The 71,536-nt window shown below is 41.9% G+C and overlaps 2 protein-coding genes across 3 annotated transcripts; one reads left to right on the plus strand and one right to left on the minus strand.

Annotated features, from left to right (window-relative positions):
- Nucleotides 1-13,840: 13,840 nt before the first annotated feature.
- On the plus strand, nt 13,841-23,386 carry ZYX (zyxin). 2 transcript variants are annotated; one of them, XM_001362956.5, is made up of 10 exons: nt 13,841-14,209; nt 14,389-14,608; nt 15,120-15,310; nt 15,547-15,639; nt 15,799-16,278; nt 19,849-19,969; nt 20,178-20,347; nt 20,512-20,690; nt 22,073-22,193; nt 22,767-23,386. In XM_001362956.5, the coding sequence occupies exons 2-10, from the start codon at nt 14,401-14,403 to the stop codon at nt 22,869-22,871; spliced, it is 1,668 nt and encodes a 555-aa protein (XP_001362993.1). In that variant the 5' UTR covers nt 13,841-14,209; nt 14,389-14,400; the 3' UTR covers nt 22,872-23,386. The 2 variants fall into 2 exon arrangements, with proteins under 2 accessions (XP_001362993.1, XP_007504559.1); XM_007504497.3 differs by lacking the exon at nt 15,547-15,639 and having other exon boundaries at nt 13,872-14,209.
- An 80-nt stretch (nt 23,387-23,466) lies between these two features.
- Nucleotides 23,467-43,391, minus strand: EPHA1 (EPH receptor A1). The gene is made up of 18 exons (XM_001362870.5): nt 43,213-43,391; nt 42,004-42,071; nt 39,493-39,774; nt 38,930-39,341; nt 35,163-35,318; nt 34,509-34,853; nt 34,138-34,265; nt 33,789-33,939; nt 31,937-32,033; nt 31,443-31,501; nt 30,388-30,513; nt 28,143-28,328; nt 27,782-27,843; nt 27,046-27,255; nt 26,362-26,511; nt 25,859-26,052; nt 23,980-24,135; nt 23,467-23,848 (listed from the first exon to the last, which is right to left on the minus strand). Exons 1-18 carry the CDS (start codon nt 43,292-43,294, stop codon nt 23,770-23,772), a joined length of 2,943 nt encoding a protein of 980 aa, XP_001362907.2. The 5' UTR covers nt 43,295-43,391; the 3' UTR covers nt 23,467-23,769.
- Between the last annotated feature and the right edge of the window lie 28,145 nt (nt 43,392-71,536).

Below are 71,536 nucleotides of genomic sequence, written 5' to 3' on the forward strand. Positions count from 1 at the left end.
TTATCAAGGTCCCTTCAGCTTGAAAGCTATCATGTAGGTCAGAGGTAAAGGAATCTTCAATCCCATTTCTTATACAGAACCTATTTGACAAGATGAGAGTCAATTAAGGCTACTGTATTCTCTGTTTTTTCCCTTTTTTTCCCTGTGATTTCATCAATGTAGGGAGTTCCCTTTTTGGGTGAGGTAACTCCATCTAATACAGATCAACAATTATTATATAATTCCAGAATTTGGGCAGTTAGATGGTACAGTGACTACAGGAAAATTTTTGGAGTCAGGAAGACCCAACTTTAAATCTGACCTCAGAAACTTACTAGCTATATGACATTGGGCAAATCACATAATCCTGTTTGACTTACTTTTCTCATCTGTAAAATGAGCTGAAGAACTGCTCCAGTAATTTTGCCAAGAAAACTCTAAATGGGGTCATGAAGAGTTTGACAGGAATGAAACGATTAAACAATAACAAATGCAATTCCAGACTTCAACATATATTACAAAGTAGCAGTCATCAAATCCATTTGGTATTGGTTAAAAATAGAAGCGTAGAGGCAGAGTCAAGATGGTGGTGTAGAAGCAGCAAAAGTTCAGACCTCAGAATACCCTTCCTTACCGATCACAAACTGAATGCTCCTAGGGGAATGAAAATCAAGCCTAACAACAAGACAGAGCCAAGGAACCCTCCTGCTGGACTCAATCCAAAAGGTACCACCCCCCAAAAAGCTGGCATTTGAGAACACTTGGGTTTAAGGGGAAGGCAGAAGGAAGGTCCCAGGACTCCCCCCCCCCACCCCCACCTAGAGCACTAAGCCTCCAGTGGCAGCAGGAACCTCTGGGTGGGCAAAGGCACTTGTCTGGAGGGTTTACCTTGTGGGCAGGGCTGTGCCAGGCTCAGAGCATTGAACACAGGTGGTGGGGAAGGAGCTGGAGAGGGAGCGCAGAGGTGGCAGCCTGGTCACAGTGGCGGAGACCCTCCACATTGCTCCAGCCTTCCAGGAGGTTTTGGTCTCAGAGCACATCCAGCCCAACCCAGCTGAACTTAATCCCATCAAAAGTCTTCAGAGGTCAGGGAAGCCCAAGCTCTAATGCCTCTCCCCCACAGACTGCAGGATTTTAATCCAATCAAAAGCCTCCAGAGGACAGGGAATCTCAAGCTCTAACACCCCTCCCCCACAGAACTGTCAAAGTTCCAAGAAGGGAGACTGACAGAAAACTCCAAAACCAAAAAAATGAGAGGAGCAAGAACACAGACAAATATGGGAAGTAAAGAATGGGTAAATATGAGCAAACAACTGAAAAAGAAGAAAGAAATTACAATAGACAGCTTCCATACAGGCAATAAACAAAGAGCAAATGGAACAGAGGAGGACGGATCATCAAATGATAAATCAGAAATCCCAGCAAATTGGATATTGTCTTTGGAAGAACTCAAAATGCAATTCAAAACACAATTAAGAGAGGCTGAAGACAATTGAGAAAAGAACTTAAAAACTAAGATAAGTCATCTGGAACAGAAAATAGTGTCCTGAAAGCCAAAATCAACCAGCTTGAAAATGAGGCAAAGGAGATGAAAGATTAAGCAAAGGAGATGAAAGATGAGGTAAAGAGGATGAAAGATGACCTCCAAAGAAAATCAGACCAGAAGGAGAAGAATGATCAAAAAGCAAGGGATGAAATCCAGTCCTTAAGAACCAGAATACAACATCTAGAATTAAGTGACCTTACAAGGCAGTGGGACACTATAAAACAAAAACAAAAGAATGAAAAAATTGAGGAAAATATGAAGCATCTCATTCACAAAACAGAAGATTTAGGAAATCATTGGAGGAGAGACAATTTAAGAATCTTTGGTCTGCCAGAAGACCATGACAAAAGAAAAAGCCTGGGCATCATACTACAGGAAATTATTCAAGAAAACTGCCTGGATATTCTAGAACAAGAGGGAAAAGTGGAGATTGAAAGAATTCGCAGATCACCTCCTGTACTTAATCCCCAACTGACAACACCCAGGAATGTTATAGCCAAATTCAAGAACTATCAGATCAAAGAAAAAATATTACAAGTTACCAAGAAGAAGTCATTCAGATACAATGGAACCACAGTGAGGATAACAAAGGGTCTGGCTGCATCTACATTGAGGGACTGAAAGGCATGGAATATGATATTCTGAAAAGCAAGGGAACTAGGCCTACAACCAAAAATCAACTACCCAGCAAAACTGACTATATTCTTACAGGGGAAAATATGGTCATTCAACAAAATAGAAGAATTCCAAGAATTTGTAAAGAAAAAACCAGACCTGAAGAGAAAATTTGATGTCTAAGCACAGAACTCAAGAGAATCATCAAAAGGTAATTTAAAAAGAAGGAAAAAAGAAAAACAAAACAAAACAAAAAAACTTTTTTTTCACGAGACTCAATAAGTTAAAATGATATGCATCCCTATAAGAAAAGAGGTCATTGGTAACTCTTAAAAACTGTTATTATCACCTGGGCAGCTAGAAGAATTACACTTAGAGGGAACAGTGACAAACTGTATAGGATGAAATAACAAGACATAAATATGTATATATATATGCATAAATACATAGACATATATATATATATATATATATATAACTAGAGCTAAAAAGAGGTTAATAGTAAAAGAAATGGGAAAAGAAACAAAAGGGACATGGCAGGAGGGGTGAGAACATCAATACACTGGAAGGGTAAAGCGGTTGGAGATAGGAAATACTCAACTCTTACGTGCATTTAAATTGACCCAAAGAGGGAAGAAAAATCCAAACCATTGGGGCAGAGAATAGATTCGCTCCCTATAGGGAATAGAAGGGTAACAAAGGGACTGGTGGGGAGGGAAGCAGTAAAAGGGAGGGAGAGGGTGGGGAGGCAGTTTTAAAAAGACTGCAAATGAAAATAAGGGGGGAAATAAGAAGACAGGGGGGTAGAAAGGGAAGTAAAATAAGGGTGGGAACTAGGGGGACTGATTAAAAACAAACATTGGTGTAGAAGGAAATAGTGAAAGAAGAAAAGGCAGGACCAGGAGTAGAAATCAAAATGCTGGGAAACACACAGCTAGGAATCATAACTCTGAATGTGAATGGAATGAACTCAGCCATAAAACACAAGTGAATAGCAGAGTGGATTAGAATCCAAAACCCTACCATATGCTGTCTACAAGAAACACACATGAGGAAGGTAGATACGCATAGGGTGAAAATAAGAGGATAGAGCCAAATCTATTGGGCATCAACTGATAAAAAGAAGGCAGGAGTTGCAATCATGATATCTGAGAAAGCCAAAGTAAAAATAAATCTAGTTAAAAGAGATAGGGAAGGTAACTACATCCTGATAAAAGGCAGTATAGGCAATGAGGAAATATCGCTACTCAACATGTATGCACCAAATGGCATAGCATCCAAATTTCTAAAGGAGAAACTAGAGGAGCTCAAGGATGAAATAAACAGAAAAACTATACTAGTGGGAGACCTGAACCTTTCTCTATCTGAACTAGATAAATCCCACCAAAAAATAAATAAGAAAGAGGTAAGAGAAGTGAATGAAATCTTAGAAAAATTAGAGTTAGTAGATATGTGGAGAAAAATGAATAAGGACAAAAAGGAATACATCTTCTTTTCAGCAGCACATGGTACATTCACAAAAATTGACCATGTAATTAGGGCATAAAAACATTGCAAACAAGTGCAAAAGAGCAGAAATAATAAATGCAACCTTCTCAGATCACATTGCAACAAAAATAATAATTAGTAAGGGTACGTGGAGAGGTAAATGAAAAATTAACGTGGAAACAACTTGGAAATTAAACAATATGATTCTCCAAGACCATTTAGTCAAAGAACAAATCATAGAAACAATAACTTCATTGAAGAAAATGACAATGATGAGACATCCTTTCAAAATCTATGGGATGCAGCCAAAGCAGTACTCAAGGGGAAATTCATAACTTTGAGTTCATATATTAACAAATTAGAGAGGGCAGAGGTTAATGAATTGGGCATGCAAATTAAAAAACTGTAAAGTGAACAAATTAAATATCCTAAGATGAAGACTAAATTAGAGATCCTAAAAATCAAAGGAGAAATTAATAAAATTGAAAGTCAAAGAACTATTGATTTAATAAATAAAACTAGAAGCTGGTACTTTGAAAAAACAAATAAAATAGACAAAGTACTGGTCAGTCTAACTAAAAAAAGGAAAGAAGACAGTCAAATTGGCAGTATCTAAGATGAAAAGGGAGACCCCACCTCTAATGAAGAGGAAATTAAGGCAATCATTAAAAACTATTATACCCAATTATATGGCAACAAATATGGCAATGTAGGTGATATGGATGAATACTTATAAAAATATAAATTACCTAGACTGAGAGAGGAAGAAATAGATTACTTAAACAACCCCATATCAGAAAAAGAAATCGAATAAGCCATCAAAGAACTCCCTAACTATAGTATAAAGCAGTGGTCATCAAAACAATTTGGTACTGGCTAAGAGAAAGAAAGGAGGATCAGTGGAATAGAGTAGGGGTGAATGACCTTAGCAAGAGAGTCTATGATAAGCTCAAAGATCCCAATTTTGGGGACCAAAACCCACTATTTGATAAAAAAAACTGCTGGGAAAATTGGAAGACAGTATGGGAGAGATTAGGTTTGGATCAACATCTCACACCCTACACCAAGATAAACTCAGAATGGGTGAATAACCTGACTATAAAGAAGGAAACTATAAGCAAATTAGGCGAACACAGAATAGTATACTTGTCAGATCTTTGGGAAAGGAAAGACTTTAAGCAAGAGCTAGGAAAAAAAATCACAAAATGTAAACTCAATAATTTTATTACATCAAATTAAAAAGTTTTGGTACAAACAAAACTAATGCATCCAAAATGAGAAGGGAAGCAAGAAATTGGGAAACAATCTTCATTTCAGAAACCTCTGACAAAGGTTTAATTACTCAAATGTATAAAGAGCTAAACCAATTGTACAAAAAATCAAACCATTCTCTAATTGATAAATGGGCAAGGGACATGAATAGGCAATTTTCAGTCAAAGAAATCAAAACTATTAATAAGCCCATGAAAAAGTGCTCTAAATCTCTTATAATCAGAGAAATGCAAATCAAAACAACTCTGAGGTTGTTTTCAAATCAAAACCTCACACCAAGCAGATTGGCTAACATGACAGCAAAGGAAAGTAATGAATGCTGGAGGGGGTGTGGCAAAGTTGGGACATTAATGCATTGCTGGTGGAGTTGTGAATTGATCCAACCATTCTGGAGGGCAATTTGGAACTATGCCCAAAGGGCAATAAAAGACTGTCTGCCCTTTGATCCAGCCATAGCATTGCTGGGTTTGTACCTCAAGGAGATAATAAGGAAAAAGACATGTACAAAAATATTCATAACTGCACTCTTTGTGGTGGCAAAAAATTGGAAAAAGATGGGATGCCTTTCAATTGGGCAATGGCTGAACAAATTGTGGTATATGTTGGTGATGAAATACTATTGTGCTCAAAGGAATAATAAAGTGGAAGAATTCCATGGAGACTGGAACAACCTCCAGGAATTGATGCAGAGTGAAAGGAGCAGAACCAGGAAAACATTGTACACAGAGATTGATACACTGTGGTACAATCGAATGTAATGGACTTCTCCATTAGTGGCAATGCAGTGATCCTGAACAACTTGGAGGAATCTACGAGAAAAACAACTATCCACATTCAAAGGAAACAATGTGGGAGTAAAAACACAGAAGAAAAACAACTGCTTGAATACATGGTTTGAAGGGATATGTTTGGGGATGTAGACTCTAAATGAACATCCTAGTGTAAACAACAACATGGAAATAAATTCTGATCAAGGACACAAGTAATACCCAATGAAATTGGGAGTCAGCTGCGGAAAGGTGGGTGGAAGGAAGGGAGGGAAATAAAGTGATTATTGTAACCAAAAATAAATAAATAAATAAATAAATAAATAAATAAATAAATAAACAAATAAATAAATAAATAAATAAAATGTAAAAAAAAATAGAAGTGTATCATTGGAACAGACTAAACAATGGAGAATCAGAAATAATGACCCAGTGTTTCAAAAACCAGAAAATTAAAAATATTTCTCAGGAAAGAACTCCCTATTTGATAAGAAAAAAAAAAACTATTGGAAAATCTGGAAAAGAAGTTTGCAGAAATTAGCTTAAACTAACATTTTGTACCATATTCCACAATAAATGCTAAATGAAAAAGTTATATTAATATTAAAGACCATACCATAAAAATTTAGAAGACAAATAGATGATATACTATTCATAGTTATGGGTAGGAAATGTGTTCTTAACCAAAAATAAAAGAACAAAAATAATTGCAAAATAGATAACTTTGATTACATGAAACTGAAAAGCTTTTGCAAAACCAGAATTAGCAAGAACTAAAGTGTTATGGAGGAAGTATTCCTTGGCGCTAGTACATGGCTTCCTTGCCAGGGTCCATTGAAATTGAGGTCAACATTACTTCCCTAATTAAGATATCCTTACCTATCCCACAAGGCCTCATATATGTTATCTTACTCTATTAGAATGTAAACTCTTGGAGGGCAGGAAGTTTTGCTTTTTCCATTTGTATCTTAATTCATTAATATCTTGTTGTGGTTCCATGCTCTTGGAAACTCATGTCCTCTGCCTAATTGGGTGTTGGTTGCTTCAGTTTCCTTTGTCTTATACTATTATATACATATGAACTCATTTGGATGGTGTCAATTCTGGAAAAATAATCAAAGAGAAAAAGTTTCCATAGTAGTTATTTTTATTTCCTTAGAGAGAGAGAGAATTCAGATGTGCTGGAACCCAGGCAAAAGCTGAGTTCCTCAGGGAGAAAGAGGCTACAGGTTATATAGTGTTCATTTGTGGGAAATTGGGGAGGAGAATACCCAGGGTGAGTAGTTTAGAGGAGCTATAATTTAGATAGCAGGAGATACTCAGCCTCCATTTGGAATGTTCTATATACAGCCAGGATTGTTTGATCAAGAAAGCCTCTGAATTTCTAGCTAAGATAGTAGCTTCTCTCTTATTTTTAAGCCTCCTCCTCCACAGTATAGCGGGGTAACTCTGATAAAGCCAGGCCATTTGGTACAGCATCAATGAGAGATGCTGAGGAAAATGCATCCTGGTCAGACTCATTCCCATACTCACTATTATTGTCATTTTCAAATTGGGATCCATATTCCTTTTGATTATTAATATCTTTTCTATTGATTCATTTGCTTGTGCAGAAAGTCTTTGGCTAAATTTTTTTTTCCTTTTGTGATCTTTAGTATTTCCCTACCATTTATTTTTTTTAAAATTTGTTTTTAACTCTTACCTTCCATTGGTATCAATTCTAAGACAGAAGAACAGCAAGGGGTTAGGCAATTGGGGCTATGTGATTTGCTCAGTGTCACACAACTAAGAAGTATCTGAGGGGGGGCAGATGGGTACCTCAGTGGATTGAGAGTCAGGCCTAGAGATGGGAGGTCCTAGGTTCAAATCTGACCTCAGACACTTCCCAGCTGTGTGACCCTGGGCAAGTCACTTGACCCCCATTGCCTAGCCCTTACCACTCTTCTGCCTTGGAGCCAATTGACTCCAAGATGGAAGGTAAGGGTTTAAAAAAAAAAAAAGAAGTGTCTGAGGTCAAATTTGAACCTAGGTCTCCCTGACTCTAGGCCTGGCACTCTTTCTACTGTGCTACCTAGCTGCCCCTGTCATTCTCTTTCTGACTACTTACCCTTTGATGGCAGTTTTCTCGAAGGCTAGACCTCAAAGCTATCTGTTTTCTTGCAGGCAGCCTCATTTTCTACTCCAAGGGACTTCCTGAGGGACAGAATTGGCCATAGAGGTATACTAGGCCACTTTCCTTTAAGCCTGGTGGATCCCCACACATGCTGGTGCCCTGTCTCAGTTTTTTTTTTTTGTTCCCCAGTTCTTTGACTGAGCTATGTTATAACACAATATGCTGCCTGCTATTTTGCCAGGCAGAGTAAGTGTCTGGCAATGCAGGGTTCTAAGTTTTGTTGCAAATCCTTAGGTTGCCTTTTGCAGCTCTGCCAGAGTGTGGTATCCTGGGATGGGGGGGGGGGGCAGGAGGGAGGCCAGAGAGGTTTAGTGAACAGGTGCTATGCAACCCTGTTAAGAGTTCAGGGATTAGCCTCTGTTAGTCCTTCAGGTTATTGCTTCATGAGAGTTCTTGGCACCTTAAACCATGGAGATAGCTGAAATTGCTTCATCTTGTCCATAAAATTCCTATTTCAGAGAGAATTACTCTATTTTATTGGTTCTACCCAGAAGTCTTTTTGTATTATCAGCTCTTAAATGCTAAAGAAGATCAAAGATAGGAAAAGCAGGTGGATTACAGAAGAGCTTATGTTGAAAAGTACACAATTGTGATGCCATTGGTAGACCAATATCCATTGCACCTGAAGGAGAAGATACTAAAAATGTGTGTGTGTGTGGGAATCTTGGACTTTATTAATACTGAAAAAACAACCAAGTGGTCAGCAGAGACTCATCACATATATATATATATATATATATATATATATATATATATATATATCACCTATATATATATACTCTTCCATTTATACAGAATGTTTTTGAGAATTTCCTATATAGTAATTGAGGGCCTCCTCAAGTACAGTACTCAAGTAGGGAACAGACTTTAAAAGCAATCTTTAACTACAGACCACAACTTTACTATTTTACAACTGATTGAAAGATGAGAGACTGTTAAAACTCCATTATACTCATTATTTGTTGATTATGAAAAAGCATTTGATTTAGTTGGACAAAATGTTTCCTTATAGACTCTTTTAAAACAAAGTATCCCCCACCCATACATTTGCAGAAATACATCCACTGAAGTGTCCCTGAGGAAATCTTAAGAAATAATATTATGACTGGATCCTGGTCTAAAGTCCTTGGCCTCTCCTTAATGAAAAATAAACAAATCAAAAAAACTTTTATCAGTCTCCCTTCAACTGAGGACTTAGTGCAATGGCGTCAACACCCTGTTGATTTCATTCTTCTTTAAACCCTTACCATCTGTCTTAGAATCAATACTATGTATTGGATCCAAGTCAGAAAAATGGGAAGGGTTAGGGATTGGGGATTAAGTGACTTGACCAGGGTCACACAGCTAGGAAGTATCTGAGACCAGATTTGAACCCAGGACATCTCATCTCTGGGCCTGGCTCTCAATCCACTGAAACATCCAGCTGCCTCACCTTAGTTTCATTCTTATCAAAGACTTAAGTCAATCAGATTTAAGAAGGAAACCTGAATCCATGAAACTAAGATTAGGGTGGTGGCCAAATGAATATAATAAATATCATATGCATATGTATGTACATATATGTATAGAAATATATAAGAAATTAAGTATAAAAAGAAATGTGAAAGAAAGCCATTGAGATGATAGTGGGAATGAGGTATTCTTTGCCTTTTTTTTGTTCCCATTCATTTGTACATGGGACCAAAAAGGATCCTAGAGTTGGGAAAAAGAGGAAACTTTTGTTGAAAGGGAAGCCCCTAAAGTATTTCTTAAGTGGTGATGTTTGGCAATTGTAATTTGAAAAGTTGGGATAAGAGTTTTTGAATCCTAAATTTGATAGAGATTTGGAACAAAGACTCTGTCTTTGGTGACCATGTAGTGAAGGTTAAAAGATTGACTTCACAACTCTGAGATACCACCTCATACCTATCAGATTGGCTAATGTTGGAGGAGATGTGAGAAAAGTGGGACACTAATATACTGTTGATGGTGAACTTATACAATCATTTTGGAGAGCAATATGGATCCAGGTTCAAAGGGTCATAAAACTATGCATAACCTTTGACCCAGCAATACCACTACTGAGTCCATATCCCAAAGAGATTAAAGATAAGAGAAAAGGTCCTACCTGAATCAAAATATTTTTAGCAGTTCTTTTTTAGTGGCAAAGAATTGGGAGCCTACGGTTTTTCCATCTTTTAGGGAAGGGATGAATAAATTGTGATACATGGTTGCAATGGAATGCCATTGCTCGATAAGAAATGATGAACAGGAAGAGTTCAGAAAAGCCTGGAAAGACTTATATGAACTGATACAAAGTGAAGTGAGCAGGAGAACAATGTGTACAGTAACAGAAATATTATACAATGATCATTCGTGAAGGACTAAACCATTGTCAACAAAGCAAATATCCAAGATAACCACAAGGGACTCATGATGAAAAATGCTATCCATAGCCAAAGAAGGAACTGTTGGAATGTGATTGTAGATTAAAGCATGCCATCTTCTACTTTTTTACTTCATGAATTCTTTACTGCATATGTAATAAGTATCTTCTGTCATGACATGAACAATATGGAAATATGTATTACATGAAAGACTACTCGTAGGGGATGGAGAAAATCTGAATTTTTAAATGTCGAGAACAATTGTCAAAAATTGTTCCTACATGTAACTGAAACAAAAATTAAAAAAAAAATAGACTTCATGCCTTGTGGACATAAATTATCTGAATAACTACTCTGTAACCCAAAAGAACTTTGCCCCAAAGGTAATCTCTGCTTATGAAGAAGAAAAATTCAATATGATTGATAAAGACTCTGAGAAATATCACATTAATCTATGGGAAGTCTATAATTTTCATAAAGTCCAAGACTTAAAATTTTTTGAGAAAAATTTCAGGAAAAGAAGCTCACTAACTCCCCGAAATCAAGAAAATGAACTATTTGGAGAAAGTGCCATAAAGAAACCTACACTGCATCAGAAGATCCAGAATGAACTTTGGGATGTAATTTATTATATTGAAGGGGATTGAACATATTTATTCTGAATGTAAATGTAAATTCTTATGCCAAAAGGGACTGTGCCCTAATTGGCTTTTTGTCAATGTGACTAGCAAACATTGGTTTTGCTCTCTCTCTTCTATTTTCCTCTTATCTCCAACTATTGTAATTTCCTCTTAGAAAGTACAATATTGTATTCACCTTTAGCTAGAAGATCTTTAGAGCTATAAACTGGTTATGTTAAATGACTCATTGGGGAGACTAGTCTCCCAAAGAATCACAGCTGGGATTGTAAAGTTAGGATTAACTCTTCCCTTGCCTATTTTTAGCTAATCAAATCAATAACTTAAAGTACCCCTATTTGACACTAAGTAAGAGAATTCCTAAGTCACTTACTAGAGTAAAGTGTTAGGCAAATTGAAAGAATGCGATTAGTTCCTGTAAAGTGGAGGAGTAACAGGAAGTGACCTCAAGAAAACTGCTTTAAAAAGGCCAGCTGGAGGATCAGTCATTCTGCCTTGGTGAGCTGGACTAGAGGAGTTGACTCTTTCCCTTGATCCTGCATTGGCTTGTGGTGGTGAGTGGAGTGATTCTTTCCTTGGTTCTTTGGTGAGGAGACCCTCTCTCTGATAGTTGGCTCTTTGGTGGGATACTCCCTTCATTGTGAGTTCTGGTGAGATTCTTGGTTGTCTTAGCCTCATGTGCACTGAAGGTTCTTGACAGATTCTTCAGTTCTTCTCCTGGTTCTTCGAATTTCAGCTTCCTAATTAGGACTTTGGATTCTCTTTCAGATTCCCATTTTCTGTCTGGAGACAGGATTAAACTTAGGGTATTTGTAGCTAGACAGTACTTTCTGTCTATCTACATTTTCCACTTTCACTCTTTCTACCTCTTTGTAAATAAATCTGCTAAAAGTCATTTTGACAAGCTGTAATATTCTTAAATCAGAAACCACAATATTATTTTAGAATTCTCATATTTAGCATAAAACCTAAATTTAAATTCTTACAGAAGGAAAACAATTGAGTATCTCTTGGACTGTGAAGGTTCTCTGCCCTTTCTAAAAGTAGAGACCTTTGGACTATAAGCTAAAAAAGAGTCATGGTGGAGAGTCTACTCCTCTCTCTCTCTCTTATAGTAAGAAATAGCACCTCAACTGATTCCAACTAAAGCTAGAAACTGGAAGCAGAAAAAAGTTATACAACATTTTGTCTGGTGGGTGCATATTTGGCAAGAACCATGGAGGAAGACCATCCACCAGAAGCCAAGCAACACCTGTGGAGAGCATGCATAGTTGGAGCATCACGACATTTTCTGTAACAAATTCAGTAACAAATCTTTGAGTTGCTCATCCCTGTGTGTACTCTGGAATTGGGTTCCCTGCCCATTTGCCTCTCCATACCTGTTTTCTAGGTATAGTTCTGATGGTGTATGTTTGTAGAAGTGTTGCTCACTTTTATGGGGGAATTTTTTATCATTCCTTTCTTACAAAGCTAATTCATTAAATGCTTTAATATAAACCTTATATAGTTCTAATCCTCACTGACTAGTAAAAATTAACACATTACTAGGGGCAAACGGACTAGACTATGAATGGTTGTGCACTCAGAGTACCTTGAACTTAGGGTAGCCTATAAAGGTGACCCAACTGTGAGTGGGGTACTGAGGTGCTACTTTACTATTATATAATTCTCATACATGACATCTCCTCAGTCTCCTTGAGGTCAGAGTCTGTGCTGGTTTTCATCTCTGAAATCAGTGAGCATTGGTTTGTAGTAGGTACCTTGGTAAATTGGTAAATTGATTTATTTATTGAATTGATTTGGTGGGTGGTGGGAATAGAAAATAAAGGAGTATAGCACAGACAAAGAACTTAGAACTCCTTGAAGGAAAAGACATTCTTTTCATCAATAGGGATGTATTTGCATCCCTATTTCTTAGCACTGTACCTGGGCACATTTGTAAGTGCTGAATAAATGCCAATTGACTAGATATCTTTCAAGAGAAGAACCTACAGGATCTGGTGATAAGGGATAAAGAATAAAGATGAGTTCTCTGTCTAGAAGACTGGAATCCTCCATCTACCATTTACTAATTAGGTGTATAACCTAGACATTGACTATCTTCAAGGCCTAAAGACTCTTCTTTAAGAGGAGGGGATTGGATTAGATCTAAGGCCCTTCCAGTTATAATTCTGAGTCTGTCAAGCTAGTTTTCTTTTTTTTGGAGGGGGGGTGGGGTGGGAATGGAGAGAGATGCAACCAAACTGAATTGGTTCTAGCTTCTTGGGGGTGTGTGTGTGAAAAAATGCCTCATCTTCCTCTCTCTATATACTACCCCCCAACCCTTCAGTGAATGAGAAAGCCACACCCACTTCCACTCCGCTCCAGTTCGAACTAGCCTTGAGCAATTGCAAGTCTTAAATGGATTAGCCCTGAGGGGCTTGTGGAGTGGAGAAGCCTAGGCAGCTCCCTAGTGACTAGAGGGAAGCTATGATGTGATCGGAGATAGAAATCTCCCCAGGACACCTAGGGTTGGGTGATTTTAGCTGTCCTTCATTTCACTCCAGCACCCACCGAGGTTTGAGGATTTGAGTGAACGGGTGTTGGTGGGATAGGAGCTCTGTTGAGTGCATAGGAACAGGTCTATGTCTCTTCTCCCCTTAGTCTAAGACCTAGAGCTGAGGATGAGCAGGAATTCTCCGGGAGTTGGTAGGAGATCAAGGAACCAGGGGACAAGGTTGGGAGGCAAAAAGAACAGCTGGTGGGAACAGTTGGTTAGGACTAAAAAACCAAGGGGCTGGATGGGGGGCGAGAGCTGGATCTGCTCCTTCCACCCCCAGCCTAACTTTGGTAGCACAAACTCGAGTAGGGGTGGGAGGTGAGTGTGTGGGTGGGGTAGGGGGAACTGGGACTGTGAGTCAGACCTCTGGCAGCTGCGTCTGGGAAGGCGAGGGGGGCTGTTATGGGGGGGGGTGGCGTTGAGAAGGTCAGGAAATGACATCAGCTGAGAATGTTTTGGGAGGGCTGGTAGGTTTCTGACTGTAGCCCGCGGGGAGGTTTGCAAGTTGGGGGGAGGATCTTTCTCTGCTTTCCCCCGCCCTGGGCGTGCTCTGGGCCCCTTCCTGGGGGAGTTTCCTGCCTGCTTCCCTTAGCCCAGCCATCCCGCCTCCCTAGTTCTCTCCGCCCCCTCCTCGAGCTCTCCCCGCCCCCTCTCTGGGCCGCTCCTTGTATGGTCTCCCAGCCTCTCTCTCTCCACCCCCCCCCTCCCCACACCCCCCATCTAGAAGCAGCTCGGGACACCCGGACGCCCTGAGCCACTGCTGGACTGGACGCGGCACTGACGACTATTCATTCGGATTGGCCAAGTAGACGAACAGAGCTCTGCGGTGAGACTGGGTGGGGGGTGCAGGCAGGCTGCTGCTGAAAATGTAAGGTTGGGGGTGGGGGGGTTACTGGTCCTTCCCTGACCAGAGGCTGGGGGTCCTGGACCCTGCGGGATGAGTCATCTGTCCATCCATCTCTCCTTCCCCTCTTGGATTCCCTGTGACTGTGGCCCTTTCTCCAGCCCGGCCTCGGCATGGCGGCTCCCCGCCCCCCACCCGTGATCTCCGTCTCGGTCTCGGCGCCCGCCTTCTATGCCCCGCAGAAGAAGTTTGCCCCGGTCGTGGCCCCCAAACCCAAAGTGAACCCTTTCCGTCCCGGGGCTACTGAGACCCCTCCAGGGCCTGGGGCCCAGAGGGCGCAGATGGGCAAGGTCGGCGAGATCCCTCCCCCACCCCCGGAAGGTAAGAGTTTGGGGAAGATGTCTGGAACTTTGAGGGTTGGGGCTCGGGGAGCGTTTTTTGGGTGGTGCCTGGGGGGGTTTGAGGTGGGGTTGGGCCCCCGGCATAGTCACTCTGTCTGGAGCAGATGTTCTTACCTCATTTTGGAGCTGATGGCCCTGAGCCAGGACTCCTAGGTTCCTTTCAAATTCCTTGCCTGGGGGTGGGTGTGAGAAGGAGTATGTGGGGCTTGTCTCTTTGAGTTTACTTCTTAAACTGAATGGAGGAGCGAGTTCCCTTTCACGCCAGACTTCCTGACCCAAAACACCTTCATTATGTAAAGGGAGCACTTTAAAGTCTGCTGGGATACCCTGGACTTAAGAGGCCTGTCCTGGAAGCTAAGTATTCAACCTTGGGGCTTCCCTTCTAATTTACCGGCCCTCCTAGAAAGAGGGAGAGTTCTTGGGAGTTTGGACTCTCATCAGGAAACAGGAGGAGGGAGGGCCTTATTAACTTCTCTTTCTCCTGCCTTTAGATTTTCCTCTGCCTCCACCTCCATTGCTACCTGGGGATGATGGAGAAGCCTCCCTGGGAGGGGCCTTTCCACCACCTCCTCCCCCATTTGAGGAACCATTCCCCCCTGCTCCAGAAGAAGAGATATTCCCTTCCCCTCCACCTCCCTTGGAAGAAGAAGTAGGAGTTGAGCCCCCAGCCCCAACACATCAGGTGAGCGAAGGGAAGGGAGCCCTGGGATGAAACTGATACTCCATAAAAGGGCTGTAAGGCTTAGAAGGCCTTCCCCTAACTGTGGGTAGGGAAGTATTCAGTGAGAGGAGGGAACTATGTATGAAACTTTGATGTAATCCTATAGGCTAGGGTGTCCTTGGGGAAGGGGAGACCCTAAACTCATTGTAAGGCATATAAAGCAGTTTGGCTGGGTCCTTAAACTCTTTACTCTTCAGCCCAGAGGAAAGGTGAGCAGCATTGACCTGGAGATGGACTCTCTGTCCTCCCTGTTGGATGACATGACCCGGAATGATCCCTTCAAGCCCAGGGTGAGGGATAGGGTAGGGAAAGTGGGAGGTCTGAAGTATTTGTGGGGGCTATGTCTTTGAAGATACACACAATGCATATGCACATAAAGGTGTGTGCCATATGTTGGGGCATTACCTTCTAACCCATTTCCTTCCCTCTTCCCATTTCCTACCTTGCAGGTTTCATCTGGATCTCTGCCTCCCCCAGCTGCCCCCCAGTTCCCTCCCAAACCAAGCATCCCACCTGCAGCTTCAAGCCCAGCACCTCTTCCTCCTTGGTTGACTCCTACTAGCCCTCCTCAGTCCCATTCTGTATCTGTGGCTAAGACCTCAACCACACAGCCTCGAGGTCCTCTAGTTCCAGCTTCAGCCCCAGCTGCAGCTCCATCTGTGGTTCCAACCCCACCCCAACCCCCAGCATCAATGCCAGCCCCTACCCCTACCCCCAAGTTTAACCCTGTGGCTTCCAGATTTACCCCTGTAACTCCTAAGTTTAGCCCTCCAGCACCTGGGGGTCCCCCTCATCAGAAAGGGGGTCCTTCACCTCCCACTGGCACAGGATCTCCTCAACAGCCTCCCAGTTTCACCTATGCTCAGCAGAGGGAGAAGCCTCGGGTTCAGGAGAAGCAACGGCCAGTGCCTCCTCCTGCTCAGGACCAGGTAAGAGGGAACTAAATGAGTCTGAAAAGTAGGAGCAAGAGGAGGAGTTAGGTATATAAAAGGCAGGGCTTTCTGGAACTCAGAGGTGGAATATGGGTGGGTAAATTTCTTCAGCCTTAGAGTAGTAGGGCAACCAAAGGGAAGAAGGGAAATAGCACCCCTAGAGGAGGGACCTGCCATGAGTTAGGTGTTTGGGTGGGGCAGGTCTGGGAGTGGGTAAGTAAAAGCATTACATTTAGAGAAGGTCTGACAGGTTAGTGTTTTAGTGGAACTGTTCTAGAGAGCAACCTCCAAACCAAGTTATTTTACTCTGGGCCTGGACTTGGAATCAGTAGGTCAATACTGATAGATTTTTCTATTTTGACCTTTTTAAGTTCATCTCCTTTCATAATAGAAGTTAAAAGTTAAGGGAGTCTGGTCAACTGACTTTCCCTTATCAGCTGTCCACATTGTTTCCTGAATGGACACAACTCACTTTGTGGGGGTTGACTTGCTTGGGAGCTTTCTAGCAATAGTATCACTAATAATATTGTCAACATTAATTAAGCACCTACTAGAATGTAGAGTAACGTGCCAGGAGCTAGAGATTGTTAATAAATACGACATGGGTTGACTTTGAGAAGCTTTCCATCTAGTTGGGGGAGAACAGGATGTACATATAAAAATACTTAGTTCATACTGTTCTGTGCCAAGTAGTATGGAAAATAAATTGAGAATGAAGAAGAATTCCCTAGAGGTGACACGTTAGGAGAAGACTTCATGAAAGAAGGAGAACTAGAGCTGGGTCTCAAAGTCAGGGTATAGAACTTAAGTGCTATTACTGGTAAGTAATAGAATCCCAGGCCCCAGGGGGTAAGCAAGCAGAGGAATAGTGACAGAAAAGGTGTAGAAGATTGATCTGTAAGATATTTATAGAATAGACTGAGGAGGGAGGCTAGTTAGGAGGTTGTTGTGGTTTAGTTCAGGACTGAGTTACTTAGGAGTGGCAATGGGGAGGAAGGGGTAGATAGATGAGTGAGAAAATTGATAGGCCCTGCTGACTCGATATGGGAGGAGTAGGAGTTATGACTTCAAGGTTTCCAGCTCAGGAAGAATGAAGGCTTTGTTGACAGACATGAGCAAATCAGAAGAAGGGATATGCTTTTGGAAAAAGTGGGAGAATTCTATTTTAGTTATGCATAAGGACGTCTGTATAGAATTGTCCTCTTGGAAGTTAAAAATGAGATTGAACTAGAATCAAGGGCATCTAGGTGTGGCTTAGAGGATTGGGAGCCAGGTCTAGAGATGGGAGGTTCTGGGTTAAAATCTGACTTCGCATAAGTCACTTAACTCCAGTTGCCTAGCCTTTACCTCTCTTCTGCCTTCTAAGATAGAAGGTAAAGGTTAAAAAAAAAATTGAAGTTGAATGAGAACAGCAAATGGCCTAAGGACCAGACTTTAGGGAAATCTACATTGAAGAGTAGAAGGAGGAAGTGGAACAATAAAGGATACTGTCATGGCCTAAGAGATAGGAAGAGAAGTGACATTGGTATATTGTTCATCAATGGATGGAAGTCAGAGGAGAACTTATATGTCCACAGTGTTTTGCAGAGGTCATGGAGAATGAAATCTGAGGAAAAGTCAATAGATTTGGTCATTAGAAGGTTATCGTGACTTCTGAGAGATTTTTCAGTAGAGTAGTTGGGAACAAGTTGTAAGAATTAAAGAAGTAATTGGATGTTTGATGAAATGGAAGCAGTGAATTTAACTGAAAGGAGAAGAGAAGAGGTTGACTTGAGGGAGTGAGATTGAAAGAAGGTTTTTTATTTAGAGCAGGGAAAATGTCAAGATGTTACAAGGCAGACAGATAATGGACATAAGAAACTTGAAGGAGAGTAATGGGAAAAACTGGATATGTGATTAGAGGACTGTGTGACCTTGGACAAGTACCTTAAGCTCTCTGGGCCATTGGTAAAATGAGGGGACTGGACTTGACCTAATGAGGAGGAGGTAATGGGTGGTTTTAAGACCAAAGACAGGATGTCTTGGCCACAGAAAAGAAGTGTGCTTCTTTTTTTGATGCAGGCAGGAAGAAGCAAAGGATGAATGAGGATTTTTTAAAAATTAGTCATGAAAGTAGTATAGCTTTAATGATGTTTGGAGATAGAGCTTAAATATAAGGGAACTTGAGCTCTCTTAAAGCAGGGGATGAAGTCATCTGTTGGGAGTGAGGGGGTGGTGGTAGAATGGAATGGAGATGGGGGTTTGAAGAGTGGAAAAAGGTTCAAAACAGCTGTCATGGGGAATGCAATACAGTGAATAAGAGCTGAATAACAACTGCTGAGCAGCAGTTGAGTCCAGTTGAAGTTAAACACTATGAATTTGTAGCAAAGTCAGCACTCTTCTCCAGTGGTGTCCAGCAGATGGGATGGTATTGTGATATAGAATGCTGGTGTGGTATGGACTATTTCACCTTTCCCCAAGAGTGCTGGGGCTTTCCTGGTGAATAGTTTCTTTGGGGGAGGGTTAACTGGTTCATTGTTATCCTTATAGAATTATTCCTCCCCAACCTCAGTGCTTTGGGCCCAGTTTGTGGACTCCAGAAGTCCTCATTCTAACATGGGGCCCTGAGATCCCCAGTGAGAGAATTCAGAAGTGGGACAGCCAAGGGGCCCCGTAGGCAGCATCTTGGGTTTAACCTGATCTTCCTGCCCTATGTTATATTTCTATGCTGGCAGGGCTGCTCAGCAGCAGTTGGGACGGGTAGGTGTGCCTCTGGTGTGTATGTTCTTTGGAGATGGGGGCTGTGCATGTTCTGTAAGGGTATATGTATTTATGTATTCTGTGAGGCTTTTGTGTTTGGATTGTAAACTTTTCCAGTCCTGGGAGTCATTAAACATATTCCCTTGTGCTACCAAAGTTGGCTGAACCTATGAGAGTTTTCACTTACATATTTAACAAATCCACCTAAAAGTACAAGTTTTGTACTGATTTCCATGTACTTGGTTCCAAAATTGTCATAGATGGTCTCAGTGGAGAATTCTGCTCATTGCTACCCTCTTCCAAGAGGCATCGTAGAAAGAAGAGCCCTGGTCTAGGCTCTAGAAAATCTAGGTTCAGCCCCATCTGTGCAAATTGGTATCTCTTGGGGCCTTGGTTTCCTTACCTATAAAATGTAACAGTTGGACTAAATGATTTCTCAGGTCCCTACCACCTCTAGAACCCTATTATCTATGGCTCTGATGTATCTGTGGCGTGTGTGTCCAGTGCTATAGTGCTCTGAGCAATGTGTGTGGCCTGTATCTGCTGAAGTCCTCTTTCTCACTTGTCTGTGATACTTTGAATATGAAAGATTTGGGCAAAAGGGATATTAAATGTGTCTGGGGGCTACAGAAGGTCTGGGGTAAGTATGGGCGACTGAAACCTTTTTTCCCTCCTTTTGGGGGATAGTATGGGAAATTAGGGGCTTTAATAATTAGGACAATTTCTTGGCAGTGGATGGGAGGGGCAGATGGTGAGACAGCTGGGAAAGAAATGAAGGCCATGCTAAAAGAATTGCAAAGAGAAAAATCAAGGCTCTTGGGGTTCTAGGTGCGCCCTCCTGGGGCCCCAGGGCCTCTAACACTTCGGGAGGTAGAAGAGCTAGAAGAGTTGACACAGCAGCTAATGAAAGACATGGAGCAGCCAACCAGTAACAAGCCCCCCACCAATGGTGAGACTCACAGTCCCCTCCCCATCCCACTCCCAGTAAAGTCCTAAACAGGAAGGAGATCCAGGTCACCACCATTTCACTCTGTTCCCTGCCCTCCCTATCTCTAGCTAGCCTTGCTCCGGATTGTTGTGGCTGGTATTTTGGCTTTCTCTCCCACACCCTTCCTGCCATTTCTATTGTCCCGTATCTCCTCCTCCTTGCCCTGCAGAGTGGTGTGGTCGATGCCACCAGGCCCTGGTACGTTCCCAGCCTGCGGTCCGGGCTCTTGGGCGCCTGTTCCACGTCACATGTTTCACATGCCACCAGTGCGAGCGGCAGCTGCAGGGGCAGCAGTTCTATAGCCTTGAAGGGGCACCTTACTGTGAGCAGTGCTATGAGGTGAGGGAGCTGCCTGGGAAGACTTGGGGAGACCAGAGGCAGTGGTGGTAGTGTCCTGTTAATTGGGGAGTGGAATTCCAGACCCTTGTGAATCCTCTTGCAAATCCAATAGTATTTGTGAAATTAATAAATGCTCATTGCCTTCTTTGTTCCACACAAACCAGAACACTCTGGAGAAGTGTAGCACGTGTGGAGAGCCAATCACTGAGCGGATGCTGAGAGCTACGGGCCGGGCCTTTCATCCCCAGTGCTTCACCTGTGTGATCTGTGCCTGTCCCCTGGAAGGCACCTCCTTCATTGTGGACCAAGCTAACCGGCCCCACTGTGTCCCTGACTATCACCGGTGAGCCATGACCCCACTCAAGCCTGAACCTTCAGGTCTTGTGATAGCCAGTCCTGTTTACCATGGTGCATGTCACCAGCTGGTCCAAATTCTCTATTCCCACGACTATTCTCATGTCAGGAAAAGGCCAGCGAGTCTGCCTTTGTACATTTTACAGTGCATCTGAGTATATTGGCTTGCATCTCCTGTTTCTCATTAATTTGCTATTTCTGAACCTTCTTTGGGAGCCATGTCTTATACTCATTTCACATGTATATGTATAGGCTTTTTTTAATGCAAGTTCCTAATTTATGCAAGGCTTGCTTGTGTTCCAAGAGCTCCTTTTTGAAGCAGTTATTTGGGTCTTGGGTGCATGTTTCGGGAGAAACAATGAATTATATATATGGTGGTTACAGTCTCAAGCCAGCCCACAGAAGCTTCTTTCTTACTGTACTTTTTGTTTGTAACAATGTTCCAAGGAAACGACCTTGAGTTCCAGTTTGGGACTAGAAACATTTCTCCTTTTTGCAGCCAGACAAAAGGCACTGGGGACTTGGACAGCTCCTCCCCCCTCAGGCTAGTGATGGAGGGGTTCAGTTGGAGTAAAGAGAACGATTAGGCAGATCTTAGCTCTTAGGGGAGGTGTGACTAGGGAGAATCCTGGCTGGGGAGGACTGGTGAAAGGGAAGCAGTAAGTCTTAAGTCTACCTGGAGATATGAGAATAATAAGAGTAAAGATAACTGATGTTTATATAGCACTTACTGTGTGCCAGGAAATGTGGTAAGCACTTTGCAAACAGGATTTAATTTGATTCTTCCAACTCTGGGAGGTAGGTGCTATTATCATCCCCATTTACAACTTGAAGCAAAGGTTAAGTAACCCACCCAGGATCTCAAAGCCATATCTGAGACTAAATTTGAACTCAGGTCTTCTTACTTTCAGCTAGATGGCAAAGTAGTAGAATGCTGGATATTAGGAAGACTTGAATTCATATGTGGCCTCTGATATTAGCTGTGTGATTCTAGACAAACTACTTTACCCTCTTTGCCTCAGTTTCCTCATCTATAAAATGACCTGGAAAAGGGAATGTAAGCCACTTTAGTATCTCTTCCCAGAAAACCCTAAATGGAGTCATGAAGAGTCAGACATCACTGAACAAGTGTTTCTGACTCAATGGTGCTCAAGAGATCCACTGTGCTAACTAGCTGCTTGTAAAAGGGAGGCTTTGTTTACTGGATGACATTGCTTTGTATTGCCTTAGCGGAGCTTCAACTCGTCCTTTTTTGCTCTTTAGACTTCCAAATAACACAATGCTTGAAGAGAATTTCCTTATCTCCCCCCAAAAAACAATCTCCCACCTGACACTGTCCCCCCTCTTCTCTCTTCTCTTTACCCTCTCCAGGCAGTATGCCCCACGCTGCTCTGTTTGTTCTGAACCCATCATGCCTGAACCTGGCCGAGACGAGACCGTGCGGGTGGTAGCTCTTGACAAAAACTTCCACATGAAATGTTACAAGTGTGAGGTCAGAACAATCACAAGTTCCCCCAAAATTTCCATATCTCGGGTGGTGATGGGGTGACATTACAATTAGAAGCCAAAAAGGGTTTTTTAAAAGTTCAGCCTATAGAATATTGAGGACTGGAGAGAAACTGGGAGGGAAGTCAATCCCTCCCATCCCCTCCACACCTTTGTTTTTGAAGCTGTCCTTGAGATCTTGGGTTTTTTCTCTTGTGATCCACAAAGGATTTAGGAGAATAGACAATTGGGCAAGTGAGGTTTCCTTTCTCTTTAGAAAAAGAGATTTGAGTTATTCTAGGATAAGGAGGGGCAGAGTAGAAAGAAGGATTTTCCCTTTAACAGTAACTGCGGACCCAACAGAAGGGAGGGTCTAGGAACAGAGAAGAGGAAGTTAAGGGTTTTGAGAAGAAGTGGGGGAAGGGGGAAGGAGGTAGAATGACTGGAAATGTAACCTAGTTTCAGCACTAGAGCCCACAGTGTATAGGGGATAGGGAACTACTGGAGGTGCACTGAGCCTCTTAGCTAGGAAGAGTGTGTGCACCAGTGCTTTATCATCTTGCCCCACCCCTTCCAACAGGACTGTGGGAAGCCCCTGTCCATTGAGGCTGACGAGAATGGTTGTTTTCCTCTGGATGGACATGTACTGTGTCGTCACTGCCACACCACCCGGGCCCAGACTTGAGGGTGAACTCATGAATCTTGAAGACCCAGGATCCACACCAGAGCAGAGAACTACCTACTTTAAGATCAAGTCTTCTTTCACTCACTTCATCCTTACTCCCCACCCCAAGCCACAAGAAAAGTTGCAGCTAGTCTTAAGCTAGTCCCTCTTAAGTTCTAGGGGACAGGGAAGTGATGAACAGCAGAACCTAAGACCAATTCCTTAATTTTCAATATCCCTTTCCCCACCTGGTACAAGGACCACCTGTCTCATGCTCCAGGCTTCACAGCAACTTCCAGTCCCCTCTTTTTTGTATCCTTTCCTTTTGGGGAGCTTGACAGTCCGGGCAGATTATTGCTTTTGTTCCTATGCTGAAGCTGTTGGTTGGCTCACTACCAGCCTTTGTACCTTCGTACTCTGTTGAGGGGCCTGAGGAGAGACTGGCTCTATTCCAGAGGCTGGGCTGGTAGCACCTTTTTTGGACCACACAATGTGGGATGCCACAATTACAAATAAAAGCATTCACTCCCACAGTCCCCTAGATTTCAGTGTCTGTTCTATAAAGGCTATGGTGGGGAGCAGCAGGTCCCAACAACATGATAAAGGGGTAGGTATATCTGTCCTAAGCTATTTATTTACAAAAAATATATATATGTCATAGCTCACACGCAGATCTCCAAAGCCATCTAATAGCCCCCGAGTGTTGCCCATAACTACCTACCTGCCTCCAAGTAGAAAATAAGACAACATCTCCCCCAAACCACAGGGTATAATTCCTCCATAGGAGGTGTGGGTGAGAGCAGCACCAAGAACATAAATGATCTAGAATAAGGGATGGGGCATTAAAAGATTACACCCTCAGCATGGTCTGCTGAAGATGGGCATTATGGGTGGGTTTCAAGTTTGTCCTCTCCACAAATCAGTCCTTGAATCCCTGGATACTGCAGAGAATTCGCTTCTGATGTCCAGCCTGTGTTATTCCCATCTGCTTCAGGTCCCTGGAGAGTTGAAAGAGCAGAAAGGCAATTTTCTGAAACCAAGCCACAAAGAGCCTCTTGCCTGGTAGTCAATTCTAAACCCTGCTCCCTGGTATCCACACATCCCCTCCCCACTACCAATCCTTGCTCACTCAGTAGTCAGCTCCAGCACGCACTCCATAGTGTCTAGCCCTGCAGATCTGAAGTGCAGTATGTAGCGTTTCATGCGGATGGATTCAAGCCACTCAGAGACGCTTCTGTATGGGATCCCATCTGAGCCACTTACACTTGGTAGCCGAAGGGTAACACTAAGAGAGAGGGATATAGTTATCATGCTTGTGGGGATTCTGTGGCCTGTCTGCCTTCCCTTTAAAAAAAATTTTTTTTAAACCGTTGCCTTCTGGCTTAGAATCAATACTGTGTATTGGTTCCAAGGCAGAAGGGCAGTAAGGGCTAGGCAATAGGGGTTAAGTGACTTGCCCAGGGTCACACAGCTGGGAAGTGTCTGAAGTCACATTTGAACACAGGACCTCTTGTCTCTAAGCCTGGATCTCAATCCACTGAGCCACCTAACTCCCTCCTGCCTTTGCTTTGTTAACCATTCTTTAACTAGCTCTCAACTGTATGCTTATGGAAAAACCATAATAGTGTTAGATTAGACCCCAGCTTTCCATCTTCCTCCCTAGCAAGATCACATGTGTGAGTGGGTGAATGTTCGTGTGAGTATGTTCAGGCTATGCTGACTACAGAAATGGCAAAATGTGCAACCAAACTACAAATCTGGATAATCTTTAACATGCTGTGTCACAATCCTGCCAACTCTCAATTGAGAAAAAGATCATGTACTCTTCCCGCCCCTAAAGGCAGCCAGTTTTTACTGGGTGGAAACCATTGGAGTAGGGGGAGGGAAGCAGATACAGGCTGACCCATAAAACCTGCAAACAACTATTCTTGTGCCTAGGATGCAGGTAGCAGGAAATTCGAAGTCAAGTGTTCTTGACTTCTGGTGTGGCCACTTGGCTCTGGAATAGTGACAGTACTATCAATGGTGTTATTTGAAAGGCTGACTTATGGAAAAGATGATACATATTTTGCTTGACCCCAGGGCAGAAGTTAGAGGAAGGCGGGTTGACTCAATACAAAGAAAAGTTTTGTAACAATGAAGACTTGCTTTAAAAGGGCAATGGTCTACCTGGGAAGATCGAGCATTCCCCAAAACTAGATAGGCTTAAGCAGAGGCTGGATGAACATTCTTTGGGATGATGCCAAGTGTTTAGATCAGATGGTTTCTAAGATCTTCCAGTTTTTTGATTCTATGATTCTAATTTCTACTTATTTCTATCCCTACTGACACCCATATTTCATATGATGGGCTTTCCTGGACTGTTAGCTAGAGCCAAAAGTCATTAGGACATCAAGCTTGCCAGGAAAAGGATGAACATATTCCAAAAAGATAGACAAGCAGTCCCCAACTCATGAACAGGGTGTATTCCAAGAGTTTGTTTGTACATTGCTTGTTTGGAAAATGTTTCCCTAGAAACAGTGTTAAAGGGTGGCCAAGCTTCCAGGATAGCATACAAACGTGTATTTAACCCATAGCACAGCTGAGTGATATATTACAGACCGTAATCCACACTTATATTTCTGTAGGAAAAAGGCCCCGCAGGCAGATGAACAATCATTTGGTGTGGCTATTTGCATGTCGGGGATATTGGGATTCAGAACCTGGTCAGAAATCTTTAAGATACAGGCTACTGTTGCTTTTTATGGATGATCAAAAACTATTTTTACCTCAAACTTCAAAAAAGATTTCTTTCTATTTATCTGTAAGGTTTGTGTCTTTTCCCTCTCACCAGTGTAGACAGTACTGAACTCTGATCTAATCTCCAAAATAATGTAGTTGGACTAGAGGGTTTGAGGTCCCTTCTAGCACCACCTATCTATGATCCCCCTTAGTATATGGTAGTAAATATTGTCTTCTGCTGGACTGGCCAGCTTTATCAACCCTGGCCCTTTCCCTTGCGTAGTTACCGAGGGTCAAAGTTGGCAATGGTTCTCAGTGTATGGGGGCTGTCGAGCAGCTGTTCTAGCTGTGTTTGAAGCTGTCGGAATCGAGGCCTGCAGGTTCGATCATAAGCCCAGCAGCATTTCATGAGATCATACAAAGGGGCAGGGCAATCAACGGGAGGAGGTAGACGATAGCCATCTTCAATGCTCTTCATCACCTGAGGTGGAATAGAGGAAGATGAAACATGGTGGTAGAAAGGCAAGAGATTCTTGAAGAAGTAGATAGAAGGTAATGAAAAGAAAAAAGAATAAGACAGCACAGGGAGAAGAAAGACCCAAAAGAAGGGAAGGAGGAAAAAAGAAGGGAGATGAGATAAAGAGGCCCAAAGGAGAAAAAGGGCATTTTGGTGGGAAGATAAGGGAGACGAGAGACATAGGATGAAGGGAAGGAATATAGAATATAGAGAAAAAAGAGACAGACAGATGGATATTGACTGGGAATGGGCACAGGGTTGTCCTGGGCTTACCTCCTGGTTGCTCATGTCCCCATATGGCTTATCCCCAAAGCTTAGCACCTCCCACATCACAACCCCAAAGCTCCACACATCACTGGCTGAGGTAAAGACTCGATGGGCAATGGCTTCTGGGGCTGTCCAACGGATTGGGATCTTCCCTCCCTAGAACAGGAAGGAGATACAAAGGTAATAATAAAAGTAATTATATGGAATTTTAAGGTTTGCAAAGCACTTCACATGATCTCATTTGATCCTCAGAACATCTCTATAAAGTAGGTGCTATTATCTCTACTCTATATGAAGAAACAGGCAAAAGGATGAAATTAGTTAAGTGATTGGCCCAGGATATTAAGTATCTGAGGCAGAATTTAAACTCAGGTCTTCCTGACTCCAATTCTAGCACTACTTTTTTTTTTTTTTAAACCCTTACCTTCCGAGGAATTAATAGGTTCCAAGGCAGAAGAGTTGTAAGGGCTAGGCAATGGGGGTTAAGTGACTTGCCCAAGGTCACACAGCTGGGAAGTGTCTGAGGCCAGATTTGAACTTAGGACCTCCCATCTCTAGGGCTGGTTTGCAATCCACTGAGCTACGAAGCTGCCCCCTCCTCCACCCCCAATTCTAGCACTCTTAAGAAAATGGAGAGGACTGAAAACTATTGTATGTGCTGGGGAAGAGCTGGAGAAACAGTTATCTGACCTGGGTTTCATAAGTGCCATCACGGTCATTATCCAGCAATCGGGTCAGGCCAAAGTCAGATACCTTGCAGCACAGGTCCTGGCTCACAAGGATGTTTCTGGCAGCCAGGTCTCGATGAACATACCTATGGTCACTCAGGTGGCTCATACCAGAGGCAATACCTTGCAGCATGGAGACCAGTTGTCCAGGGGCAAGTTGTTCTTCCTGTGCCTGATATAGTAGGATAGAAGGGAAATAAGCATTTATTAGAACAAATCTACTATGTGCCAAGCATTATGCTAAGCACTTTATAAATGAGTCGTCTTTTCCTTCCAAGGAGCTTGGAATACCACCTAGAAAGTCTTTTTTTTTTAACTCCTCCTTCTTTCATCTCTCCCCATTAACCCCTCCTTATTAAAGAAACAAAACAACAAAACCCTTACTTTCCATCTTAGAATCAATACTGTGTATTGGCTCCAAGGCAGAAGAGTGGTAAGGGCTAGGCAATGGGGGTAACTTGCCCAGTAACTTGCCCAGGGTCACACAGCTAAGGATTATCTGAGGTCATATTTGAACCCAGGACCTCCCATCCAGAGGCCTGGCTCAATCCACCAAGACACCTTGCTGGCCCCCTTACTAACCCTTAGGGTTGCCTTCAAATGCTTCCAGTTCACATCCATCCAGCAGGGATGATGACAAGGCTGACTTTCATTCCCACTCCCTCCTTCCATATCCCAGTTGATTCAATCCCCCTCACCCTTAAGAAGGCATCCAGGGCCCCATTCTCCATAAACTCTGTGATGATCATAATGGGCTTCCCTGGAACACAGAAAGAAGATCTAAGGTGGCTTCACTCACATAATAGATCCTAGAATTTCAGTCTAGCACTCAGGGTTCCCATTGGCTACTACATGCTAATCTAATCACAAAAGATCTCCGGAATCCCACATCCATTAAATTTTTTTTACCATTGTTAGTGACTTTACCCAATCCTCTCCTCCAGTTTAGGGACAATACCTTTTCTGTTCCCATATTCCATTACCTCCCATCCCCACCCCAATACTCTTGGTGATAAAATCCTGATGCCTGTCAATCTCCCAAATCCCCTTCTTCCATACTCTTGGTGATCACGCCCTCCAGGTGCAAGATGTGTTGGTGATTAAACTGGCTCATGATAGTGGCTTCTCGAAGGAAATTCCACCAATGACCATCTGGAGATGAGGCTTTCAGAGTCTTGATGGCCACTGTGAAACAGTCATGGCTGGGGATTCTCAAGATCCCTCGATACACTTCCCCAAACTCTCCTGGAGATGGGGAGGAAGAAGAGAGGCAGAACATTATGGGTAGTCTCAGATAACATGTTTGCCATCTACTATGGTAACTATCAGGGAGCCAGGTAGTACAGTAGATAGAGTGATGGGCAGATTCCCTTTCCTGAGTTCAAATCTGACCTCAGACACACTATAGCTGTGTGACCCTGGGCAAGTCATTTAACCTTGTTTGCCTCATTTTCCTCATCTATAAAACAGGGATAATATCACCTATTTCACAGGATTATTCTAAAGATCAACTGAAGTCCAAGTCCATGCAAGACTGCATATAATGACCCATTTTTGGGGATGTATTGATTGGCTTTGCTGAATATATTCTTCTTTTCCATTTTTTTAAATTTTGGGGGAGCAGTGAGGACACAAAAGATATTTTGGTGATATAAAAAAACCAAAAGATTAATCAAATCTCCTCTCTCACATTCCCTATTATCTGAAAAAGAACCAAATTATTTAAAAATTCATGGCAAGTCTTTTCAATAGGCCTTTATACACCCATAGACACATATACATATACCCACATACCACGTGTGCACACATGCATACACGCACACTTGGGTGCCTCACCTCTACTACTTAAATGCATATTTACTTGCTTGCTGATACATAAAAATATATATACCTAATATATAAGCAATAAATTTCATGTTAGAATGTGTATATATATATATGTGCATATATATATATATACACAAAACATGTATATGTTTACTGACATCCCACATTCCTTTAAGAATGCAGAAAAAAGAGATAAATGGCTCTTTAAAACATTTTCTGACTGTATGCCTCTGGACAAATCTCTCTGAACTTCAGTTTACTTAACTGTAAAATGAGGATAACAACATCTAATTAATAGTGTTATTGTGAGGGTGAAATAAAATTATATGTAAAGCACTTTGCAAATCTTAAAGGATTATACAAATATTATTGTTTTGTCAAATATTGTTGTTGATTATTTTTATTCAAATGAAAAAACACTGACCACTTGGTACAATGGAAAAGGTGCTGGATTTAGAATCAGATGGTCTGGTTCTAAATCTCAACTCTCCCCCTTACTTACTTATGGCTTTGCACAAATCATTGGCTCTCCATAGGTCTCAGTTTCTTTATTTGTGAAAAAATGAGGGGATTGGACAAATGGCTGCTGAGATTCCTCCTAGTATGAAGTCTGTGATCTGTGACTGAACCTTCTTTGTGCTCAAGTGTGATTAGTCAATAGGTATAACTATCTGTATTCAGATCCTTCCCTAAGTGCACTGAGGGGCAATGGGACAGGGTGGGGAGACAGAAAACTTCACCTGCTTTACAATGCTACTCCCTAACAAGGTGACAAGATAAGTGTGTATGACTGGATTTAGAGAGCTCTACTTTTCACAATTTGGGAAAAATTTAAATCATGGCATTTATGTAGTGCCCACTATGTGCCAGGTCTTTTGCAAAGCACCTAAGAAATTTCATTGTATTTGATCTTCCAAAAACCCTGGGAAGTAGGTGTTATTGTTATCCCATTTTGACTGTTGAGGAGACCAAAGTAGACAAAGATTAGGAGACTTGCCCTACAGTCACACAGCTAGCAAATGTCCAAGTCTGAGTTTGAACTCAGGTCTCCTTGACTCCAGGGCTATCATTCTATCCATTGTACCACCTAATTATAGATTTGAAATCAGTGGACCCTTTTAAATGGTCTTCACTGCCAGATGATTCCTTAATAGAGGTGTCACTATAGTCCTTTCTATGGTTTGGTTACTGTTTTCCCTCAAGGAGAATGGACTCCAAGCTTATTTGTGCCAAAAGGATTCATTCTGAGAAAGAGGGTATTAGATCCCTGAAGTGAACATTCCCATCCTTTGAGAGGGGAGAGCAAAGGCAGGATGGCTTGGTGCTGTCAGGGGTAGATAGTGTAGAGACACACCAGTATGTGTGTGTCTGTGTTTGTTGAGAGAGAACTGAGGATGAGTGGGAAGGGATGGATGTTCAGAGGTAGTGATATCTGATGGATAAGCTAGAGGTAGAGATGGGGTATGCCAGAGCTCACCTTCCCCTATGACTGTGTCAACAGTCAGCCAGGTTGGGTCGAGCTCTCGAGCGAAGTCCAAGGCACCTTGTGCAGGATCCTCATATGCCTGTAGGTCTACATAGGGCTTCAGCCAGAGCTTGTCCTCTGGGATAAGAATGAGGAGGGGTCAGCTAGAGATTCTTAATAGGGAGCGGGGTTAGAGAATCAATTACAGACTCCTGATTTATGCCTCTTCTACCCTCTCCCCTACTACCAAGACTCTCTCCAAATCATCCCTTCCTGGTTTAGGGGTGAGGGAAGTTCAGTTCAATCTCTGGTATCTTGCTCATTGTCCTCTCCCTTCCTACCACCATTCTCTGATGTCTTCTATTCCTGAGAAATATGGGGGTGGAATAGCAAAAGAACCCAAGGTCATCTCTCTCAACCCCATCATTTGAAGTAAGTTACCCAATTTCCCTCTATTTGCCAAATTCCTTGCCTTCTCCTCTAGTTTCCACTGCCCAAACCATCTTCAGTGCTCACACCTCCTCCATGTTCCCTCTCACAATAGCCTGTACTCCCTGGTTGCTCTCAGCAGCTCCATGGGTCATTATGTCAACTCTCTCCTTGCTTTCTTAAGAGGGGGCTGGAGGCTGGATCTCTAATGAGGTGACTGGGATAAGGTCCATCTGTCTCAGCTTGATGTTCCCAAGTCCTATTCCTCTCCCTGCAAGCATACATTCCCAACCTATAAACTTTGACCCAGAGTATAGCTGGGTTGGGGAAGGGTGCCTGGAGATTGGGTTGGGCTGATGGAAAGTGTGTTTGTGTGACTGAACCTGGTGGGGTGGAGGGTGCAAAAGAGGTAACAACTAATAGATAATTACACTAGAGCTACACCAGGGCTTTTAGCAAAAGATTAATTAAGTTAAACTTAATTAAGTACCAAAACTTGAAAGCCCCAGAGACAATCTCAAGCCTCAGAAGCCCTGTTTCCTTAATACCTTTTTCTATCCTTAATCATTGTCCCCAACATATTTATTGCCTCATATGACATCAGAGTCCCTTGTCACTGCTCCCCACTACTGACTCACCACGATCCCCACCATCAGAAGGACACTCTCGCTGCCTTTTTTGCTTTTGAGTTCTCCTCCTACATTATATGGGAAAGAAAAAGTTCATCAGAGTCCTTCATATCATCTCCTACCCCCATTCAGGTCTATTCTCTTGAAAGGGAGAGAGGGAGAGGGAGAAGGAGAGGGGGAAAGAGAGAGAGAAGGAAGGGGAGGGAGAGGGAGAAGAGGAGAGAAAGAGAGAGGAAGGGAGGAGGAGGGGGATAGAGGGAGGGAGGAAGGGAAGGAGAGGGAGAGAGAGAGGGAAGAAAGGAGAGAAGGAGGGGGAGAGAGGGAGGGAAAGAGAGAATAGAGAGTAGAGAGAGTAGAAAGAGTATTTTCTCACCTGAGTTAATTTACTAGAAGTAGAATGAGTGAGGGGGCCTGGAGTAAGCATTTAGGATCAGGACTGGAATGCGGAAGCCATGAGTGAGAAGGGCAGTGGTCACTGGTGAGGGGATCTGTATTGCTCATACCTTTTACTGAAGATGAAGAATCCAAGGATCAGAGCCAACGCCAGCATCAGGCCAAAAACAACAGCCACGATCTCTCCCCCAGACAGGCCCTTAAATACTGAGGACAAATGAACTGAGATAAAGCATGTTGGATCTTGAAACCCCATGGAGTCAAGGAGGTTAGGAGGGAAAGACTAGATTAATGAATGGAGATCATTCAATAGGGTATTGCTGGTGTGGTTATGGGGTCAATCCCAGAGAATTTGAGAGTTGGAAAGGAACTTCATGGCCATTTCATCAAATTCATATTCATGGAAGTAGGGAGGGGAGTCTAGGGAGGGATCACTTAATGGTGGTGGTGGGCCCAGTGGCTGCTGTGTAAGATCATTTTCTGGGAGCCTCAGTGTACGTATTGGGGAGGGTTGGTCATTAGGGTCTGATATTTGTGTGTGAGGTTGTTTGCAAGGGTTCTATGTAGTCATATAGGGATAATTCACTGAGAAAAGTATGCTGTGTGTGTGTGTGTGTGTGTGTGTGTGTGTGTTCACTTCAGAGCTGATATCCATGTGATGTCCCTGAAACTGCTGTTTATGGAGATGGGAGAAGAGTACATGCAAGTAGAGGAATGGTACATCTCTGAGGGATGGATGGATGTGGTCCCTTGTTGTAGAGGTGGCTGGTAAGTTTGTTCAGGGATAGTTCATTCAATAAGGAGGCTAATTAATCTATAGGGTATCACTCATAGGGGCCAGTGCATAAAATTCTGGACCCTGAATCAGGAAGTTTGACTCCTGTATTAAATATAGACCAGCAGCCATTGTTTTTCAGTTGTTTTTTAGACATGTCTGATGCGAAGTGAACTCATTTGGTGTTTTCTTGGCAAAGATACTGGAGTGGTTTGATATTTCCTTCTCCAGTTCATTTTACTGGCAAGGAAACTGAGGAAAATGAGGTTAAGTGAGTTGCCCAGAGTCACACAGCTAGTGAGCATCTGAGGCTAGATTTGAACTTGGGTCTTCCTGATTCTAGGAGACAGCTAGATAGTGCAGTGGATAGAATAGTGGGGAATCAGGAAGAGTTCAAATCTAGCCTCAGATACTTTTTACCTATGTGACCATGGGCAAGTCGCTTAACTTCTGAATGCCTGACAGAAGGATCCACTGAAAAAGGAAATGGTAAATTCTCCAGTGTCCATGCCAAGAAAACCCCATGGATGACTATGGTCCATGGGGTCATGAAGAGTCACACTTACTGACTCCAGGCCCTGAGCTCTAGCCACCACACCACCTAGCTGCCCACATACTAGCTACATGACTCAACCTATCTCATTTCTTCATCTGTAGAACAGAAATTTATAGCCCCTTTGTAATGGGGCTATCATAAAGATCAAATCTCAAAGTACTGTACACATCCTAGCTTTGATTATGTCCAAGAGATTGTTCATTGGAAAACTGGAGCATGTGTGAGTTGTGTGAAAGTACTAATTCCCTGGCGGTGGGGTGGAGGGGGGGAGAAGAGCTGGTATAAATTTTTTGAGAAGATCTTGTTAGACAGAATGACTGTGTGTGTGTAGAGAAGCCTCTCTTGTGTGTGTGGGAGCACTCACAGCATGGTCTGATGGTGTGTGGTCTCTAACTAGGGAGCTGCTGGCTGCAGGTGCGGTGGGAGATTTGTGTGTGTTCTTAGAAGGGTCATTCATGGACGAGAGGGTGGCATCTGTGTGTGGGCAAAGATCACTCACACAAAGGCTGGGGCGTGTGTACAGGTGCATAGGGGTCACTGGGAGAACTGCATATGCATGTGTGGGGGAAGGTGAGGGTCTCACTGGGAGGGTGAGACCAGCGCAGTTGGGCTCCGAGGATTGATTACTCACGAGGAGGGCTGGTCCGAAACTCATGATCAGGAGAGTAGGGTCCAGGACCCAGAGGAGTTAGTGTTCGGACTCGCACCACGTAGGTAGTGTCAGGCTGTAGCTCTGTCAGCAACGCTCTGGGCTCTGGCACCATCTGGTATCTCTCTTCCTTCTATGTGGTGGGATGGGCTTTGGTGATTATAAGGAAAAGGTGAGGAAGGGCTTTGTGAGGAGGCATCAGTGAGGAGGAAGTGGTAAAGATATTGTCATCTGGGAATGTTTTACTTGGTGAAGGAATACAATTGATTTGGGCTTCCCACCCTGGACTCAGGATGTGGCTGGGGATGGATTTGGGGGGATAGGGTCTGACCTGGTTCAGAACATGCAACTCATAGCTCAGGTTGACTCCAGGGCTGCGAGGTTGTGAGCCTGCCCAGGAGAGCTCAAGGCGTCGGGGCCCTCTCTTCACCAGGCTCAAGGATAAGCCGGACAGTGGTTCTGAATATGGTTAAGAGTCAGGATTAGTAAACCACTGGATCAGGAAACAAAGGAGCAGCCATTGGATTAGTCAGCTACTGTGAAAGTAGTTAAAGTCAGGATGCTGGCATGGGGAGAGCCCAACACGGGACTTTAGATTTCTCCTCCATCACTTTTTCTTGCCCCTTGATGGTCTACAGCACTCCTCCCTCATCTGTCTTTCCCAAGCACTGCTCTGGTGGTCCCCTTTCCAGAAGTCCTCACCTGCATGTCCAATGCTAAGGCTGAGCATAGCGCTGGGAGAACCAGATGGGTCCAGGTCAGATACTCCATTTTTGGCTTCAACACGAAAGGTGTAGTTGGCATAGGGTTCAAGGCCATTGATTTGAAGGGCAGGCAGTGTGAGTCCCTTGGTGCCAGGGGAGAAGTGCACAGCTGCCCCACAAGGCTGACATAGTCCCTCATCTGGGGCTATTCCCTGACACTGTGCACACTCCACATTGTAGATCACATCTCGACGTCCTCCTGAATCCTTGGGTGGCTTCCATTGCAGAGAGAGTTGAGTCCCCGAAAGAGAGAAGCTGATGTTTTGAGGGGCTGAGGGAGGACCTATTGGAAAGTATATAAAACTAGATGGCAGAAATTCTCAATATTAGGTCACTTCTACCAGTGAGATTCTTTGAGGCATAAAATTCACAGCTGAATCCCTTGTGGATTAAGAGGTTTTCTGAAGAGAATGGACTGGGGAATCTATGATGAAATTCTGTTTGGTATGCCAGGGTCACGTCCAGTTGGTTTAGGGGAAGATGGTATATTTACCTGATTGTTTTGGAGGGGGGAGAACCACTGGCAGTGCACCCCTTTATGTAATCTGGGACCCTTCCCTCCCTAGTCACCCAGGACACCCACCCCACTCACGTGTGCATGCTACCTGGGGCCCTTCCCCAGGAGTTCTGTAGTGGCCACTCACACAGGTGCAGATTGTAGCCCCCACAGACTTAGCTGTGCTGTGGGGAGGGCACTTGAGGCAGCTGGGGGTATCCATCTCAGAGCGGTAGAAATTGACAGGGCAGGCTAAAAAGGGAGAATGGAAAGACATCAACTTTCTTGATCAAATATTTCACTTTCGTAACATTAGAACAACTATTCTTTTTAGGAACCACGCTGATCCAATATTACTCTTCCAAAAGGATCTGTACCATAGAATCACAGATCTAGAGCTGGAAAGCATTTGAAAAGCATCTTTGGCCTCTTGATTTTACAGATTTAAAAATTGAGGCCTGGGGAGGTCAAAAAACTCGTCCAAGGTGACACAGGTAGGTATGTGTCAGAGGAAGGATTTGAATCCGGGTTCTCCAACTCCAAAGCCATTCTTTTATCCACTGTACCAGTCTGTGTCCAAACTCCTGATTCAAGGGCCTCTAAAACATGAACCCATTTCATTAGTCCAGAAGTATCTTCTGTTATTCTCTACCAAGTACCTTCCATTCAAGGTAGGCCAGTGCCTGTCCAACACCAAAGGTTCATTTTCCTTTTTCCTTTGCCTCTTTCCATTAGAATGGGAGCTCCTTGAGGGCAGGGACTATTTTCTGTCTTTCTTTGCATGCCAGAGCTTGGTATAGTGCCTGGTACATAGTGGGTGCTAAATAATTTCTTGCTGACTTGACTTTCTCCTTCTTGGAATGAATTTCTCCTCTTCTCTTCCTATCCAAATTCTACCCATCCTCTAGGGTCTAGTTCAAGTCCTTTCCTTTCCAAAAGGCATTCCCAGGTTAAATTCAGGCCCAGGGGTTTACTCCCTCATTTTTAATTCTATCAGCTCTGATGTGAAGCTCCTGGAGAAGAATGAATTTATGTTTCAAATACAACTCTTTAAGGACAAAACTTTTCAGAAATGTATACTGATATGTGACTTGGTGCCCTAGAGGAAGTTAAATAAAGGATAAAAAGAGATGGACGTATATCCCTTCTAATTTTGATGTGACTATAGAAGAAACCTAGCTGCAGGTAAAGATTGTGCTCCTGAACAGTTAGTTATGTATGAAGCACATTTCATCAGTCTGTTTTTATTTTCGTAAAGAGTAAATACTAATTTCAGAGCCAGATTGGACTTTGTAAGGTGATCTCAAAGTCCATTATTCTGACTAGTTGGCATGTCATGATGTTATAATTTCTTAAATATACCTTATCCCTCAACAAGCAGTGGAATAGGTAACTGTTAACAGGGTATGATTTGGACATCACTGATAATTCCCTTTTCCACCTGAGGCCCCCAATTTTACCATCAGTTTTTATTCCTTTTGCTGAAGCCTTTGATTTAGGTTCATATGAAAACAGCCTGAGGAGGACTAAGTTGCTTTCAGTTATTTATATCAGAATATGAGTTTTGAGGCAGCTAAGAGATGGATAGAACACTGGCCCTTGAGTTAGAAAGACCTGTCAAGCCCAATCTCAGATACTTACTTGCTGTGTGAACCTGGGCAAGTCATTTAATTCCATCTGTCTTAAGTTTTGACTTCTGAAAAATGGGGATAACAAGAGCACCTATCTTCCAGAGTTGTTATAAGGTGAAAAAAGTCAGATAATGTTTATAAAGTATTTTGCAAACTTGAAAGTGATATATAAATGTTAGCAATCACAATACCTACTCTACCCTGCTCCCCACAACACCCCCCAAACAACTGATCTCTAAAATGTGAAAAAGAGAGGGTATAAGAGCACTATATATATATATATGCACATAGATACATATATATATGCACATAGATACATACACACACGCACATATATATATATGAGCACTATATATGATGTAAGGGGCATGGCAGGGGGTGGGAATGGTGAAAAGTAAAACCAAATAGGGAAAAGGAAATAAATTTGGGAAGCTGAATATGCCTGAAACTCAAGTGCCCATTTCCTAGTTTTTGCCTCAAAATGAACAAGATCTTGGAGGTTGTAGTCATCTTGGAAAGGGTGAGTCTGGAGCACCTGAAAGTCACTAGACATTGTCTTGAATAGGCTAGTGACAAGTGAAAATCTGTGCTTCAGAAGATTATTACAGTGTGGTAGAGCATATAGGAAAGCCTGGAAGGGGGAAGATTCTGGAAGCAGGGAGACTAGTTAACAGCGTACTGCCATGGTTCAAGAGGGGTTAAGGCTTCAGTTTGGAAGGACAGTGGCAAAAGAGGTTCTATTAACAACTGATTTGTAGTGGAAGTATGAAGGAATGAAGCATGAGTCTATATAATGGATGAGGGACCAGACAGAATCCGGAACACTTTGGTTTGAATCATGTCTTATACACATATTAGCAGGTGACCAAGAGCAAGTCACTTAACCTGACTCTCAGTTTCTTTATCTAAAAGATGGAAATAATAGCACCTACTTTACAGGGTTATGAAAATCAAATACAATTTTTTATGTATGTGTATATATATGTACATCTCTAATATATGTATATATATATGCAAACACTTATCTTTGCAAACCTTAAAGTGCTATATATATGTGAACTACTGTTACTGTCATCATAACACTTCAGGGTAGGTAGAGGTTTGTTTTTTTTTTTTTAAACCCTTACCTTCCGTCTTGGAGTCAATACTGTGTACTGGCTCCAAGGCAGAAGAGTGGTAAGGGCTAGGCAATGGGGGTCAAGTGACTTGCCCAGGGTCACACAGCTAGGAAGTGGCTGAGGCCAGATTTGAACCTAGGACCTCCTGTCTCTAGGCCTGGCTCTTAATCCATTGAGCTACCCAGCTGCCCCCTAGGTAGAGGTTTTTTTTAAACCCTTATTAAGTATTGGTTCCAAGGCACAAGAGCAGAAGGGCTAGGACCTTGGGGTTAAGTGACCTGCCCGGGGTCACATAACTAGGAAGTGTCTGAGCCCAGATTTGAATGTAGGACAGCTCTAGGCTTGGCTCTTTATCCACTGAGCCACCTAGCTACCCCATGGGGGAGGCAGAGTTTTGACATGCCGGTTCCCATCCCTAAATTATAGAGAACTGAGTGGCTAAACCTAAAGCTGAAAATGAAGGTTAGTTCAGCAGTCAGTACTTATTTGTGCCCCCCTCTCTCATACAGCCCCCATGATTCCAGTCTGGCCCTGTGCACCCCCTTACCCCCATCCCCATCCACACCCTAGGTTACAGGACAGGGAGAATAATGATGCAGAAAATGGAAATAATTAACAGTGATAAGAGTGGAGCAAGTAAGATAGGATGAAGACAGTGGATTGATATTTAGGTAGCTCTTTTAAGGTTTGTGAAGTCTTTTGCAAATAGGGCTGGAGAAAGGAAGAGGAATAGGGATATGGGAGAGATGAGTAGAAAAAATTAAGTTCAGGAGTGATGAGAGGCAGTCAAGCAGCATAATAGATAGAGAGTCACGCCTGGGGTCAGGAGGACCTGGGTTCAAATTTGGCCTTAGATATTTCCTAGCTATGAGACCTCGGACAAGTCACTTAACCCTCATTACTTAGCCCTTGTTGCTCTTCTGTCTTAGAATTGATACTAAGACAAGGTAAGGGTTTAGAGAAAATGGTAAGAGGTGATAAGGGTGGTGATCAAAGGCAGAGAAGATGGAATCCTGCAGTACAAAATTGGAAAGGCTGATGAGAATTCTTGTCCTGTCCTCCCTCCCCAACCATGAACTCTCACCCAGGTGCTCTTCTCTTCCCATGCCCTTACCAGCACATTGTTCGACACCATTCTCCTCCTTGACCTCCTGATAGCCTGGGTTGCAGTAACATCTACCCACGGGTACCAGCCATTCTCCATCAGTGCTACAGTGCATTCGAGGGGCAACCGAGGGGCCAGGGGCATACTGGGCATGAGGCAGGCAGGTCCCTGCCACCTCCACCAAACCCATCGACTTTGGAAGGGTGTCAGGGAAGTGTGCTAGCTTATGCACAATCTCAGCACAACGCTGGTAGAATACACGAACAGCCACCAGGGCCACACAAGCTCCTGGGTTGTGAAAAGCAAGGTAAAGGCCACGACGAGTCAGGTGGCCCAGCAGGCATCGCTCCACATTTAGCCGCACGGCACCAGTTGCCAGGTCCCGTATGGTAAAACTCTGGTCTGCAGCCACTGTCGTCACCTGGGGAGACAAGAGAATTGAGTGCTAGAGCCACTAGAGTATGGACTCCCCCTCCTTCATGATTTTCCTCTCCTTGGCAGTAAGGGTTGTTTCAAGAGATCAGGCTGGTCAAAGGGCTGAACTAGGGATGGACATGGTGGGGCAACAGCACCTTTTGGAAGAGGGGTCGGCGAAGCTGGATGCCCACATCATGATCACTTTCCATGTAGAAGAGGTTGAATGTCTCCTTGCAGCCCTGTGGTCCTGACCCTCCCGGGAAACTCTTGCAGTCTCGAACAGTAAACTGAAGCTCCACATGAACTCGAGAAGCTGCCTCCCCCCGGTAGATCCAATTGGAGCGAAGCCAGTGTTCTGTGTCACCCCCAGCCAGCATTGGACAGTCCTGGTACATGTACATTGGCGTTCCATTCAACATCTGTTGCACTTCACTCCACTGGATGGAGAGAAATTGTGTCAGTGTGCCCTTAACCCTCCCTCCCACTCCCTTTCTGAAGAATCACTCCTCTCATTCTATTATCTTTACTCCAGGCAGCAAGATACATCCCTGCTTTAGGGTAGCCCCCCAAAGCTTCAGGACAGAATATCTAAGGCTCATGGCCACTGGTTCTCCCTCACAACTCTGTCCCACTGAAGAAAGGGCAACCAAAGCAGGGCTTCTTTGGTCCTCGTCTGCACAGCTCCCACTTTATCTAGAGCTCTCAAGTATACCCAGTTCATGGCTCAAGTTCGAGTTTACTCCTGGTATTTCAAGGCTGTGCAGACATTGGGAGTTATAAAGAAGATGCAATCTTCATAGGTAAAAGGACACTTAATAATTGTCTGTCATTGGGATCGCCTAATATTTGATGAGTTTGTTTTTCAGCTTTAGGAAATTGGCCACATGGAATTTTGTAGCTGGGCTTGGTAAATTGAGTCTAGATATAGATATGTGTGTGCATGTAGATGTACGCATAACTACATCTAAAAAGCTACTTACTAGTGGTGGAAGGACTGTCAATGGCCGAAGAGAAGTAGAATCTCTCTACCTGCTACCAAAGTTACTTTAGGCATGACTAAGCCTATGGAACTCCAGGGACTTAGAAAGTCTAGGGGAGAAAGGTAAAGTGCCAGGACCTAAGCTGGGGGGTGGAGTGTTATAGGTGAAGTCAAGCAAGCCAGCAGTTGGCATAGAAGTGGGGGGTGACCATAGTCAGATTGCCACGGCCTCAGCTGGTGCTTGCAAAGACATTCGGTCTTAACTGTAACCTGTCCTCCCTCTGTTTCAGCAGCGACAAAACAGGAGATGGGGCAGACAAACAGATGTTCTACACCAGCAATAAGAATCCTTTATTAATAGGCTAAGTAGTCAGTGTCCCAAGTGCATCCTGGGAAGCCAGGTGGTTGGCTGCTGGTTATTTTGACTGACTTTTGTATCTGGGGTGAGGGGTGTGTGGGATGGACAAACTGAAGGAGGAATCACTGACTCTTCTCCTTGATCTTCTACCCACTGCTGCTCTGTTAAACTGAACAGCCTACTTCTTTTCAGTTAAGGATAATTAGTTGCTAGTGAAAGAATTAGTTGGGGTTGGGAATGGGGGTGAGGTTGGGAGGGGGTGGGAGTTCAAGGGACCAGTGGGAACCAGCAGGTGGGCCCATAGCCATAGTTGTGGGGTGATTAGCTGTTTTATGGGATAAGGCGCCTATTAGGGCACGTCTAGTTCAGGATTTCCTAAGCAGCCCCTCCTGGAGGATACATTATAGTTTAGTCTATTAACTCTAATTACAGGCCACACTGTGGGAGAGCAGAAAGAGTGGAGCCAGGACCCTAAAAAGCAGAGGAAAAGGGAACAGCAAACCCAGAAGGAATAGTCTAGCACCTAAGAAACTAGAGAGGGTGGCTGCCATAAAACAAAACCCTCATCGATGAAGCTCAAAGCAGGGAAAGGCCCTCAGCAAGAACCCCAGAGCTTTAACTAGCTGGAATATCTCCCTTGCTTGCTGGTTTCACTCTTCAGTCATCCTGGGAGAACAGACAAAATTCTCACACTCAGCCTCTCCTGCCTACAGGGCCTCTCAAGATTCTCTAAACCCTTTTGGGGGGAGATCCTGCTTCCCCTGATGACTGGGTATAGAGGAATATGTACCTGGAACATGCATGACACCCCCGGGATAGCAAGATGAAGGGTTTAAAGACTCCTGATGGACAGGATGGCAGCAACAGTCAAGAGTTTGGAAGTAGGGAAGAAAACGTCATAGATTTTACTTTTTATGAGGGAGAGTAGCTGTGACAGCAGCTGGATTTCCCTCCCCAATTTCCTTTAAAATTCTTAGTGATCATCTCCTGTTGTCAAATCCACTCCTCTTGGGATCACCCCCCACCCCCCATTTAGGGAAAACAGGAAAGGGGAGGAGCCAACCTAAGCTAGGTTATTTAGACATTCTCCATGGGGAAAAGTCAGGCCCCCCCATTTCACCCCACTCACTAGGCTCTGACTCAGCCTCCGCTCCACCCCCTCACCCCCCCCCCCTGCCCCCAACACACACCCGACAACTGCCTCCCTGGGAGACACTTCCAGTTTTTCCTGCTCTTTTCTTCTCTTCCCCCACCCACCTGCCTGTCCCATTTCCCACTGGCCTAGAACCCTCCCTAGTCCTGCAAGCCCTTCTGGCTCCTCGTACTCACCCCAGTCTCTGGTGGGTCCAATAGCCAGCCCAGTTCTCCTTGTGCAGTGCTGGTGTCTAGCAGAGTTACTGGGGGGCAGAGAGGGATGTCAGACCATCTTGGGGAAGAGACCAGCTCGAGGATGCTTCCTTTCTCCCCTCCACCCTTGCCCCCCACTCTCATTAAACCAGCTTTTGTTAATCTCTAAAAAACTTTTTGAGCAAAACACATTCTAGCAACAAGGGGTATGCAAGCCTGTGAAACACATGTTGCAGGGACACTTAGAGGGTTTAGAAGAAGGAAGGATAAATACTTAGAAAGGGCTAGAATGCCGGACCCTCTGCTGAGTTCATGGCCAGAAGAATCTGGGGGTGGAGATTCTCGGTCTACTGGATGACAGACAGGATAAATAACCCTTGCCCCCAGGGGACAGTCCATTTAGACAGAGTGTAAAGGCTTATAGAAAACAATCTCTTAGGCAAGAAAATAATATCTTTGGGTCTCCGTTTCCTCTTTTGTAACTGGACCAGATCTCTTGATTCCAATTCAAAAATTTATGATTCTATAACCTCTCTCTCCCTCCCAGGGTTGCATCAAGGTGGGCCTCAGTGGCTCTGGCATTCACGGTTAAGAGTGGTCGTAGGGCAGTTTGGTGGAAATGCAGCCCAAAGCCCACAACCCAAGATCGGGAGGGAGGCCTTACTCTCTTTTTTATTGCATCCAATTAAGGTAGTGATGGTGGAGGACGGGAAAGGGTTAAGATCTGTGTTCCCAGGGCAGATGTAACCTGAAGTTTGGACTCCCCCAGAAGCAGAGGGTGGTGGTGATCGGGTTCTCTTCAACCAGTAATACACTAGCAAAGGGGCTCCCTTCAGTCTTTAGCGCCCTCCTGACCTCCACGTCCACCCCGGGGCCTAGTGGTTAGGGGTGCTAGTGAGGGGAGTGACTAATCCCAGCAAATAGCACGGAGGGGTTAAAGAGCAAAGTTTGGCCTGGCAAGTCGAGAGCCTGGACTGTCCTGGGAGGGTGAATGTGTGCCAAGCGGAAGGCATGTGCAAGGTTGCGGGGAGCCCTGCAAGGAATGGAAAGATGGGGAGTGCATAAGCGTGGTGGAGGGAGTGGGGGGAGGAGATGGTCCCTAGGGCCGAGGACTCCTGGGTAAGGGAGAGGGTTGGGGGAAGGGGGAGACTAAGAGGGAAGGAGAGATCTGCAGCGGAGGGGAGTCAGTACCTTCTTTGGCGGGCGCCCCCGGGGGCAGCTGGGCGCAGAGCAGCAGCAGGAGCCCGAGCCCCAGGGGGCAGCGCCGCTGCATGGCGCCGGAGCCGGGACCGGGACCTAGGGCCGGTCACCGGGAGTGGTGGAGCCAGGGAAAGCAGGGCGGGGGCGGAGGGGGCGGCGCCTTGGCAGAGGGCGGGATTTCGAGCCTCACCTGGCTCACCTCCTTAAAGGGACAGTAGTCGAGGCGCAAATGTCCCACTGGAAGATAGCCTATACCTGAATGAAATTGCGGATCCATCCAGTGGGGGTCACGTAGAATTGACTAACTGACACACTTAACCCCCAAATCAGATCAATCCTGAATAGCTTAGATACTAATACAGCCCCAGCTAACGCCGACTTGAAGTATTCTAATAAGCATTTACTTAGGACAATATTTATTAATCAGAAATACTAATAGTTATATTCATTTGTATTAAGGCATGAAATCTGTATTTTGTCCTGAAGTCATAGATCATAAATTTAGAGCTGTATCTATGTATAGGTTGTTTCCCTAGGTGTCCTCTACCTTTGAGGATAGAAACTACTTGCTGCTTTGTATTTATATACCTAGTACCACACATAGCAAGTACATAAGAAATGATTTATCTCACTACCTACCTACTTGCCTGCCTGCCTGCCTATCTCTTTCTCTCCCTCTCCATCTACCCATTCAACCATCCTTCCTTCCTTCCTTCTTTCTTTCTTTTTCTTTCTTTCTTTTTCTTTCTTTCTTTCTTTCTTTCTTTCTTTCTTTCTTTCTTTCTTTCTTTCTTTCTTTCTTTCTTTCTTTCTTTCTTTCTTTCTTTCTTTCTTTCTTTCTTTCTTTCTTTCTTTCTTTCTTTCTTTCTTTCTTTCTTTCTTTCTTTCTTTCTTTCTTTCTTTCTTTCTTTCTTTCTTTCTCCTGTCTCATGCACATTTATTTAGTGTTTTTTATAATTTCATAGTATTTTTATATGCATTTTTTCATTTTATAGAAACATAGCATCTGAATCTCAGAGCTGCTGGAAAGAACTGTCCTATGTAATTATAAGATCAAAGATTTATACTTGGAAGGGATATTAGTCTAATCACTTCATTTTAATGGGAGGTGGGCAGATAGAGGTTAATGACTTGATCAGAGTTGGATGGATGGTAAGCAGCAAAAATGAGAGCAGACTCTTCTGTGATCTCTCTCCATACTGGTGGTTGTCAAACTTGAGAACCTCTTTACACTGTTAAAAATTATTGAAGACATCCCAATCTTTTTGTTAATGTGAATTATATCTCTTGATATTTACCATATTCAAATTATTCAAAATTAAAATATAATTAGTATTATTATGAAAATAGTTTTGATCCCTTAGATTCCTGGAAAGGAACTTGGGGACCCCCAGTGATCCCCATACCACACTGTTAGAACAACTGTACTCCACTTTATGAATGAGGAAATTTAGTCTCAGAATGGCTAAGTGACTTGTAGAAGGTCACACAAGATAGTAGATGGCTGAGCAAGATCCACAATTCTTGTAAGGTGAAATCCAGGGCTTTTTTTTTTTTAAACTATTACTTAGCATTCATTCTGTCTAAGGCTCAATAAATGCCCTCTTTCTTTATCTCTGTCTCTTGGTTTTCCTGGCTTCCTTTGAGACTCAGCTCAAATCTTACCTTCTATAGCAAGCCTTTCCTAGTTGACCCCTTTCTTCATGTCCTCCCTCTCAGCCTCAGTGATTTCTTGCTGAGATTACTCCCATTTAAACTATATATATCTTGTATATACATAATTATTTGTACATTGACTTCCCCATTAGATGATGAACTTTTCGTGTTTTTCCTTTCTTGTTCTCTCATGTCTTTACACAAAGCCTGGCATGTTGTTGTTCGGTCATTTCAGTCATGTCCAACTCCCCATGACTTCATTTGGGGTTTTCTTGGCAAAGATACTGGAGTGGTTTGCTATTTTCTCCTCCAGCACATTTTAGAAATGAGAAACTGAGGCAAACAGGATTAAGTTAATCCTGTCTAAAGCTACCATGTGAAGTCATGATGATGAGGCTTCCTGACTCTAGACCCAGCACTCTATCCCCTGGTATATAGTAAGGGTTTAATACATCTTCAATGCCTAACTGTTTAGACATAGAAAGACAAATTTTAATTCAACAAGAATTAAACACCTATGATGTGCAGACATGACCCATGAGGTATAAACCATTAGGTTTACAATATGGGGGATAAATAAGATATAAACCCAATAACTGGAACATAAAGCAATAAGAATATTGCAAAATACAAGAGGAGTTCAGAGAAGGAACAGCCTACTTCTGGTAATGAGAAGGGAAGATTTCTTGGGAAAGGAACTTTTTGAGCTGAGCCTTGAAGGATGAGATTAGGGAGGGTGTACCTACTGTTGGAATGGCACGAGAAGAGAAAGGTATGGAAAGAGGAAGCTGCAAGGTGTGTTCAGAGAATGACAGACAGACCTGTTTGGCTGGAGTGAGGAGTTCATGCTATGGAGTGAAGAGTAGGAGATAGGGTTGGAAAGGTAGGTTGGGGCCATACTGTGGAGGATCTTAAATGTAGGCATGGAGTCTGGACTTTATGCTGTAGTTATAGATCATAGATTTAGAGGTGAAAGGGATTTTCAGAAGTCACCTAGTCTAACCTCATTTAATTTATATTTTTTAAGTTAATGAGCTTTTGTCTTCTTTCCCCTCCCATACCTCTTGAAAAACAAACCCATGCAATAAACATGTATAGTTAAAGAAAAAAATTCCCACATTGACCATGACCAAAAATATGTCTTATTCTGAATCTTGAGTGCATCATTTATCTGTCAAGAGGTGGATAATATACCTCATTAATCTTCTGAAATCATGGTTGATCATAGTTCCTAAATCTTTCAAAGTTGTTTGTTTTTGCAATGTTGTTATTGTATAAATTGTTTCCCTAGTCCTGCTCACATTCTTCATCAGTTCATATCAATCTTCTAAGTTGTCTCTTTTATAATTTTTTATGGTAAGATTGTATTCAATTGCATTCATAGACTACAGCTCTTTCAGTATTTTCTCAGAAAAAGAACTCCTACTATATTCTCTTATATATGGAGCCTTTCCTTCTTTCACTTCTTTGGGGATATAGGCTTAGTAGTGATATTTAGATGAGTGATATTCTGGATCAAAGGATATATACAGTTTAGTAATCTTTCTAAGCTCCCTCATTTTAAAGCTGAGGAAATGGAGGCCCTGGGAAGTTAAATGACTTGCCCAAGATCACTCGGGTGGGCACTGGCAAAGATGGGATTGGCACTTAGGATCTGGGAGCCCAAGTTCAGCAAGCACACTGCCCTGCCCAGAAGGTTTTTGAGCAAACATGTGACAGTATGGAAAGGTTATACAAGGTCTAAACATTGCCAGCTTCAACCCTGCTCAGTAATTTGAAGCAGTATGCAACTTGCCCTCTGAAGAAGAGTACAGTTAAAGGGCTACCAGGCTGTATTCTTCCCCTTCCCTTCTTGTTGTTGATGTGTGAATCATCTATTATTTGCTTATTAGAAACCTGTGAAGGGGAAAAGAGGGAGAACGAATTGCAGGCATTTTAGGGGAATCAGGAAGGAAGAGACATCTATGTCCCATCATTGGGAAGGGTGCGTTGGGATTGGATGGTGATTGAATGTGAGAAAGGCATATATTCTAGAGGATGCAAGACCAAGGAAGGTAGGGGGAGGAGAAAGGAACTAGCTTTGGACACTTGCGATTAAGAAATCAGTTTTGCTGTGGCAACATACAGGATCTGCATGATGTAGTTTGCAAGATTATGAAATAGCAAGAGGCCCTTTGTTTTGGGATTGATTTGGGAGTGTGACAAAGAGTGGTGGAGCCTAGTAAATAAAGACAAATCTGACAGCATGATGCTTGGTCTCAGGATCGAATCTGCTTACACTGCACATATTCCATGGCTGGTTCCATTACACCTGTGGAAATTAAAGCCACTATGGATCTCCACTTAAGAAATATAAATCTACATATTCAAACAAACTGGAGGATGAAGTTCTAATAAGTCAATCAGTCAACAAATGATGATCAAGTTCTTACTTTATGCCAGACATTGGGGATAAGAGGGGAAAAAAGGTAAACCATGAGTCATAGTCAAGCAGCTTCCATTCTTATACATACAGTATAATTTTATTTATTTTAATTTTTTAAACTTAAATTAATTAGTTAATTAGGAATATTTTCCCATGGTTACATGATTCATGTCCTTTCTCTCCCTCCTCCCCTCCCCCCTCCCTGAGCTGATGAGCAATTCCACTGGGTTATACATGTATCATTGTTCAAAACCTATTTCCATATTATTAATATTTGCAATAGAGTAATCATTTAAAGCCAAAATCCCCAATTATATCCCCACCAAACCACGTGATTAATCATATGTTTTTCTTCTGCATTTCCACTCTCACAGTTCTTTCTCTGGATGTGGATAGCGTTCTTTCTCATAAGTTCCTTAGAATTGTCCTGGATCATTGCATTGCTGTTAGTAGAAAAGTTCATTACATTTGATTGTGCCACAGTGTATCAGTCTGTGTGTACAATGTTCTCCTGGTTCTGCTCCTTTCACTCTGCATCAATTTCTGGAGATCTTTTCAGTTCACATGGAATTCCTCCAGTTCATTATTCCTTTGAGCACAATAGTATTCCATCACCACCAGATAACCACAATTTGTTTAGCTATTCCCCCACTGAAGAGCATCCCCTCATTTTCCAATTTGTTTCCACTACAAATAGTGCGGTTACAAATATTTTTATACACGTATTTTTCCCTATTATGTCTTTGGGCTACAAACCCAGCAGAAGACATATACAATATAAATGGGAAATAGTCTCAGAAGGAGAGCTATAGGAGTGGGAGATGGGGTGATTATGAAAGTCCGCTTTAGATTGTGGGATTTGGGCTGTCTTAAAGGAAGCCAGAGTAGCCAAGATGTAGAGATGGGGAGGGAAATATTCCAGGCATGTGGCATAGTCACTGAGAAGAAGTGGAGTAAAGAGATTTGAGAGAATAAGGGGTAACAGAGGGACAGATAGTGTGGTTGGAGAGTTCATGGAAAGGAGAGAAATGGAAAAAGAATGGAATATGGGAAGGTGGTCAAGTTGTGTAAAGAGCCTTAAATACCTAACAAAATGACTTTATATTTGATACTGGATGTGATTTGGAGCTCCTGGAGTTTAATGGGTGATGTGGTGCCATGGCCAGAATTGAATTTTAGGAAAATCACTTTGGCAGGTGAGTGGATGGCTTGGAATGTGGAGTGGCTTGAGTCAAGAAGACCAACCAGAATCTGGCTATTGCAATAGACCAGGTGTGACATGATGAGTGAAGCCTTACACCAGGGTGGTGGTTGTAGGAGTGGAGAAAAGGGGACAAGAGGTGTTGTAGGAGGAATGCATGGCTCTAAAGATAAGAAAGCTGCTGGTGAGCTTCTTATTCATCTCATTTTTATAGCATTCTAACTTAATTTTCATTCACCTTCATTTTTACAATATTCTAATAATTTAATATTTAAACTGACCCTAACTGAAGCCTAAAACTAAACTTTTGTTTTCATCTGTCACACTATGCACAAGTAGAAAGAACACTAGATTTGAAATAATGAGTAACTTGGGTTTGAATCCTGCTTCTGCCACTTACATGCTCTGTCACCATGGCAACTCAATCTCTCTGAGCCTCAGTTTCCTCAGCTGTAAAATATGTCTGGGTGTAGAGAATAATATTTGCCCTATTTCCTAGGGTTATTCAGAAGACTGAATGTGATTTTACACACACACACACACATACACACACACACACACACACACAAAACCCTTTTCAAATTTTGAACCATTATATATGTACATGTTTATATATATATATATATATATATATTATTTGGTTCCAGGGAAGTGTGTCATCATTTTATAGAAGAGGAAACTGATCACACAACTATTAATTATTTATTAAAGGCAGGATTTAAACCCACACCTCATCAGATAAAGTCTTTTCCAGTATACCACCTGGATTCTTTAAGAAAAGGTAAATATAAAGTGTCTGCATTTATAAATTGAAAACAAGGAACATAGCACCTTATTTAATAAATTTAACAGATTATTTTAAAAACTAACATTTAATTTTTTTATTTTCACCAGAAGATAGTCTACAATTTGTTCATTTAAAGAGAGGTGGGAGTAAGTCAGGAAGAATGGGAAAAGGAGAATAAGGAAGATCACTGCAAGGGGAGAAGAGGAGACCACATCCTTGTAGAACTCTATAGTCTTGACACCAAACTCCCATATTGTCTATATTGACTCATCCTTAAGCACCATTCTGCGCACCCCTTCTTGCATCCCCTACAGATGATTCAGAACATTACAATCTCTCATTGCTCCTGCCAAGGAAGGCAACAGAAATTCAACCTTATGCCCAATCTGATCCACTGGGTGGGTGGTTTTCACCCTTGAGCTAAGACATTCTGTCCAGGGAAGCTCATTTCTAAAGTGAAACTTTCTTTATTAAAAAGGTTAAGGTTAAATTAATGTTGCCAAGATTAGAAGGAAAGTAGTAAGTTGGGAAAAATAATCATAAAAGGTTTTTTGGATAAAGGTCTCATATATAAAAAGTATAGAAAACTTTGTCAAATATATAAGAATATGAGTTGTTTCTCAATTGATAAATGGTTGAAAGAAATGAACTGATAGCTTTTTGGATGAAGAAATCAAAGATACATATAAGTAAATGAAAAAATACTCCTTTTAGAGATGGAGTGCCAGGCCTTGCCCCCACCCCACCGCCTAGACCAAGTGCTATGCCCACCTCATCAGAGATCATGTGCCATACTCCTCCCCACCACTGAGTGCCAGGTGCACTTCCCCCTCTTACTGTACACAGGGGAGGGAGAAAGAGCTCCTATTGGACTGCTGGGTGGAGGGGCAGGTGATGTGAAAAAATCTCAGGCATGGTGGAGAGGGGGAAGGCAGCAGCTCTGCCTAAGTCCCTTTGCTTTTCTAGTACCAGACTCTGGGGGAGGGGGGGGGGGAGAGGGTGGTCAAATGCCCACAAAGAGTGTTTTGTGTGTCATATTTGACACTTGTGCCATAGGTTCAGCAGCACCATTCTAAATCATTACTGATTAGAGAAATACAAACAAACAAACAAACAAAAAAAGCCCCAACTCTGAGATATCACTTTATAACTATCAGATTGGTTGAAATGATAAATGGAAAAAATTACAAATATTGGAGGGGACATGGAAAAATGGGGACATTAATATACTGTTGGTGGAACTATGAACTAATCCAACCATTTTGGAGAGCAATCTGGAATTATTCCCAAAGAGTTATAAAACTGTGTATACCTTTTGATATATCAATGCCACTAATAGATTTATTTCTTAAGGTGATCAGGGAAAAAGGAAAAATAACCTATTAAGAACTGGAAATTGGAGGGATGGGCATCAATTGGGGAATGGCTAAACAAGTTGTGGTGAATGATCATGATGGAATACTACTGCACCACAGGAAATAATGAGCAGATTAATTTTGGAAAAACATGGAAAGACCGAATGAAATTATGAAGAGTGAAATGCACAGAATCAAGAGAACGTTATACATAGTAACAGACATATTGTTTGAAAAATGACATGTACATCCTCCTTCGGAGAAAGGACTGATGAATAGAAATAAGTTAGAAATGGTGTTATGTAAACATATCTTTTTGTCAAATGATGCTTTTTCAAATGGGGAGAGGGGAAGGAAGGAGTAAGTTAACTGGATATTTTAATGTAACAAATAAATTAAAAAAAAAAGAAAGATTAAGTTACTGGGCCATAGCACAAATTTCTCTCAGCAAAATTATCAAATTATTGTTAAGGCTTAAATGTATCAGAAGCACACAGAATAGTCATTTTAAAGAGTGGGAGGATATATGAAAAAGCATAGAAAGTACATTTTGTTGTTGTTGTTTAAACCCTTCCCTTCCATCTTAGAATCTGTACTATGTATTGGTTTCAAGGCAGAAGAGTGGTAAGAGCTGGGAAATGGGGGTTAAGTGATTTACCTGGGGCCATATAGGTAGGAAGACTCTGAGGTCAAATTTGAACCCAGGACCTCCTGTGCTCTAGGCCTGACTCTCAATCCACTGAGCCACCTAACTGCCCCCGGGAGTAAAGTTTTAACTGGAGAGGCTAGTCTCAGGTGGATCACAGAGCTTAGGGGGCTCTGGGAAGCTCAGTTAGGAAGACAGAAAGGAGAAGGGATAGAATGAAAAAGTTGCTTAGGATTTGCCCTTGCTTACCTTGTTATTCTTTCCTCTTTTGACGTCCCTCTCCTCCCTTATTTTGATAATATATTCTTTTTTTGATTAAATTTTTTTTCTGTTGCACATAGAAACAATTTTTGACAATTATTTTTTCACTCTCTTGAATTCAGATTTTCTCCCTCTCTACTCCCCCCCCCTCCCCAAGGCAGTGAAGAGTCTGATATAGGTTATACTTATAATCTCATGCAATAGAGATGACATAAAAAAATTTAAAGTTATGAACTTAGAAAACATCCCCCATAACATTTCTATATGCACAGAACACAAAAAGAGCATTCTGTATGACACAGTGGAACCTCAATTTACATTGTTTGCTTTTAAAAATATATATAATAAATTCTACACATTACTTTATAATATATTATTATTCATTCTCCACCTGCCAACCAACAAGGGAAAAACAGGGCAACTGCTACACTGGTTTATCCAGCTAATCATTCTATCTCTGTTACAGTTTTAATTCTCTCAGGGGGGTATTTGCATTTTGAAAGAAAAGCTTGGCAGACCAAATTAATCTCTAATTAGAGGAGGCACAGAGAGGTTATGTGAGTTGCCACAGCTGGTGAGTGTTGGAGCCAGGATTCAAATCTGGGGCTTCTGGCATCAAGTCCAGTGTTCTTTCCACTTCCCCATGTTGTCTTTCCTAGGAGGTCCACTATTCCCACCCACAGATGCTGGGAAGAATAAGAAGGCTACCATACCCTGACCGGATCAGACCACCCCTGCAGCACTGTGGTCAGTTCTGGGCACAGCTTGCATTTCAGAACAATCTTTGAAAAGTTGGAATGAGTCCAGAGGAAAGCAACCAGCACAGTGAATGGCTTGAATTCATGCCCTTTGAGGATCAGTTGAAGGAAGTGGTTGAAGGGAATGTTTAGACTGCAGAAGAGACGACATGTCAAGAGGGTCCAGTGGCTGTCTTCAAGTGTTTGAAGAGGCATTAGATTTGTTTGGTTCAGTCCCAGAGAAGGGAAGGAGAAAGAATGGCTGAAAGTTGCAGAGGCCAATTTAGATTTCAGAATGATTGAGCTATCCACCAGGTGGAGTGGGCTGCCTCAGGAAGCAATGGGCTCTTATTCTCATTAAACCCTTTGACAAGGTTGCTTGACCACCTGTCAGGTATGTGGTAGTGGAGATCCTTTGTCCTGTCCTGGTTGGAGGTTTGTTGTTGTTTGATCATTTCAGTCATGACTGACTCTTTGTGACTCCATTTGGAATTTTCTTGGTAAAGATACCAGAGTGGTATGGACATTTGCCATGTCCTTCTCTAGCTCATTTTACAGATGAGGAAAGTGAGGCAAACAGGGTTAAGTGACTTCTTTAGGGTCACCCAGATGGTAACTGTTTGAGGCAGGATTTGAACTTAGGGAAGATGAGTCTTCTTGACACCATGTCCAGCGCTCTACCAACTAGCTGACCTTACATGGACGAGTTTAGAGACTTGGTTAAATGGCCTTTGATATCTCTTCCAATTCTGAAAGTGGATGATTTTTTGGATGGGTACAGTGGATACCGAGATACTTAATTGCAGAGCCTCTTCTACATTCCCATCAGCACTACAATCAGCATGTAGTGGCAGGTACAGTTCCCAGGAGGAATTAACTAGACTCTGGTGGGGGGTGGGAGTGGGATTACCTCAAAAATCCAACCTATTTAAGGGATACAGATGTCATGACATGAAAACCCTGTGACGAGGTTGCCTTTAATTGTGGAATGAATGACTTCTTTACTGAGCTGACTGTCTTTCCTTGCTTTATTTCTTCTTGAGAAACCTCATTCCTGCTTCCTTCTTTCAAGTAGCTTCTTGAAGACAGTCTCTGTTTTGTTTCATCTTTAGACCACCGGCCCCAGAAGTAGCAGAGTGCTGAGCACACATTAGGTGTTTAATAAATGTTTGTTGACTCAAGCGGTTGCCTTGTATCTACAAACATTGTCTCTTCATACCTAAGGTTGCCTACAGCAAAATCTTGAACACGCTTGCCTTTTACAGACAACTTTCAACATAAACCCTCCCAGAAATTATTTTTTAAAGGGCTAATATTTCTTCCCACAAAGGATTTTTTTTTAAACCCTTATCTTCCATCTTGGAGTATTGACTCCAAGGCAAAGGGGGGTAAGTGCTAGGCAATGGGGGTTAAGTGACTTGCCCAAGGTCACACAGCTAGGAAGTGTCTGAGGCCAGATTTGAACCCAGGACTTCTTGTCTCTAGACCTGGCTCTCAGTCCACTGAGCTACCCAGCTGCACCCCCCTACCCCCCAGGATTTTTAACTGACAATTTACTGAGGTTTTAGAATAAAGTTTTGTTAGTTTCATCATAGGGCAGTATTCACTTTTTAGGGAGAACAGAATTACTGTGGTATAATAATTTGGGACCCTAGTTTTCTCACCAATAAAAGTAGGGAATAGGAAAAGGCAACATTTAAAATCCCTTCCAAATCTAAAGGTAGAATATGAGGATATAGTGAAGAGGACAGTGGATTTGAAGTCGGAGGACCTGGGTTCAAATTCCAGATATGCCATTTAACTGCCTATGTGACCTTGGATATTTAATCTCCCTGGGTCTTTGTACAACTAGAGAGTGATACTAGATTGGGGTTCTTAACCTGAGGTCCATGAACTTAGTTTTTAAAAATATTTGATAACTACATGTTTCTATCACTGGTTTACTTTGTAATCCTGTATATTTTATTTTGTACATTTAAAAATGTAATCCTCAAATTTGGGCTGAGATACTTCCTAGATGTGTGACCCTGGGCAAGTCCCTTAACCTCAATTACCTAGTTCTTGCTGCTCTTCTGTCTTAGAATTGATAAGGATCAAAAAATAAAATATTATTCTGGGAAGGGGCTCATAGATTTTCCCAGAATGTCAAAGGGGTTCAGGATATGAAAACTGATTAAGAAATCCTATAATAAATAACCAATATGATTACACCTCTGAAAAGATGATGCTATGGTTTTGGAAAACTCATGGCCTGCTTTGTCCTAGAATTAAGACCTTGACCAACCTTCTCTTCTCTAGTCCTTAGAATCTCCCAGGGGAAGTACTTCTGCTGACTCTGGAATGAATGACCATATACTTTTAAAATTAGCGTTTTTCACATACAGCTTATGTAGCAAAAAATATAGCTCAGCTTACTTGTCCCCAAACAGAAGTCAACATTAGAGGGGATCAGGTTTTATTCTCTAAAGATTCTGTCCTTTGGTCCATTGCCATTTGTTTCTCCTTCAGGCTCCTTCCTCAGCATGATCCTAGTCAGTACCCCATACACAGTGAGTCTTTAGAATGGGCTAGAGGGTGGAGGAAAGGTGGTTGTCAGAGGTGTGCTGGAGCCAGCTCTAACTGGCTCATGAGAATGCATTGTTAAATTGTCAATGTGAGCATTTACAACTTGGAAATGGAAAATGCTCTAAATCAGGGCTCGATTTATTATTTTGTTGATTGTCTAGACTTAAGAAAGTGATGGAGAAAATATTGATAATGTAGATTAAACTTTAAAATATGTTGTGGGTACATTTTTTTTTTCCTCGAAGAGTTGACATTTACCAGCACACCACTGGTTGTTTTCCTGTAGTATGGGAAGATCATTGCTGATGGCAACTGCAGCCATGAAATTAAATGATGCTGGATCCTTGGAAGCAAAGCTAAGGTAAATCTGAAGAACATACTAAAAAGCAGAGAAGTCACTTTGCCAACAAACATCTGTATAGTCAAAGCTATGGTTTTTCCACTAGTAAAATGTGGCTAGGAGAGTTAGGCTTTGAAGAACACTGAGATGGGCGGGATCAAAGCTTTCAAACTGTGGTGTTGGAGATTTTTGAGAATCTCGGAAAGCAAGGAGATCAAATCAATCAATACTTCAAGCAATTAATTCAGATGATTCCCTGCAAAGTCAAATACAACATGAAACTGAAGCTTCAACACTAAAAGATAAAATCCAGAAACCAAAGTCACATAATGAGAAGCCAGTACTTATTTGGAAAAGACTCTGATGTTGGGAAAGACTGGAGGCAAAAGGAGAAAGGAACGGTAGAGGATGAGATAGATAATATCAGAGAAACAATGAATGTGAACTTGAACAGACTTGGAGAATTGGTGGAAGATAGAAGGCCCTTTGGGTCACGAAGAACTGGACACGACTGAACAACAGAACAATAATAACTAAATATCTTTCAGTCTAATCAACATATACTTCAATACTCCAGAAATATATGATTTTTCTGGAGTGGTGAGTATTTCCTCTATCAAAGTAGAAAACAACTTCTTGGCAGAGTCAAAAGAAAAATGGCTAGAAAAGAAGCCTTATGACCTTATGAATTGCCTAATGATGACCCTCTCTGGACACAAGCTTGTTATCCTCTACTCTAGGCCCATTTAATCAAGGACTTTCTGACCTGGATGGTAGAATCTGCTGGAGCTGGGATATGGCCTTGGGAAACCCAGGGTCACTTTTACATCATGATGAGGCATGGAAGCCTTCATATAAAGGTAGGTAATTACAAGTCCAGTCTATTACTCACTTAAGTTTTGCACCATTAGCAAAGGAGTCAGGATTTTACAGTTATATCTAGCTGGTCCCATGTCCTATTTCATCTTTACTTTTATCACTATTACAAACGAAGAGTTTTCTTTCTTGCCAAGGAAGGAATTTCTTTTCGATTTGTGCTCTAAGTCTAGCCTGGGGTCCCAGTAAGAACTTCTTAAGGACACCCCTAAATCAGGTCTTGAGGACTTTCTAGGATTCTGCCCACGTGTTCTCCCTGGGGGAGATTTCTTTTTCTACCATACAAAACAACAGTCTAAGAAATTCTCCTGCCTCTTTTTATTAGATTTCTTTACATGCTCTAAAAGGAAAATAGGTTTATTATGCACTTCAAATGTAAAAAAAGAAAAGGATAAGTAGATGGTGCAGTGGATGGAGTAGCAAGTCTGGAGTCAAACACTTGTTAGCTGTGTGACCCTGGGCGTCACCCTGTATACCTCAGTTTCCTCATATGTAAAATGAGCTAGAGAAGGAAATGGTGAACCACTTTAGTATCTCTTCCAAGAAAACTTCAAATGGGGTCACAAAGAGTCGGATAAGACTGAACAACAGCCAGAAGTATGTAGAAAACATAATAAAATGTACCTCTTTTTGTGGTGCTTCCTTCACATTAAAAAAAAAAAAGACCGATTATTTTATTTTTTTATTAACAAATATTTATTTTTCTTCCTCTTTCCCACTAGGGGGAAAAAGAAAGGGAAAAAAAAACCCTTATCACAAATATAGTCAAGCAAAACAAATTCCGCTTTGCCCAGGCTTAAAATGCTTGTCTCTCTGCATTTTACCTCTCTGTTAGGGACTGGATCCTCTGGAATCACCTTCACGTTGCTTTCTTTGCCCTTATTTGTCTGAAAGGCTCTTTGCAGTTCTGTATTCTCCTTATCTGGGTTACTAAGTAGCAGAGTGGGTGAAGTGAAGAAAACTCATCTTGCTGAGTTCAAATCTGGCCTCAGACACTTACTATGTGATCCTGAGAAAGTCACTCAACCCTGTTCATCTTAGTTTTCACATCTATAAAATGAGCTGGAGAAGGAAATGGCAAATCAAGCCCAGAAAACTCACAAACCCCTGATGGGGTCATAAAGTGACTAAATAACAAAGAAGTCACAGAATCTCCAGCATGGCTCTATTATTTTCTCTGGCAAACATTAGCATACACATTAGTCTGTCCAACACCAAATTACATTTCAATGACTGGCTCCAGCAAGACTGGCCTTATTATCCATCTATGAGGCATTTTCTGTAGGGTTCTTCTCTTCTTTGTTCCCAATTCCCAGGTCACTTGGTATTTGACTCATCTTTCAGGATAGTCCTTAGCCTCTTAGCCCAGCTAGAGAGGGAGGAAGAATGGCATGGCCAGATCCATGCTTTAAGAAGACCATCTTGCCAGCTGAGTGGAGGATGCACTAGAGTGGAGGGAGATTTGTGGCAGGGAGCCTAACCAGAAGCCATTGGGATAATCCAAGCGTGAACTGATGAGGGCCTGCCCCAGGACGGTTGGGGTATCAGAGGAGAAAAAATGCTTTGCCATTAGAAGTACAACATGCATTTTAGTTATTTTTATGGAGAAAATCAGCTCAGGATGAAACAACCAACGTTAGTTCTAAAGGGAATCTCGTGGCCATTGTTAGATGGTGCAGGGCTTCTCTCTGTAGCAGTTTTCCAGTGGAGGGGAAAAAGGATTTTCAAGTGACAGCTAATAAACTGATTCCCTCCCCACAATGGATCTGCTAGGTTTCTCTGCTCTCTGGCACAAAGGCTTGGTCAGCCCTTAGAGTTCCTCTCCTCTCACCTTCTGTCCCTGTCCTCTTGCCAGAAGGTTTTATTTGTCCAAGGGAAGCCCCCTGGACAGCTGACTTCTCCCAACAAATCCCTGCCAGAACACTCCTGTCTTTTCCTTTCTCCCCTGCCAGGAATTGATGTCACCCCTTCCCAGGCTGCCAGCATTTAATACCCAAAGGCATCATCACATACTGGCTGTTTACAAATCCAACATTCAGATGTGAAAAACACAACAAGTAAGGAAAGCTTTGTAATTAGTTATTATCAGTACCAGCATCACCACCGAGCCTTCACGAAATAGCTGGTTTCCCCTGGCCTGTGCTGGGTGATGTGCAAAGATAGACGACATAGTCCCTGCCTTTGGGCAGCTCATAGCCTGAGACAGACTTGTAGTGCCATGGGCACAAATGGCAAGATAAGGTGACCAGATGGCCCAGTTTTGCTGGGTGAGTCCTATTTACGTCCTTTGAGCCCTGTTTGCTAGAAGTTCCCAGCAAAGTTGGACTTATAAACAAAGGCAGTAAGATTTCAAGGGTAAAATTTTGCCCTTTTCCCAGAAACATTCCAAGAACACTCCTTTGAAAGAGGTACTACAGAAACAAGAAAATGAGGGGTACCCAGTGGCAGAGTGGATGGTGTCAGGCCTGGAGTCGGGAGGACCTGGGTTCAGATCTGATTTCAGACACTTCCTAGCTGTGTGACCCTGGTCAAGTCCTTTAATCCTGTTTGCCTATACCTCACCCTTCTGTTTTAGAGCTGTTATTGAGACAGAAAGTGAGGGTTTAAGAAAGAAAGATAGAAAGAAAGAAAGAACAAAGAAAGAAAAAGACAGAAAGACAGACAGACAGAAAGAAACAAAGAAAGAAAGAAGTTGGTTTAAAACTAGAAAACATTTTGGGTGCAATGCAGGATAGAATTGGATTTGGAGTAAGAACTGGATTCAAATCCCAGCTTTATTCCTTACAAAGAGGGTGACCTTGGGCAAATCACTTCCTTTTCCTGGGCCTCAGTTTACTAATATGTAGAATGAGGAGGCTGGAAGAGATGACTCATAAGGTTTCTTCCAGCTTGAAATTTATGATCCTATATGCTTATTAAGCTTTTGAGTTAAATAACAACTTCCCCAATTTAAGATCAACTTACACTATGAGCAGATTGTTCTATCCACTGTTCTGTTGCTCTTTCAAAACTAAATGCTAGAGTAGAGGATGTGATTTTGCAATTTTTTTGGTGTGTGAGTGTGTGTGTCTAATATTTATTATAACTTGGTGAGCTGCTCTAGGGTGGAATGTTTTTGTTGTTTGGAATCTGAAATTGCTATGATTTAATCATCTGGAACCATTGGCCCTGGGATTATGTTCCTCTTGGGAACTGATGAATAAGAATATCTTATTATTTATGGAGAGAGGCAGTAAGATTTTGCAATGGCCAGAATACGGAAGAGAAGTCAGGAGTTTTTTCATTGCTGGCAGATATACATGATAAAATCAGGAATGTGGGCCAAGAGGGTGGAGGACAATGACCTTGACTTCTTGTGGTAGCTCTTTTTCTTACTCATTTTCATTTTCATGCCAGACAAAGAGGATTTGGGGAGCAAATTGGGTTTCATATTCTAAGTTTGTACATAGCATTTGTGTGTCTTTTTAGAGTCCTCAAAAATAAGTTTTTTGAGGTTGTCCATAGAGGATTAAACAAATGTTACAAGGAATTCCTAATGCTGAGTTAGGCAGATGTCTGGGACAACAGACTCCAAATGGGCTCCAAACATAGGCATACGAGAGATTAGATTTAATCTTAGTAAAGGGACACCCTTTTGCTGATTTCTCTTAGAGTGCTGGCTTAAAGGCTCCCTAGCTCTATAGAACACTGAGCCAGTAGATGACCCAGAAGAGATGAAACCAGCTTATGGCAAGCAGAGAAAAACAGTTCAGGGACCAGAGACACTCAGCAGATGTGATGCCCAGTATAGACATGATACCAGATATTGCTCAGACTGAAGTTTGATAATACCAAATAACATTAGCATCCCTGTAATACTAGAGACATGGGCTGCCCTGGTCACAAAGGCAGCTCGACTGAATGGGCTCCTGGAATGTTTGCTGGCCACACATATTTCCTAATGACACATGTATGCCCTCTACATGTATGATCTTGCCACATGTGTGCATGGAAGGAGTTTTCTTGTTACTTGCTTTGCAATGCAATAATTTGGTTAAATATCTTTGTTTTAAACTATGCCCTCTGGCAAGATGATGAAAGTAAACACATTTCTGGGCTCATGAGATAGGGTTTTTGAGTTGGTGCTGACCTATATGGTACCTTGAAACTAGGGAAGATTTCTTAGAGGTCCTCTTGGGCGTGGGACTACATTGGTATAACTATGTTATTATTATTCGCCTAACCATTTATCTCAAGTTGTCTAAACTTGGTACTTATTTTTCAGCCCTTAAATTTGGCTTCCATCTTGGAGTAGGAAGATTTAGAATCAGAAGCCCTAGCTTTGAATTTAAATGTGTGACCTTAAACAAATCACTTATGCCCTTTGGACCTCAGTTTCCTCAGCTGCAAAATGAAGGGAGATAACCTTTAAAATCCTTTTGGAATTGAAATCTACTATCTCAAGATTCTCATATCTGTTTCTTGTTTATTTTTTTTTAAACCCTTACCTTCTGCCTTAGAATCAATACTATGCATTGGTTCTGAGGCAGAAGAGTGGTAAGGGCTAGGCAATGCGGTAAAGTGACTTGTTCAGGGTCACACAGCTAGGAGTGTCTGATGTCAGTTTTAAACCCAAGACCTCCTTTCTCTAGGCTTAACTCTCAGTCCCTCTGACTGTTTCTTGTGGGTCTTCTGCCTCTTCCTCTTCTCATCTTCTGAAAATAGATACCCCTGAATGGTTGATTTAAACATTTGCATTATTTCAACTTTTCACCCATTTCCCTAATTGATGTGATAGATTCAACTATGATCACTACTACTACTATTGCTGCTGTTGCTACTTCAATTGCTATTATTTGGATTTAAGGTTTACAAAGCACTTTACATACATTTGATCCCCATGACAATCCTGTGGAATAGATGCATTTATTATTATCCCCATTTTATAGATAAACAAGCTGAGGCTGACAGAGGTTAATCGGCTTTCCCAGAGTCACACAGCTACTAAATATCTGAGGTGGGATGGATTCCAACACACATCTTCCTGATTCCAAAGTCCACTACTCTGTCTGCTACTTGGCTGCCTACAGATTGCCCCAGAGTCTGCCATACTGCCCCCATGATTATAGGTGCTCAATCAATCTTTTTAATGAACAAATGGACACAAAGTGATTGCTGCTCTCATTCATCCATGCTCAGCTTGCTGCCTATTCTGTCAAGACTTACTTACCCAGTTGTAGGAGGTGGGGGAAAGTTAGTGTTCTGCACATAGCCCTTTCATCAATGTAACAAAAACAAATCCAATTCTTTTGTTGTTGGTGTTATTGTTATAGCTCAGCTGGGTATGCTGGAAAAGTCATCATGCATTACTTTGCTGAGTGCTAAAGGGGAAGGAGGTAGAGTCAGTTCTCCTTAGAAACCAAGAAGGAAAAAAAAAAGAAGATGGAACCCCATGGGGGTGGGGAGTGTGTGGGTTGGGAAGGCAGGGGTTGTAAGTGGAAATCAAGTGATTCTCAGTTCAATCTCAGTTCTATGGAGAGAGACTTTTCTGAATACCCAGAGCATCTCTTCCTTTGTAGGAACTTTCAGTGGGTACCGAATGCTACAACGGGCTCTGGTGGAAGTAAGGAACTTTTCTGAAAAAATAATACAGATTTTATATTAGTGTAATTCCAGGTCCAAAGCCCATTGGTGTGAAACTCTCTCCTCACTGGTGGAGATAAATGCCCTGCCCTGTGTGAAAGGTGGGGTGGAATTGGCTAGAGTGGGAGAGAAATAGTAATTAATTAATCAAGCATTTATTAAGTACCTATTATGTACAAAAGTACTCTGAGTTTATTAGAAAAGAGATGGGAAAATAATTTTGCTAAGTCTGGGAACAGGATTTGGGGTTGGGCAGCTTGTTGAAAAGTATAATGATAGCTTATATTAATATAGTGCTTTACAAATGCCTTTATGTACTATGTACATTATCTCATTTGATCCCCCCCCCCCAAACCTGTGAGGTAGGTAGTGTAATTATTATCATCCTTATTTTAAATATGAAACTGAGGCTCAGAAAGGTTTGGAGAGAGAAGGAGGTTCAGGGGAAAAAACAGAGGACTCTGGGATTCAGAGGAACAAAGATCAAATCCTGCCTCCAACTCTTATAGTCCTTGTGACCCACCAGCAGCTCACTTCATCTCCTTGGGTCTCAGATCCACATCTTAGAAATGAAAGGGTTGGGCTAGATGGCCTCTGGAATCCTATCTGCTCTGTATCTATGATCCTTCTGTTATTTGCTGTATATCTTCCAGCTAATACATGATAGGCCTGGAACTTTGGGTCCTAAATCCAGTAGTAGTAATTCAGATAAAAACTTTTAGTGGCCCCCTATTTGGTCAGGAGAAAAAAAAACAAAATAATTAGCTTGGCAAATTTATGGATCCCTGCAACCTGTGGCTTCCACCTACCTTTCTCAGTTGATTTAATAGTCTTTCTTTCATGTACAAGCAGTTAATATGGCTTACTAATTATCCCCTGTACACACCAATTCATCTTGGGATTCCTAGGCTTTTCTTAGGTAGTCCCTCAATGTGCCTTCTTCTTCTCACATTTTTCTCTTGGAATTCTTAGCTTCCTTCAAAGTATATCTCAGAGTTCAAGAGCTCCCAGGCTAAGTAGAAAATACTGCAAGTAGCAAGAAAGAAACAATTCAAATATCATGGAGCCTCTGTCAGTATTACACAGGATCTGGCAGCTTCTCCACTGAAGGATCAGAACATTTGGAATAAGTTATTCTGGAAAGCAAGGGGGCTAGGTTTATAACCAAAGTGTATCTTAGTTGTTTTTGACTTTTCAGAGGCCTCTAAGTGATTAAATCTCTCTCTCTTTTTCTCCCTCTTTCTCTTTCTCCTTTTTAATCCTCTCTTCTCTTTCTCATTCTCTCTTACTCCCTTCCTTCTTCTCTTAGTCTCTCCTTCCCTCCATTTCTCTCTTTGTCTCTCTATGTCTCTCTCTGTCCCCCCTCCCTCCATCCCCCCTCCCCCCCTGTATATGTTGTTATATCCTCTCACTTTCCCAGAGAAGAATGGAAGCTCTTTAAGGTAGGGATGGTATTGTTTTTGTATTTGCATTCTCCTTTCGTAGTTTACATATAACTGGTGAATAATAAATATTTGTTGATTATATTATTTTTTCCTATCATAAAGTATTTTATTTTAAAAATCAAACCATTCATTATTATTTACAATCGATAATATATTAACAATCAAGTTTTTAGGACCTACTAAAGCACATTTTGGGTGGGTAACTTCCAGTGACAAGTTCTCTCCTGTAAGGTTACTTATTTAGATATGCTTAGCTATTGCCATCTAGTGGTAATGAGAGGTACTGGGGGAAAGGGACAAAGGTGAAAACATTGATTCCAGCTTTCCCACTTCAGAGTAAGAACTGAGGGACTCTAAGCGGGGAACCATAGCCCTTGTGACTGTAAATAGTGCTAGTTCATTTTGGCACCATTGAGCAAGTGGTAGGACTGTGTGGAGGACCGTGACTTAACAGTGAATTCTTTTATTTTTTTTTATTTTTCCGATTATATGCACATTTCCATATACTTTTTCCAGTTATATGGCAGATTTCAAGTGGCCCCATTTCATTCTTATGTTTTTCTGAGATCAGTGCAGCAACACAGATGGAATTCATGGGTGAGATAATATGACTAATGCAAAAGGGTGAGAAAATTTTTAGCATCTCCTAAATTGTTTTCAAATTTCTTTAATATTATTTTCTTCAATATCCCCACATTACCTTTATCCTCATAGGCTGATGAAATGAAAAAAAGAAGTGTCCTTTCCATTTTTAAATTCTAAAATCCCTTCCTCTCATTCTCATAACCCCACCTTGCCTTTTTATATTTTCCACAGAGTTCCTTATTCTCCTCCTTGTGGAAAACTTGTCCATGGAACAACCTGTTAAAAACTTGAAGCCAGCTATCACATCATTCTAAGTCTTCTCTTCTTCAGGAAATATTCTAGCTTCCTTTAACCAATCATCAAATGACATTATCTTAAGACTCTTCATCATTCTTGCTGCCCTTCTTGAGATGCTCTCCAACTTATCAGTGTCCTTCCTAATATCTGCCACCTGGAATTAATACTATATTTTTAGATAGGTTCTTACCAGGAGAGAAGTAGAGTGGATTGGTATTAACATGGAGACTGAGCTAATTACTCAAAATATTCCTATACATATTTCTATTGCCATTTCCCACTAGCTTCACTCCTCATCCTTCTCCATTATCATCATGGCCTCAGGAAAAGATTATCTTGAGAAACTCATCTTCCAGAGGCTACATCAACTTTGGTAAACTCAGACTTCCTCAGTATTCTCAGTAGCTTCTGCCCTTCTGATTGGAAGGTTGGAGGGTGGAGTAAAAACTCATTCCAAGGCCACCATTTAAAGAGAGCTCAGAATCTCCAGTCAGCTCTTTGATTCCTTCCATGCTTCTCTTGACTCCACCATCAACATGCCCTTGGACATGGCTACCTTTTTCCTGTTCCTCCTCTCCTTTTAACTTCTTTTTGAATATTGTTCCCCCCCCCCATAAGACTGTAAACTCTTTGAAGGCAAGGACTGTCTTTTTCTTAGTTATATCCTTAGTGCTTAGCATAGTGATTGACACATTGTTGTTAAGTTGTTTTTTCAGTTATGTTCCATTCGTCATGACCCCATTTGGGCTTTTCTTCATAAAGACATTGGATAGGTTGGCATTTCCTTCGCCAGCTCATTTTATAGATGAGGAAACTATGGAAAACAGGATAACTGATTTGCCTAAGGTTGCACAACTACTAAGTGTCTAAAGTCAGATTTGAAATCAGGAAGATGAGTCTTTCTGACTCTAAGCCTGGTCCTTTATCCTGTGCCACCTAGTCAGTGGACAGGTACATAGTAAGTGCTTAATAAATATTTATGGAACAGAATTCCTTCTGAGATAGAAGAAACTTTTTTAGGCTATAATCTAAGGCATACTCCTCCTAAAGTGAGATATATATTTACTATTTTTCCCTCAATTACCTGTCTCCCTCTTCCATAGGGTCTTCATCAAGACTCAGAAAAGCCTTCTCAATTGGCCTTCCATAGTATCTTTTATATCCTTTCCATTTCTTCTTCTTCTTCTTCTTCTTCTTCTTCTTCTTCTTCTTCTTCTTCTTCTTCTTCTTCTTCTTCTTCTTCTTCTTCTTCTTCTTCTTCTTCTTCTTCTTCTTCTTCTTCTTCTTCTTCTTCTTCTTCTTCTTCTTCTTCTTCTTCTTCTTCTTCTTCTTCTTCTTCTTCTTCTTCTTCTTCTTCTTCTCCCTTCTCCCTTCTCCCTTCTCCCTTCTCCCTTCTCCCTTCTCCCTTCTCCCTTCTCCCTTCTCCTTTCTTCTCCTTCCTCCTTCTTCTTTCCCTTACCTTCTATTTTAGAATCAATGCTAAATATAGGTTCCAAGACAGAAGAGTGGTAAGGGCTAGGCAATTTAAGTCTGGTGACTTGTCCAGAGTCACACAGCTAGAAGTATCTAAAGTCATATTTGAACTCAGGACCTCCTGTATCCATGCTTGGCTCTTTATCCACTGAGCCACTTAGCTACTTCAAAATGGAAGTTTCTAAGGGTAATTTCATGGAATAATTTGTAATGATTGTCTTAAACTTATATGAAAATATTACTGGCCAAATTAGAAAGTTTTATAAACAAACCAAGTAATATATAATATTTTTATATTTCTAAACTAATAAAGTGAACTCAGATATGAAAATAGATTGTATTTGCTTAGATTTGCCTCAATATTTCTACTTCTCTCTTAAAATAAAAAAAATAGAATTTGTTTCCTGATTTCAAAAATTTTATCTTTAGGTATAGAGATATTGACGTAGGTAGGAGAAAAATAAGGGAGTTAGTGCTTGTTTTTTTGATTGTTTTAACAAAGTAGAAGATGAGGTTATGCTGATGATAGCAGGGAGAAAGGGTTGGATTAGGTGCTTGAAGATAGAGAAATTTTGTATTCATTATTGTTGGGAGTATGGTAATGGATGAAAAATAGCATTGGTGAACAGCAGTGGTGGATAGCCCATGTGCATTTGGCATGAATTTATGTTGGACTGAGCTAGCACAATCTTGTGATTCATTCTTTATCAGTCCTTCCAAGTTGGTAGAGTGACTAGACCTGGAGCGAGAAAGTCCTGAGTTCAAATTCAGATTCAAACATTTACTAGTTGAGTATTCCTGTTCTATTCACTTAACTTCTGTCTGTATCAGTTTCCTCCTGTATAAAACTGGACAATAATATTCCCTACTTCCCAAAGTTGTTGTGAGCCTAAAATATTTGTTAAGCACTTTATAAATCTTAAAACTCTACACAAATGCTAGCTGTTGTTATTATTATTATTGTTAACAGAGCAACAAGAAGACTATAGTGATATCTGAAGATAGACAACTCAATAATGTTAGGTCCTAGCAGGTATAGTATAGAATATCCAAATTTTATTTTTCCATTCCAATTCCTGGGCTTCTGAAAGCAACAGATCAGATTTGAATTAACTTTGTTGCCCATTAAAACCAGTAACACAATAGAGATCATAGGTATGTTATAAAGAGCATTATAATCAGAGACTTTGTTCTTAGCTAGTAGGAATCAAAGTGGGCTGGGGTTAATCTAATTAGAATACTTACTGGTAAGGAATAACCTTAGAGGAAAAGATTAGGTGACCAGAGAAGAGTTATTTAATGTCTTTGAGTTTCAGTTTTCTCATCTGTAAAATGGGGATAACCACAGTAATTTCCATATGAGATTGTTCTGCAGGGCAAACAAGATAATCTATGTAAAATTCTATTAAATATCAATCATTTAAAAAAGAAAAATATTTGGGGTGAAACCCAATTGATACTTGGTCAAGGTGCTGGGAGAGAGGTTTCAGTGCTTTCTTTCTTTTTCCTTCCTTCCTTCCTTCCTTCCTTCCTTCCTTCCTTCCTTCCTTCCTTCCTTCCTTCCTTCCTTCCTTCCTTCCTTCCTTCCTTCCTTCCTTCCTTCCTTCCTTCCTTCCTTCCTTCCTTCCTTTCTCTCTTTCTTTCTCTCTTTCTTTCTCTCTTTCCCTCTTTCCCTCTCTCTCTCTCTCTCTCTCTCTCTCTCTCTCTCTCTCTCTCTCTCTCTCTCTCTCTCTCTCTCTCTCTCTCTCTCTCTCTCTCTCTCTCTCTCTCTCTCTCTCTCTCTTCCTCTCTCCCCTCCCCCTTCCTTTTCAGTTTATCATTTAAGGATGAGATTAGCATTATGGGAGTGGAAAAGAGTCCACAGTCATTTAGCACTGAGAATACAAAGGAGAGTAAAGACATGGTTCCTGGCTTCAAAGACCTCACATTTAGCTGGGGAAAGCAACATGTAAATTACTATACATAAGATACATATAGTGAAAATAGGAGGCAGTTTTACTAGGCAATGTAATATGTGTGTGTGTGTGTGTGTGTGTGTGTGTGTGAGAGAGAGAGAGAGAGAGAGAGAGAGAGAGAATGACAGACAGACAGATCAAGAAGAACGGCCTTTTACAGAGAATAAGATTTGAACTTAGAGTTAAAGAAAGTCATGAAGTGGTGGCAAGGAAAGTGCATCAAGTATGGCAGACAACTTTTTCAAAAGTATGGAGACAGGAGATACTGAGTGGTCTATGATTCTGACTCAAGTAGGTCTGAATAGCAGAATTGTAGAGTGCATAAAGGGAATAAAGTGTAAGAAAGGTGAGAAGAAGGTAGGTTATTAAACATCAAAGAATGCATTTTATATTCTGTTTTGGGAGTACTAGATAGTCATGGGAGTTTATTGAGTAGTTGGGTGACATGGATAGACTTTCATTTTAAGAAAATCACTTTGGTAACTGAATAGAAGATGGAATAGACTAGGGAGAAACTTGAGGCAGGAAGACCAGGCAGAAAGTAATTGCTATATTGTCTAGTCATAAGGTGATAAGAATCTGCACAAAGGTGGTGGGCTAAGTGAATGGAAGGATAAAGACAAGCGATATGAAGATAGAAATGTAAAAATTGATAACAGACTGGATATGTGGGATGAGTGTGAGTGAAGAGTTGAGTTACACCAAGATTATAAACCTACATGATTTAGAAAATGGTAGTACCCTAGAGAGTAAGAGAAAATTTGGGAAGATGGGCAGATTTTGGGGGAAACATAAATACAGTTTGGAAAGTTTGGAACATGTTGAGTTTAAGATGCTGAAAAGACATTCCATTTGTAAGGTACAAAAGGCACTTGCCGATGTTTGAATGAAGTTAAGGAAAGAAGTTATGGCTGGATAAATAGGTTTGGGAAGGATCTACATAGAGATAATAATTCAGTCCAGGTAAGCTTTGAGATCACCAAAGGATATAGTATAGATGGAAAAGAGAACAGGGTTGAACATAGAGCTTTGAATGACTTAGATGGAGATCTAGTAAAGTGGACTGAGAAAGAGTTTCATATAGGCAAGAGGTGAACAAGGAGAGAATAGTGTCACAAAAATGTAAAGAGGAGAATATGTCCAGGAGTAGAAAGCAACTGACACTTTTAGGGGCTATAGAGAGTGCAAGAAGGATGATGTTCAAGAAAAGGCTATTAGATTGGGCAATTAAAAGATCACTGGTAACTTTGGAGAGAGCAATTTGATGACTTTCTTGAGTTTAGCCAAGAAGAGGAAAAGAGATATAGAATGGTAGTTATCAGGGATGGTCAGATTTAGTGAGTGTATTATAAGGGGAGGTTAACTTATACTACTGAGGTATTCAGACTTTCAGTATTGAGAGAGAGAGAAAGAGTGGAGACATCCCTTCTCTAAGCAGGAGACAGCTGATGTTTAGGGTTGGCTCAGAGAGAGGAGAGGGGTTTTGAAGATTTTCCCCCTTCTGCCTTCCCTCCTTAGCTAAAGCTGCTCTCCCAGATTCACTCTTGTCCCTCTTGTCTTCCTTCCACTACTCGAGATCAAAGGGTCTCCCCTTGATCTGTTCACTCACACTTGTTCACAGCTTGGGGAATAGATAACTATTTTAATGTCCACTCAGTCAGGATAATACAAAGGAATAACAAGCAGCAAAAAGTGGGAAAAAGAAAATGGGGAAAGAGGGTCCTTTTCTCTATCTAAACCCTTTCCCCTCCCTCCTTGAGTTTGGGGGGAACTCAGGCCTTGGCAGCCTGAGCCCACTGAGAGAAAGTCAGGTTGACTCACCCCTGGGCAACAGGAGCTGAGGTAAAGTCTGCTCAGGTTTCTCTTCAGAAAGTCCCTTCAATTGGGAAGTACTGGGGGGAAAGATTTCCAGTCACCAGCAAGAAAAGTGGGTAACCCTCAAGAGAAAGTCTTTTCCCAACTTCCCTCTTCTACTTCTCAAGACTGGGAGTGACCAACTCCTCTACCAGCCAGAGTCTTCTCCTCCTCCAGTTTCTAATCCCTTGGGGTCCCTCCCCCATCGAGGTGATCAGTTTCACACACTCTTCAACTTGGAACTTTTCTTTAGTGCCAACCTCTGTCACATGAGTTAAGGATGGGGATACATGGACATGTTTATAGATATTAGGAAGGAGCTAGTATATTAGTAGAGATACTGAAGATGAGAGAGAGACAGACATTCAGACAGACAGAGACAGAGACACAAGGACAGAGAGGAGAATGGCAATCTGTTGGAAAAGATAAATGATAGGACCAAAATTATATGTTGAATGAACTGGAAGAATTCCATGTGAACTGTAATTACCTCCAGGATTTGATACAGAGTGAAAAGAGCAGAACCAGGAGAATATTGTACACAGAGACTGATACACTCTGGTACAATCAAATGTAATAGACTTCTCCATCAGTGGCAATGCAGCGATGCTGAACAACTCAGAGGGATTTATGAAAACGAACACTATCCACATTTGGAGGAAAAACTGTGGGAGCAAAAACACAGAAGAAAATCAACTGCTTGAATACATGGGTTGAGGGGCATATGGTTGGGGATATAGACTCCAAATGATCATCCTAGTGTAAACATCAACAACATGAAAAAAGTTTTTGACCAAAGACACATGTAAAACTCAGTGGAATTGTGAGTCGGTAATGGGAAGGAGTGGGGGGAAGGAAAGAATATGATTCTTGTAATCAAGGGATAATGTTCTAAATTGACCAATTAAATAAAACTAAAAAAAAAGAGTATATGTTAAGGAGTTTCTGAGTAATGTGACATGGGAGGAGAAAAGAAACTTTCAGTGAATAGCCTCATTTTTTTTCTGTTAAGAATGGGGTAAGGTTCTCAAGTGAGAGAATAGTGGAAAGGGATGCTTTAGAGGGCATAAAGAGAGATGAAGATGTTTAGAATAACTCTTGTGGTTAGTTGTATAACAAATCGATTAAGGAGATGCAAAAGGATTGCTTTGAAGCAATGAAGGTCCAGTTGAGATTATTTGTTATAAGTTTGTAGTGGACTAATAACATAGTTTCATGATTATCTTCAACTTCATTTGGTAGCATGTGAATAGGAGAGGAGAGAAATATGAGTAAAGTATGAATAAGGTAGTTGAGGATATAGTGTAATTAGGTAGAAACTAAGGTTCTGTGAGAGCCAATAGGTAAGGAATGAGAAAGGAAAAGTTTTAAGGACAAATTATTAATTATGGAGCAGGAATTCCACAAAGCACAGAAGGGGCATGTTGATTTGGAGAGGAACATTTAAGGAATAGAGTTAATGAAGTAAGGGAGCAGAAATATGGGGATGAGGAATGGATTTGGGGGTTCAGAATTGTATGGATGATAAGAATATGAAGAGTATGAAGAAATATGTCAATCATAGAAGAATAATTCCAGGCAGAGTATCTGTAGTTGGAAAGACATCTGTTGAAAGGCAAGTGATTAGACTATTTGAAGTAGTGATATTTGGGACCTATAGGATTTATCTTGGAGCAGTCAGGATTAGGAAATAGCTTGAGGGAACCTGGTCAGGAGGCAGGAGATGGTTTTAGAAGAGGTTTCTGGTAAAGGATTTTCTTTGGAGTACTAAAAAAGGGATGAATGTTCTTGGGCTATTGTAGGAACCATTGAGAAGGCCTTAGAGGGAAAACAGAATCTAGAGGTTGGTGGAAAGATCCTGAGATGATATAGGTCTCAAAGGTCACCATGAAGGTCATGGAAGTGAGGTATGTGTATGTGTTTGTGTCTGTGTGAGCATCCAGATCCCAGGGTGACTTGGGGATCACTGGGAAAGTTATGGAAGGAAAGGAAATTTCTAAACCCAAAGAAATTAGTAGCATGGGATCAAGGAGTGACAGGTGAGGAAGAAACAGGTTCAGTTAAAAAAACCTGGCTTAAATTCCTAAAGAACTCATCTTTTGTTAAAGGGAAAAGTGGGAAACCCCTGGATGATGGTTAGTCAGAATGGGTTGGTGAGCTAACGCTCAAGGGTATTCCCTGCCTGTCCAGACAGAGAGCCGATGGCTGCCCTCTGTCCCTGCCTGGAGGTACAGG

Source organism: Monodelphis domestica, chromosome 5, assembly GCF_027887165.1.
Source record: "Monodelphis domestica isolate mMonDom1 chromosome 5, mMonDom1.pri, whole genome shotgun sequence".
Taxonomy (NCBI): Eukaryota; Metazoa; Chordata; class Mammalia; order Didelphimorphia; family Didelphidae; genus Monodelphis; species Monodelphis domestica.

Excerpts from the sequence above, each read along its gene's own strand:
- EPHA1 (XM_001362870.5), bottom strand. The coding sequence starts at position 43,294 with ATGCAGCGGCGCTGCCCCCTGGGGCTCGGGCTCCTGCTGCTGCTCTGC. Across the intron at positions 34,266-34,508 it reads CCTTAGCATTGGACATGCAG|AACCACTGTCCGGCTTATCC; the intron begins GTGAGGACTTCT and ends AACCATATTCAG. Across the intron at positions 26,053-26,361 it reads GGGACATGAGCAACCAGGAG|GTGATGAAGAGCATTGAAGA; the intron begins GTAAGCCCAGGA and ends ATTCCACCTCAG.
- ZYX (XM_001362956.5), top strand. The coding sequence starts at position 14,401 with ATGGCGGCTCCCCGCCCCCCACCCGTGATCTCCGTCTCGGTCTCGGCG. Across the intron at positions 16,279-19,848 it reads CTCCTCCTGCTCAGGACCAG|GTGCGCCCTCCTGGGGCCCC; the intron begins GTAAGAGGGAAC and ends TTGGGGTTCTAG. Across the intron at positions 22,194-22,766 it reads TGAAATGTTACAAGTGTGAG|GACTGTGGGAAGCCCCTGTC; the intron begins GTCAGAACAATC and ends CCCTTCCAACAG.